The 71,169-nt window shown below is 46.1% G+C and overlaps 2 protein-coding genes across 7 annotated transcripts; one reads left to right on the forward strand and one right to left on the reverse strand.

The window, feature by feature from the left end:
* Positions 1–3,973: 3,973 nt before the first annotated feature.
* On the forward strand, positions 3,974–19,636 carry LOC116669043 (putative serine protease 47). 6 transcript variants are annotated; one of them, XR_004326416.1, is made up of 3 exons: positions 3,974–5,454; positions 14,849–15,053; positions 19,142–19,636. XR_004326416.1 is itself a non-coding variant. In XM_032497873.1 (3 exons), the coding sequence occupies exons 2-3, from the start codon at positions 14,229–14,231 to the stop codon at positions 19,457–19,459; spliced, it is 381 nt and encodes a 126-aa protein (XP_032353764.1). In that variant the 5' UTR covers positions 4,062–5,454; positions 14,109–14,228; the 3' UTR covers positions 19,460–19,636. The 6 variants fall into 6 exon arrangements, 2 of the variants coding, with proteins under 2 accessions (XP_032353764.1, XP_032353766.1); XM_032497873.1 differs by lacking the exon at positions 14,849–15,053 and adding an exon at positions 14,109–14,291 and having other exon boundaries at positions 4,062–5,454; XR_004326415.1 differs by lacking the exon at positions 3,974–5,454 and adding an exon at positions 14,117–14,291.
* Positions 19,637–45,788: 26,152 nt separating this feature from the next.
* Positions 45,789–52,300, reverse strand: LOC102517748 (NUT family member 2G-like). The gene is made up of 6 exons (XM_032496909.1): positions 50,477–52,300; positions 49,432–49,560; positions 48,068–48,404; positions 47,503–47,706; positions 47,081–47,197; positions 45,789–46,639 (listed from the first exon to the last, which is right to left on the reverse strand). Exons 1-6 carry the CDS (start codon positions 51,328–51,330, stop codon positions 45,839–45,841), a joined length of 2,442 nt encoding a protein of 813 aa, XP_032352800.1. The 5' UTR covers positions 51,331–52,300; the 3' UTR covers positions 45,789–45,838.
* Positions 52,301–71,169: the final 18,869 nt, after the last annotated feature.

Here is a 71,169-nt window from a genome sequence, read left to right on the forward strand (position 1 = left end):
TTTGGGGTAGTTATAAAAACCTCAGAAGGAAAAGATGATAGTGACAAACACTGAGCTTTAAATGTTTCTATACATGTTGTAATTAAAATTTTTAAATTTCAGTGAATTACATTAGTGTAGTACAACAGAATGATGTATACTGTGCATTTTTAAAACATTTCTTTCTTGATATAGTTCACCACGATATAGAAAAGTACTTATGCATGTGTATCAAATTTTAAAAGGAGCCTTTAATGACTCATATTGTATCAAAGAAAGAAAAGTCAAGTTAGTATGACAGTGAAAAAAACAGATTGAAACAGTATTTATTATTCATAATGGCAAAATACATTGCTACATTTATATATTTAGTACAGACTGTTCCATGTAAAGTTCTTAAATGCTTTTGTAGTCAAATGCTGCTACCCATGTCATAGATTAGAGGTGGGGGGTTGGTTGTGGGTATGGGGGGTGGATCTCAGTAATTTACTGAGGATTACATGGGGGACAAGTAAAGGAACTGGGGATAGGTAATCGTTTCTGTGTACTAAAAACATTGCCTCCCCATATGTATCAGTGATATTTTGCACAAATGTTGATAAACATCTGTCAACAGATGTTAACTGAAAAGCCCCTCATATATTGTTCTAACTTTAATATGTTCATGTGTGTAACACTGATATTTTAAACACACGCACATACACTTCCACACTAGACTCAGATGGCTTTTGATGGAACATCATCCCTTCATGTAACTTTAAAAGGTCTTTCTAAATGATCTTCCTTAAAAGAAAGCTTCTGGGAAGTAACACAGCATAATGCTCAGGCAGATACTACACTTAGATTTGAAATAAACTTGCAATAGTTAAATTAAAAAATCTGGAACCAGTCTGTAGAACAATCTGAAAATGTTAATATGAAATTGTTACACAGTACAGATAAGTACACGAAAGTAAACCATATGTTAGGGATAGTTTCATAAAATCATGAATAGAGTATTTCCTTTGTAATTGGTTTAGACTCCAGATTGCAACTTTGACACTGACTTAAAACTTGACAAAGAAATTTATGTTTTGTAACTGACATTTTAAATGGAAGATTTACTTGTACTGGTACCCAATATGTTTTCTGTAATTAATTCCTTTGAGGTCAGTTTTCGTAGACACAGAATGCCTTTAACATTAATCACTCCTTTAGTAATATCTTGATTGCTGGAATTAGCAATTGAAAAAAAAAGTTAATCTTTTTCAAATGAGGTTCTCAGTTCCAGGCATTATTTGTTTCACAGATACAAGATTTTCTTAAAAGTGCAAAATATGTTAAAAGTGAATGCTAGGAAGTCAGTGTAAGGCAAAACAAACAAACAAACAAACAAACAAACAAACAAAGCCCCAAAACCTGGAAGTTAACTAAATCATACATTGAAAAGAGATGGAAAGTTTAATTATATAGGTGCTTAAGGTCTTCATGAAGGGACTGAGGGACTCTGTTAAGAGGGTCTGTCTCATTTTAAACCTTATACTATTATTCAGGTTATCTGTATATAATACTTAACATTTATAAGCCTTACATTCATCTTTTTTATTTATTCATAAAATGTTGCATAGATTAATTGGTGTACAGCACAACTTGATGGAAAATGGTGTTCAATATACTGTTGTTGAATGTATGACATTTTGATTATAGTAATTTTTAGTTTTGATTTTAAAATGGGAATGATGTACCTAAAAGCTGAAAGATAAGTAACTGAGCATACAGCAGTTCACTATACCCAAAATAAATTTTATTATGTAAGAAAAATGTTTACTAATTAGGCATGTTTACATACTTGTAGTTACTAATTATATTCTCTTGACAAAAGACCATCTTCCTTCTTTAACATCTGTGTTGCCTTCATCGTATGTTTTGAATAGATTGTACGTATTTAATGTCTGTTTATTTATGAAGCATGGAAAGTAACTGTGAGTCTACGCAGCAGTGCTTAATGAAAGACAAGTGCTCACCAATGTCACGTAACTGACTAACCCACATGGCACACAACGGCAAGGGATGCTGAGACCAGTGGGGTTTTGTCCACCAGGTCTAGAAATACTAGACCCTCCAAAAGGTGCGATGAATGCATTTGGGCTTCCAGACATCTTGATGAGTCCTAGGAAAACAACTATCCTGACTTTGGTGAAATTCCTTCTACTTGTTCCTTTATGTGTTATTATCTATCACCAACCAGGACATTCAAGTATTTACAAAGTGATGTTTTTACTCAGAGTTTTGAGATAGTGGCTTTGGGTTTATGGATGGAGTTTGGAGTTTATGCTTACCATAAGGAGTAATTCCTTCCCCCAGCCACCCCCACCATTCGATACTGAAGTTAAAGTATTTAAAGAAATGTTTCAAAAAACATTTCTCACTATCTGTGTAGGTTAATATGTGAGATTTAGGTAAAAATCGTTATTTTTGTCTTTTTGGGGGTTGGCACTTTAACTCTCCCTGGAAATACTATATAGTACTATCCTAAACTGGAATCTGAGACTCTTGAAACAGAGCTACATTCCCTGACCTTTATTCCACCTCTTATAGAGGAATGCAAGAGAAATATTAACATTAGGAGGTGAAAGAACCATCACAAATAGACAAAGTAGTAATAGAGGAAGAAGAAAAACTATCAACCCTCACAGAAGACAACTTAAATTAGACTACACTTCAGTAACACGTTAACAATTTTTCACATTCCAATAAAAACAGGTTTAGATGCTATCAGCATTGTAGATCACATCACGCATAACTTGGGACCACACATACCTGGCGCCATGGCATCCTGCACACATACGGCTACCACATGAAAGGAAACGATGTGAAAACTTGGAGTTTATACATTTTTTCCCTTTCTGAAGGATTTCTGTGAAACTGAATGCTCATAAAGTTAAATCTAGAATCCTGAATGTTCAAACATAGATTCTGCAGCTAAAGTCCTATGCTTTATTATTTCACAGCCTTGCAGAATTATATTTATTTGAGTGCAACTATGATTTTACTTTAGAAATTACTGTAGATGTACTGAAAACTCATCTAATTATAATGAAGACGTTGGGGAAAACATATGCTGTATCTATTTCAGGGTCAAAGCAGTTTAAAGGTTAGATTGGGGGGAAAAATAACAACTTCCATTAAGCTTTCATGTCTCTAGGTGGTCTCTCAATTAAATAGTTGTATCTTAATTTTACTGAATGGAGAATTTTTAAAAATCTGGTTAAGATTAAATTCTGCCCATTTGTGTAATTAATTAAATCTATTCTGAATGTCTTAATTTCCACAAAGACTTGCAGGCCTAAGCTCTATTTTGGTAGTCCTCTCTGACATTTATGACTTGACAAACATCCAATCAACAAGCAGCGAAACAAACAAACAAAATTTTAATATCCTTCTTCCTAGGACAAGGTAGAAGAAGTTAACACGTGACAGTTTCTTACTTGGGGATGGGAGCAGGTGAAAAGTTAGAAAGCAAAACTCTGATGAAAATAAAAATCCAACCAACCTGCAAACATTCCAGTGTGTTTTAGGAATTATCATCCTGTTAGCATATTCTTACGTGCATATATTCTTATCTCTTGCTCTTTTTTTAAACCAAAAGAAAACTTTATCTTCCAGCCAGAGATCTATGTTAATTTAAGAATAGTATTTAAAGGATTGAAGTGAACGCTGTCTTGTTTTGAATCACATTACGACATTCTTCAGCGTCACTGACTTTCGCTAAAGAAAAAAAAAAAAAGAGTCCAAGCAACTTGCCTTTAAAAAGATTCCAATAAGAGAGACTTGGCAGATCTGTGGTTGCCCTGGAAAAAGATTTCCCGAGTGTGGGCAACAAGCACCGCCACACTTTGTTTTAAAAGCCCGACCAGGCAAAGCCAGGCGAGGCATTGCTTCCCCTTTCTGCCCCCTCAAGGACAAATTGTTGCCTCCTTTTACATCCATCCTGCCAGAAGGAGGGGGGGCTTTTTCCACTTTCATATGCTCCTCTGCTTTAATTTCAAGAGAGGAAAAAAGAGAGCAGAAGAGCCCCGAGATCCGCCGCGCATCTCTAATAACATTTCGGCGGCGACGGGCGGGACGCGGGTGTGTGCGAGCGGGCGAGAGAGCGGGCGAGCGGGCGATGGAGGCGGCGGCAGCGAGCGGGGCGCTCGGCCGCCGTCAGGCTCCGGGTCCGCGCGCCGCGGCGACGCCTCCAGTCCGGGTCTTGGCGAGGGCCCCCCACCCTCCGGCTCCCCGCGAGCTCGCCTTTTAATCCTGCTCCTCTGTCTGTGAGTGAGTGCAGGCAGGCTGACAATGATGTCCTCAGTGACTGCGTACAGAGCGAGTCCCTGCGGGTTAGGGGCCCCCTCTGCAGCCATCCTGATGGCTTTGGGGCCCTTGCTTCCATTTCCCATTGTTACCTGTACTATTAACGGGAGCGGCGGCGCAGTCCGAGACCTTGCAGGTTTGTGATGAGGGCGTAGCACGCAGCACACTCCTCCTCTTACTCCTCCTCCTGCTCTGGCTGCCGCTGCCGCTGCTGCCGCCGCTGCCGCCCAGGCAGCCGTAGACTTTAGAGCCCCCGGTCCAGCGCGGGCGCCCCGAGCCGCGGGCCTCGCACACACCCTTCCGCACACAAGCAGACCTGCACACCACCTGAGGGGCCACCGGCTCGGGGTGGAGGTGTTTTTATCTTTTTTAAAAAAATTACTTTAGTGTGACTTAAAAAAAAAAAAAAAAAGGAGAGGGGAGATGGGAAGGGAAAAAAAGTATTTTTTTCTCTTTGCTTATTTTCGTTGCCCCTTCACATCTGCCTTGGATGGTGGGAGACTTTTCAAGTCCTTTTTATCACCTTGCAGGATTGATCCCCTCTCCCCACATCCGTCCCCCCTCAAACTACAACAAGAGCACGACTGCCTTTGTAAACAAATCACTGTTATTTCTTTTCCCCAGGAGGGAATTTTGTTGAGAAGAGAAAGCGATTTTTAAAAAATGCTTTTCTTTTTATTAGCCTTTTTTCTATTGGAATTAAGTATGTGAAGTTTGATTGAAGTGGAAATAGTGTTTATCTGGCGGTTCTTCAAACGTTGTCCTGCAAAGTTTTTTTTTTTTCTCAGCTTTTTTTCTTTCTTTCTTTTTTCTTGTTTCCTTTTTTTTTTTTTTTTTTTTGAGGGTGGGGGTTGGGGGTCGAAGGCTGGGAAAGTTTGGTGCAGCCGCCGCCGCCGCCGCCGCCGCCGCCGCCGCGCAGAACGCGGAGGCCGGGCAGCCGCGAGCCCCGCGCGCGAGCGCGAGCAGGAGCCGGAGCGAGGAACGGAGCAAGGAGCGAGGGCAGGAGGGAGGCCGAGCGGAGGGCGCGGGGCGCGCGGCCACGAGGAAGTGTAGTTTCTCACAGGGTTGAATTGAAAGAACTCAAGATGTTTGCTTTTACGACGCGTCGCCTCAAGCAAGCGAAACCGAGATCCCTCAAAGGTAAGGAGGACCACCCCCCCCCCGCCCTAGTCCCACTTTCCTCCCCCAGCCATGAGTGTCACTGTGGGTAGCAGAACGAGGGCTGCGTGGCCGCGAGGCATGTGTGCGCGGGGGCGCGCACTCTCCCCTCCCTTGTTTAACTCGCAGGTGGCATGAGGGTGATGTGTCGGGGGTGGTGGGGACGTGTTGGGGGAAGATGGGAAGACGGGAGGAGGATCCCCAAGTGGAGCGGCGGTAAACAGTGGGCAGGAAAAGACAACCAAAGGGGAAGGGGACGGGGAAGGAGAAGGAAAAAGAATAGAAATCATCCGGAGGGGAAGAGAAAAGTCCCGTCTGTGCTCTACATCTGGGCTGGAGGAAGAGGTTTCTGTTGTGTCTTCGCAGAGAATAAAAAAACCGTGTGATGCTTCTTTTTTCCTTTCTCTGGAAGAAGAAAAAAGTGATTTTGAAGAGGGGTGAACAGCTTCTGCTCATTACAAGCATGGCCCGGGGTTCCGGCCTCGCCAGGGCGAGGACACAACAGCCGCCGCCTCCTCCCCGCCCGCACCCGGCTCGGGATCGCCCCGGCCCCCCACTCCCTGCGCAGGGCACCCATCTTGGCCGTTCCGAGAAAGTTGACCATCCCCTCACTCCTCCAGCCGCCCTCTTTGGTCTTTTGCTTTGCGAGACGGGTTCCGGCGACCAGTCTCCCCCGGTGGAGACAGAAGTTTGCGGGTTGCGTGTGGGGAGATTTTGGGGGGTGCATTGGCTGGCTGCGGCGGGGGGAGGTTGGAGACGGGGGACACTGAAGTTATCCACCTGTTGGCTGTGGTGGAAGGTGGTGAGGAGAGTCACGTGGCGGCCTCCTCCTCCTTGGCCGCCTGCTCTTCCACCTTCCCGAGCCTCCTCCCGGGGAAACCGGGGGCGGGCGGCCGCCAGCCGTGGGAGGTCGAGCGCTCAGACGCCGAGAGCCGGGAGGGCGAGCAGCGGAGCGGGAGGACCACAGGAGGTGCGGGCAGGCCGGGCGTGGAATCGGGGCAGGGGCACGGGGGTGACGGCTGGAGGCGGCGGGGGGCCCTGCGACCTCGGCGGCGGACGAAGGGCGGCTTGTGCGCCCGCGGGGTCCCGGCGGCGGCGGCGGCGCAGCATCCTCTTCCTCCTCGGTGGCCCGGGTCCTGGCGCCCAGTTGCCCTTGTCGCTCCCGATTCGGCCGCCGGCCCGGGGAAGGGATGGGCAGACCTGGGCGCCCCGCGCCTCCCTGGCCGATGTGTTTTCATGATCTCGATTAAGGAGCCCTCACCGCACACACAACGCCCTTTCTTCTCCTGGGAAGGGATGGGGTAGGGGAGGGCCTCGCAGAATAGAACGCTCTCTCTTTTTCCTGAAGCACAGAAGTTTTAGTTTGAAAAGGAGGTGAATCATCGACATGTGTCTTGACACAGTTTTTGTGGTTGTTTCTGTGGTCGTTTCCATTCTCGTGGGCCACACATATTCTGGGAAAATCTAGAGCAAGGGCCTGAAAGATGTGGGCATAGAGAGGTAAAAAATCAGCGCGCGGGTGTGTGCGGTGTCAGGGTAACGGCGGACGGCGCTCGTGTCGGGGGAACTTGCCGTGAGACTCAGCTGCCTTAAAAGTCACCAGGACCAACCTCTTCATCCTCTCTTGGAAAGAACTTTACGGGTTTGATAGGAGAGCGCTTGGTGTCAGCCCGGGTTGAAGAGCTGCTAGAGGCTTCAGAAACCTAAGTGATTAGGGAGGCGTTTCATTTTAGTGCTTCTCGGTTGAAAGCGTCTCAGCCATTTTACCTGATAAAAACCGATTTTGGGAAATTTACTGCAAAAAGCACTTGTAAGATAGTGGTCCACTTCATACAGGTGTGATGTATTCAGTAAGAGCCAAGTTATAAAGCTGGGAAGGAGAGAGGGGAGCACTTAGACAGTGAAATGGCCAAGTTAAACACGAGACACAATTAGGAGATCGGGGCCCTCAGGTGTTCATAAACCCATACCAGGGGTCTCTGGGGAGAAATGGTGGGAACGGGGAGAAAGAGAGCCCCAAAATGCCCTGTTTAACTTGGCTGTCAGAGTAGCTGACCCTTTGTCACTTGGCACATTTCAAAGTTATCACACTCACGATTGACCTTTTTCCTTTTACTTTCTTTTGTACTTACAAAGTATGATTTTTTTTAAGGAGAAGTAATTTATTTAGACATATAATGAAGTGGCAAAAATTCAACCCTCAATTTAAAGAAGAAACGTAAACTATAGAATTTGAAAGAAAAGGCAATGGGTTTTAAGTCCATAACCTTTGAAAGTCAGAAAAACCTATCTATTAGGCTGTATTCTCTGGTGAGAAAGCTCTCAAAATCGTAGGTGTTAAAAAGCCACTGCAGGGAGCTTGTACTGGCCCCTTAATTTAATAGAAATATTAAACTCTCCAGCCTTTTTTTAAACACTTTTTTTTCAAAGTCAAAATGTATTTTCTTGCAGGTAGACAGGTGGAGTGTCACCGCCACAACAGCAAAGAGCAGTCCTCTTACGCTCCATGAGCTTTATTTCTGTAAAAAATCCCCTTGCCACCAGAGATCTGGTTTGGCTTTGGAAGTCATGCCAGAGTAAGAAAAAAAATCTAACTTATGTGTGTAAAGAAAATTGTGTGAAAACAGATGTATTTAATTTTTTTCTCCATTAATTCCTATTGTGCTGTCTGAGGTTAAAGTTAGTAATCCTACATTGTGCCGTCAGTTCCGGAACCAGCTGTTCGTTTTAGCCTGTTCATATTTGAAGAACAGGCCTTTGTCATTTGGCCATCGTATAAGCACTGCTCTGTGCCCAACTCAGCTAATGTCCCCACAGCTCAGCTTCCAGGCAGCCTGTCTTTTCTGTAGCTTGTCTCTCCTCTTCCTCTCCTCTGCTAGGTCTTGCTCAAAATCTTTCTCTGTCCCTGCTGTTAGATTAGTGGATTCACACATTCTGTTTCCTCTCCCTCCTCTCCTCTAAGTGTCTTTCCTCTATAATTTTCCCTACAAGACTCTTATGCAGCTTTCATCGCGCTCATAAGACAGACTCACTCACAGTATTAATGCATATGTTAAAAAAGACAGTTGCCATTTTGGAGGCAATTTTATTTATTGTTTTTCTTGCTCCTTGTTGTTTTCCTTAAACTGTTATCAGACTTAAGATTCATCCATTTATATATTCAGTGTATTTTTAGGGTTTCCAAACCAGAACCCAAGTTATTTACCTATCATTACAGAGTGAAGAAATATTCTGAATATTACATAAGTGTTATATTCTTTCTGTTTAACAATGTCAATGTTGAATAAATATTTATTCAAAAGTATTTACTGAGTGTCTGTATGTCAGCAACCACCCTAGATAGTACCATTTACCCTTCCACACAAGCTTTTTAGGTGAAATAATTTTTTTAACATTAAGTTTTCTCAATATGATAATAGCCAGGTTCAAGCAAAAAAAAAATTAGGAAATACACACCAACAACAATTACTTTCAATACTTTTAGGACTATCTTTCCAAAGTTTTATCTGTATTTTTGAATTGTTAATTTTTTTTTCAGTTAACTCTATTTCATACACATTCTTCTACATTAATTGTTGTTAAAGGCCGATGGGTTCTTTTTTGGGTGTACGATAGTTTTAAAATCATGCTTTCAATGTTGGACTCTTAATTTTTTTGTGATTACGTGTGAAGACCATGATGAACATCATTTAGGTATTTTCCTTTTCATATATCCATAGGCGGTTCCTTGTAGCCTCAGAAATTGTATTTCTAGTGGGCTGGGGGACATTTTTCCAGCTCTCAAAGAATTATTACTTAATTGGTTAAAAGTATGCAGGCTATATATATCAAAGGCGATCCCTTCTGTTTGAAATTCAGCAAAATCCAGAGTTTGCTCAAACCTTAACTCTTGCAAAGTGTCTCCTTTATTCAGTACATGTTGACAGAAAACTGGACATGAGGATACAAATATGAATAAAAACCAGTGCAGGGCAGATAGCAAAACAGACTAGAACTGATAAACGAGTTTAGGAAGGTAATAAGAAGCAATATTTGTTACAAAAACCAATGGCATTTCTATACACTAGGTACAAAAATATGAAAAGGAAATTAACAAAATAATTTCATTCATAATAGCTTAGAAAAGAATAAAATACCTAGAAATAAATTTAATAAAGATATGCAAGATCTATATACTGAAAACTACAAAATATTGCTAAGAGAAATTAGAGATCTAAATAAATGGAGAAATAGATTTTCATGGATCAGGAGATTTCATTTTATCAAGAAGGCAACTTTCCTCAAACTGATCTTTGAGTTCAATGCAGTCCCTATAAAACTTCTAGCTGACTTCTTTTGGGTAGAAACTGACCGCCAGTCTGAAAATTCATATGGAAATGCAAAGGATGATAATAGTCTAAACAGTTTGGCAAAAGAATAAAGCTGGAGAACTTTCACTACCTCATCTCAAATTTTACTGTAACATGTATTCATCTAGACAATGGGCTTCTGGCACAAGGATTGGAACACAGTTCAACAGCAAAGAATTAAAAGTCCAGAAATAGAACCTTACTTTTTACTATGAATTTATTTTTAACAATGGCCCCAAGACAATTCAATGGGAGGAAACTTGTTTTGTTTTTTTAATCAAGAAAAGGTGCGGAAGTAAATGTATACCCACAAGAAAAGTAACAACACACACACACACACACACACACACACACACACAACCCTCAAAGAAATGGAAACTTACATCACACTAGGCAAAAATGAACTGAAACTTGATCATAGATCTAAATGTAAAAGGCAGCTCTTAACATTTCTCAAAGGAAACATAGGAGAAAATCTTCACAACCTCTTAATACAACATCAAAAGCATAATTTATACAAGAAAAAATTGGTAAATTGACTTGATCAAAATTAAAAACTCTTGCTCTTCAATATCCCCTGTTAAAAGAATGAAAAGACAAGCCACAGACTTGGAGAAAATACTGCAAATCACATATCTGGTAAAGAATAAAATCCTGTAATTTGCGACACCATGACTAGACCTAGAGGATGTTACGCTAAGTGAAATAAAACAGAAAAGACATACTGTGTGATTACACGTATATGCAGAATCTAAAAAAATAAAACAAATGAACAAACATAACAAAACAGAAACAGAGTTATAGATACAGAGAACAAACACGTGGTTGCCAGAAGGGAGGGTTTGGGGAGGAGGAAAGCAACAGGTGAGGAAGAATTAAGAGGTACAAACTTCCAGTTGCAAAATAAATGAGTCACAGGTATGAAATGTACAGTGTGGGGAGTATAGTCAGTCACTATGTGATATATTTGTGTGGTGTCATGTGATAACTACAGTTACCATTTTGAAATGTACAGAAATACCAAATCACTCTATTCTGTAACGGGAACTAACACAGTACTGTAGGTCAATTATACTTCAAAAACAAATACATAGAAAAAGAGGTTAGATTTGTGGTTATCAGAGGCGGGGGCTGGGGGGACGGGGAACTGGATGACGGCAGTCAAAGGTACACACTCCCAGTTATAAGATAAGTAAGTATTACGGATGTAACATACAACATGATAAATATCATTAACACTACTGTATGTTACATATGAAAGTTGTCAGAGTAAATCCTAAGAGCTCTCATCACAAGGAAAAAATTCTTTTCTTTCTTTAATTTTGTATCTATACACGTTGATGGATGTTCATTAAATTTATTGTGATGATCGTTTCATGATGTATGTAAGTCAACTCATTATGCTATACACCTTAAACTTTAAAAAAAAAACTTTATTAATAGATTAATTATTTTAGAGCAGTTTTAGGTTCACAGCAGAATTGAGCAGAAAATACAGAGTTCACACATAGCCCTCCCCACCCACACATATACACTCCCCTACCCTCAACATCCCTCATCAGTGTGGCATATTTGGTAAAATCGATGACCAACATGGACACATTATTATCAACAAAAGTCCATAGTTTACATTAGGGTTCACTCTTGATATTGTACATTCTATGGGTTTGACAAATGCACAATGACATGTAGCCATCACTATAGCATCACACAGAATAATTTCATTGTCCTAAAAATCCCTTGTGCTCCATCTATTCATTCCTTCCTCCTTCTCCTCAAACCCCTGGGAACCACGATCTTTTTACTGTTTCTGTAGCTTTGCCTTTTCCAGAAGGTCATTTGGTTGGAATTGTTCAGTTTGTAGCCTTTTCAGACTGGCTTCTTTCAGTCACTAATATGTCTTTTAAGTTTCTTCCATGTCTTTCATGCCTTGATAGATCATTTTTCACTGCATATATATTTTAAATTTACATGTATGTACTGTTCATTGTTTCTAAGAATGTTTAGAGCTTTAGCTTTTTAAGCTTATATAGTTATCAAAGGAATAAAGCCAACCACAATAAGAATTAATTCAAAAAGATACATATACCCTGCTATTAACAGCAACATTATTTGTAATTGCCAAGATATGGAAGCATCATTACTGCACACCCATAGTTGAATAGATAATGAAGATGCAGCACATACATACATGTAACGGAATATAACTCACCGATAAGAAAGAAGGATGTATTGCCATTTGCAGCCCTTCTTTCACTTTTTTTTTCACTTCAAAAACCAGAATGTTATAACCAGCAGAGCCATTTCCATTACATCAAAAGCAACAAAATACCCAGAAATAAACTTAACCAAAGAGATTACCTATCCTCCAAAAACTGAAATGACACAAAGAAGTGGAAAGATTTCTTGTGCTCTTGGACTGGAAGAATCGACACTATCAAAATGGCCACACTACCCAAAGCAACCCACAGATCCAACGCAACCCCCATCAACATACTCACGACGTTCCTCACAGAACTAGAACAAACAATTCCAAAATTCATAAGGAACCACAAAAGGCCCCAAACAGCCAAAGCAATCTTTTGTAGGTCTTGTTTTTCACTTTCTTCTTTTTCTCTTTTTTTATGGCTTGATGACTAGAGAAGGTCCTTTAACATTTGTTGTAAAGCTGGTTTGGTGGTGCTGAAATATTTTAGTTTTTGTTTATCTGTGAAGCTGTTGATTTCTCCATCAATGTACACTTCAAACTTTAAACAATGAAAAAGAGAGAAAGAATGGACTTCAGTTAATATTAATGTGTGACCAATGGGCCATGGTAATATAAGATCTTAATATTAGGGGAAACTGGGTGAGGGGGATATGGGAACTCTTTGCATTGTCTTTGCAAGTTTTTCATGTATCTAAAATTATTCTAAAATAAAAAGTTTATTTAAATAAAAAGAAAGAAAGAAATAAGAATGTACTGAAAATCATTGAATTGTCCTTTGTAATAAGTGAACTTCATGGTATATAAATCACACCTCAGTACAGCTGTTCAAAGTTAATAAGGGCAGAGAGGGATCGGCGCTGGGCCAGGGCAGGCTCAGGGCCCAGGCTCAGGGCTGGGTCAGGCCAGGGTCAGACCGGGGTCAGGCGGGGGTCAGCAACCTTGACAATGGGCACGGGGCGTGGCTCCCCAAGGCCAAGGACGGCCTGCGGCGCTCCTCTGGCTGCTGCTGCCGCCCGCTGCCACCCCGGCGCTGCGGGGGGTCCTCCGCCAGGGCCTCGGCGGCGCCCGGCCAGCAGGGCCCCAGGCGCGGGGCGGCCGGTGGAGGCGGCGCTCTGACCCCTGACGCGCAGCCTTTGGCTCCGGGGGCCGCAGGTGCGTTGGGGCCTCAGTGCGGGGCGGGGTCGGGTTACACAGGAGGGCCTCAGGGGGGCGCGGCTGTGACCAGGGCCTGAGTGCCTCGTCTTCTGTCGCCCTTCCCTCCAGCCAGGCCCCCAGAGACCACCTCAACACAGTGGGTCACAGGCCCCCACTCTGGGGCCTCTGGGTGGGAACCGCCCCAGGACCTTGGTGGGGCTGTGAACTGGGCAGGTAGCCGGCTCCGGCCCTGAGGCTGGGAGGCTGGCTGGAGGAAAGCACAGGGACTGCTGAATAAGTGGCCCTTAGTCTGGGGCCCAGGGGTCTCTTTTCCCTCCCCGAGGCCCTGGGAGCACAGGCCCTAGACCAGGATGCCCACTCTCAGGGGGCCTGGGCACACCTCTGCCCTCCCAAGTGTGGGTCCTAGAGCCAGGGCTGTCTTCATTAGCCCACTCCCTCTTTAGAAATGGAGGATCCTGAGTCAGAGAGGGGGAGTGACTTTCCTTAGGTCACACAGCACCACAGAGTTCTGCCTGTGAATCTATTTCCCTGAGATACTGGGATGACGTGGAGGGGGCACAAGCCCTTAGCAACCATGATCTTGAAGAAATAATATTGGCAGCCTCTGAGGCCTGCAGTTCTTGGCTCTGCAGAGCAGGCCCTGAGGTGTGCTGAGTGAGGCAGGCTCACTCAGGGATGTCTGTCACCCTGGAGGTGCTGCTGTCACCTGCTGTGGCTGCCTTTGGTCCCCCTGCCCGACCCACCAGACCACTGAGCCCTCATCCCCACACGACTTGCTCAGTTGTGCTCTGCTGTCCAGTTCTCAGTGGCACGCTGTCATTTTGGTAGGCCTCTGGACGCTTGGCCTTGGTTTTCCCATCTCTGAAGTGGACGGGGCCTCCCTGGCAGTGGCACCTGGGGCACTACCAGTGTCTCTGTCACAGGAGGCAGGGGCGTCTCCAGTGCACGCGGGAAGCCCAAGGTGACAGGGAAGGTCTGTGGCGGCCGGGACGCGGCAGCGGGCCCGTGGCCATGGCAAGCCTGCCTGCGGCTCCAGGGCTCGCATGTCTGAGGCGCCGCCTCACCAACTCCTGCTGGCTGGTTGCTGCTGCCCGCTGCTCTCTCAAGTGAGTCCTCCTTCCTCGGGTGCCGGCAGCGGCGCTGGCTGGGGAGAGGGGTGCAGGGGAAGGGGAGAAAAGGGGTGATGGGTGTCCCACAGCAGCCCTCTGGGCTTTTCTCTGGGGTAGTCTGTGGCCTTCAAATGCATGTCATCCCTGCCTTTGACCTGCGTACCCTCCACCTGGACTGTCCTCCTCGCTCACCTGTCTGAGCCTCCTCATGCTCTGCCCGCAGCCCTTGTGCCTGTCCCCCAACACAGATGTGCCCCGGGAGAGTGGCAGTGTCGATCCTGGCTGCCATGTGGTGTGGACCAACCTCAGACCACAGCTTCTTCTCAGTGTCCCCACATTCCTGGGTGTCAGACTCTGGGCAGGGAACTGGAACTGTGTGTATGGCCAGCAGCTGGGCCATTGTGCAAAACTGAGTTCCCAGGAGGAGCTGTGGTCACTGGTGTGAGTGGGGGGAACCCTGCTGCCAGGCTGCGTAGGTGGGAGATGGGGCTCCCTGGAGAGTGACATGGCTTTTGCAGGAGTCTAACTCACTGCCTCTCCTGGGCCTGGCCCAGTTCCCAGCTTCTGAACAGATGAGGAGGGGTCTCCAGGGAGCAAGGGCATCACAGCCCAGGTCCAGGAGCTGGAGCTTTGAGAACCCAGAGTCCTGTCAGCACCTCCTCTGTGCCAAGCTACATGCATGCCCCTCTGTGGCATCGGGAGTGGCAAGATCCCACTTCACCGTGTCTCCATCCTGTCAGGAGAGAAAGCCCAACCTGGGTGAGGAGAGCAGACCACATGGTGGTGGGGGAGGTCAGGAGAAGCTCCGAGCTCCAGTGGGCATGTAGAGGGAGGGGCTTGCTGGAGGGGGGTAAGGGGGAGGGTGTCTGGGTGGATGAGCGAAGCATGCAAGGTCAGGGAGGTGGGAAGTTTCACCACCCATGTTCAGGGAACAAGGCAAGGTTCCATTTCCTGCGCTCAATTGCTCATTTAACAATCTTTTGTGAGTGCTTATAACTAAGTGGACAAGCAGCCCTTGGGCAGGAAGATGTTTAAAGAAAAGAGGGGTCGGGAAAAGTGCAGGGCCAGAAGGTGGGCTGTAAGGAGCCTTGGGAAGGGTGAAGTTAGAGCTGGGACTGAGCCAGGACTCCTCCTGTACACAACCACAAGGCCTTCATTTGATGGCCCCCCACCCCGCCACCCAGCACTAGGATTCAGTGCTCCTCCAATTCATGGGTGTGATGGAGAAGCCATATGCTGACGTTGTAAGTAGAGTATCAATTAGCCTCAAGAAAGAAGGGCTCCTGACCGTTAGAAATGGGGAGACAAAAGCTGCCTGGCATCATGGTGGGTAGAGGGGTCCAGAGGGGTGTGGGCAGTTAGATGAGGATGCAGGGAAAGAGAGCTGGCCCACACTCAGAGATGATGGTGACCGTGTGCCCGTCCTCCTCCAGAAAACCTCACGTCCTAGAGAACTACCTGGTTTTGTTAGGAAACCCCCAGCTGTACCAGCACACCAGGCACACCCAGAAGATACCTGTGACCTCCGGCAGTCTTTTCACCCCCGGAGCCTGTGTCCTCATTTGCAGTGTGGGATTCTAAGGCCTCCTTCATGGGGTTGTTGAAAGGCTGGTGTAGTGGGTTGGATAATGTCCCCTAAATTTGTATCCACTCAGAATATGACTTTAATTGGAAATGGAGGCTTTGCAGATGTGACTAGATAAGAATCTCGAGATGACACCACTCTGAATTTGCAGTGGGCCCTGAATCCAATGACTTGTGTTCTTATAGGAAGAGAGAGAGACACAGAGATGCTCGGTGTCAGACTTCTGGCTCCAGAACCGTGAGAGGACACATTTCTGTTGTTTGCAGAGTCACTCAGTTTGGGGTGATATGCTGTGGCGCCCCAGGAACCCACACGGGAGGGACAAGGTGCGCCTGGCCTGTGGGAGGGCCACGCTGATGGCAGTTGCCATGACGGCCCAGTGAGCTGCTGAGCCCGAGGGGGGAAGCTTGGCCACCTGCCCCCTTGGTAGGAGACGGACCCAGGTTTCCTGGTGCCCAGGCCCTAACCAATGGTGTGGACTTGCTGACTGTCTGGCCTGGCCTGTCCTTCTCACAGAGTCAGCTGCACCCAGAGGTGAAACAAAGGCGCTCAGCCCACCGCCTCCTAAGTCCCCATCTGGCTGTCACCCTAGACCCCACTTCCAGCCTTGTCCTCCACCTGCCTTCCCCTGCAGAGGTCATGCCCATGGAGCGCAGGGCTTGCCCGCCGGACATGCACACTGCCCCTTGACTTCGCTCCTCCTCTAGCCCCCCCTGCCCCCCGGCTTGAGGACACCACTGAGCTGGACACCCAGGAGTCCCAGCAGATGACCCCCTCCTGCCTCCCTCAGCCTTTCAATCACCCAAGCCCATCTGAGAGATTCCTTCTAGAGTCATCTTCTGCCACGTCACCTGCTCTGGCCCCCATCCTCCAACCCGGGGCTCTCTTCTCTCTCCTAAAGTGTCCCTTCCCCTGGACAGGGCCCCCAGAAACAGGTCTGAGGAGAGAAGGGCCACAGGGGCACTCAGCACTCAGACTGTGGGGCAGGACAGACCTGGTTCCAGGCATTAATCTGTTGTTTACGGGGATTGTGGCCTCAGCTCAGTTTCCTCACCCATGAAATGGGGTCGCTAACAGCCTCCACTTAATAAAGTTCTTATAAAAATTTGAGTAGTGTGCCTGGCACTCATAGGCGCTTAACAAGTGTTAGCTTTTATTCTCCTGGCCTGGTCTGCCCCCCTCTATCTTAATTGTACCTGTTCTGGGCCTGTCTTAGACCTTCCTCTCACTCAAGTTGGAGTTCACCGCCCTGGCCCCACTCACCACACATGCGCGTGTGTGTCCGTGCACACACATACACATACGCACGGTTGGCTCTGTCTCTACAGCAGTGCAAACCACAGCTCACTCTGCATGGGAAATATTAGTGTCAGGATTCCCTCTGCCTTCTGAGAGCTCCCCAGGGGCCAGGAGGCTATTGGAGCCCTTCTCATCTCCCCCAGACTGGCCCAGAATCCATCATGATATTGGCAACCACGTGGCTCATCTGCATGAATCCTTGAGGCCTGGAGTGGACAAGGACCAGGCCTTCCCCTGGCCTTGAGCAACCAGGAGTGGGAACACTGTGGGGAGGGCCGAGGGATCTCCAGGCAGGGACCACAGGGGGAGGAGCTGAGAGGATGACGGCACATTCCCTGTCTCCAAGGAGCCCCATGTATGACTTTCTTGGGGCTGCTGAGACAAACCGCCTCAAAGTGGGTGGCTAAAATGACAGTGATTTATTACCTTAGGTTTCTGGTGGTCAAAGGTCTAAAATCAAGGTGCTGGCCAGGCACGTTCCTACTGGAGACTTTAGGGGAGGATGTTTCCTTTCTTCTGGCTTTTTAGAGGCCGCCCGCATTCCTTGGCTCATGGCCCCTTCCTCCGGCCTCAAAGCACATCACTCCAAACTGCTTCTGTCATCACATCTCATCTGACTCTGGCCTCCCACCTCCCTCTTTCCTCATGAGGACCCTTGGGACTACCTTGGGTCCACCCAGATAATCCACAATAAGCTTCCTCCTTCAAGATCCCTAACTCCACATCTGCAGAGTCCCTTTTGCCACATAAGGTGACATAACCACAGGTTCCAGGGATGAGAATGGGCATCTCTGAGGGTTATTTTTGGCTGGCCACACCATGTACCCGTCTCTCTCCTTCAAGCCACCGCTTCCCCCACCCCTCCCTCTCAGCCAGAGGTCTTGCTTCTTAATTCACCGAGAACATCAAAGCGAGCAGTCAGACGAGAGCCCATCCACCTCCCCAGCCCCACAGCCCACTCCCGCATCTGCCATCTGGCTCATCCCTCTTCTCCTCGCCTGCACTTACTGCTCCCTCTGCTCCTGCATCAGAAGGTTAGGTTCTTTCCTGGTTAGAGTCTCAGCTCAGGAAGTCTTTGTGCCTCCACCCTGCCTGTCCTGTCCCTTCCATGGCTTATTTCCACACGTCACATCTGACCACGGCAGGCTAGCGGGCTTAATGACAAAAGCACCATGGGGGAGGGGCCTTGTCATTTCACCCCTGTGCCCGGGGGCGGAGGCTGCCCTGGATGCTCACTGTGCCTGTGGCCAGGGGAGCGGAAGAGCGGCAGGCATGGCTGTGGCCCCGCTCCACTCCCCCCACGCCCAAGGGTGAGACCCTCCCTTTGGCTGATGACATGAGAGGATTTTCAACCAGACGGTCCTGCCCTGACAGTATTTCAAGACTCCAGTAATTCCCAGCAGCTTTCTGGGGACCCCCTCCTGCTCCCTGAGCAACGCAGGCTGCCCCCGCCAGGCCTGGGTATGAGCATTTTCTGAGGCTGCTCACGAAGAGCATCTCTCTTTTCTCTTAAGAGGTTGAGAGAAAACCAAAGGCCTAAATGAATGAAAAGGGGGAGGACCCAGGTGGGGATGTGTTGCTGCAGGACAGGGTTTTGCAAGAACTGGGGTCTGAAGTGGCTTGACCTGACCAGGCTCCACTCACAGACCAGTCCTCCTGGGCCCTGTTGGGGCAGCTGTCCCTTCTCGGCCTTGTCCTGGACCACAGTGGCCTCCCTGGGTGCAAGTGTCCACGTGTTGTAGATTTCAATCCACAGCCATCCTGGGGGTCAGTCAGAGCTTCCTGAAGTGTGATGCCAGCGCCTGCCTGCATGACTGTGGCTGCAGGGGGACACTGGTGTTTGGATTTTCAAAGAGGTCCACCTGAGTGAGCCTGGGTGGCAGACACTCATGAGCCCGGCCTTGCTCCCTGGTCTTCTCAGCGCTGGCCCAGCCGCCCACACTGACTCCCCTCTCTTTCCTAGGGTGATTCCGGGGGACCCCTTGTCTGCGACCTCACCGATGCCTGGGTTCTGGTGGGGCTGGCCAGCTGGGGCTTGGACTGCCGACATCCCATCTACCCCAGCATCTTCACCAACGTCTCCTACTTCATTGACTGGATGGATGAGATCCAGAGGCTCACGCCGCTCCCTGATGCTATGTCTGCTTGTCCTCAGACCCAGTTTCCACACCAGTCTCTGCAAGCTGCTGGCTCGCCGGGGCCCAGCACAGGCTTTGTGCCTTCACAGACCTGTTCCCTGCTGCTGTTCCTGCTCCAGGCCCCGTGGCAGGCCCTGTGGTGACCCGCCAAGCCCCTCTGCTCCTTCCCTCTGCCTCAGACCCCAGTCTTCTGGCTGGAATGTTCCACTCCTCCCCTCCCCCAGCCCCATCAGCATTCATTGGTCCCTTCTTGGCTTTCCAGTCCAACAGCTGCCACTCCCCAAACCAAGCCTGAAAAATCAAATAAAAACAAATGAAAGACTCAACCTGTTCCTGTGTTTGGGCCCTGCTGCCCCTCCTAATGCTCAGCGCTCACCCCTTCCCCTGAGGTTTGTCGTCTGGCTCCCTGGACCAAGAAACAGGACCTGGCCGAGAGACTGTCCCCAGGAGGAAGACAGGGGTGAGGATGCTGAAGGAGGCCAGCTGGGGAGGGAGAAGGATGTGTTCACTTGTGGACTCCACTCCTGCTATGGGAGTGCACAGGCCTTCAGAGGAAGTGTATCAGTCAGCTCCAGCTGCTATAACAAATACCATGGACAATGTGGCTTAAACAACAGGAATTTATCATCTCATAGTTCTGGATGGGGCCCAGAAGTCTGAGATTAAGGTACAGGCAGGGTTAACTCCCCCTGAGGCCTCTCTCCTTGGCTTATAGACGGTCATCTTCCCCCTGTGTCCTCACATCATTTTCCCTCTGTGCGTATCTGTGTCTAAAGTTACCCTTTTTATAAGGACACCAGTCATATTGGATTAGGGCCTACTCTAGTGACCTCATTTTAACTTAATTATCTCTTTTAAAGCTCTGCTCCAAATAAAGTCACATGCTGAGGTACTGGGGGTTAGGAGTTCAGTATATGAATTTGGGGGGACGCTATTCAGCCCCTAACAGGAAGCAAGACACTCTGCCAGGTGACGACAGTGCAGAGCAGTGGAGCTTTCTCACAGTAAAGAAACGCTACCCCTGGGGTTTAGAGAAGTCAGGACCAACTTCCTACGGAGGTGGAGGGAAGTTCCAGGGTGCGGGACAACTGAGCTGGACTGGAGCGCGTGACCCGGCCCGTGGGGAAGAGGGCTCCACCCTGCAGCACAGAGGGCTCTTGAGCGTGAAGGGTCTGGGAGACGGCGTGGGAACAGACAGCGGAGGCCCGAGGCCAGGCTGAGAGCTGGGGTTCAGGCTGGCAGTCCTTAGACCTCTGCTCCTAGAGTCAACTCCCAGCGCCTTCCTCACCTGCCCGCAAAGCCCTGCTCTCCCTGTCTGAAGGGGACCAACTCACTGCCCACCTTCCTGGCCCCCAGTCCCACACAAAACTGCTCCCTTCTCTCCAAGGAACCAAGTCAGCCTCCCCCAGCTAGTCCACACACCTCCGGCAGTTGGAGTCTCATGTCTCCTTTTCTGCTTAGGTGGCTCAGGACTCAGCGACCTGGCAATAAGCCTTGAAGCAATGTTTTCGTCATTCCTCATGCCCATCTGTCTGACACACAGCCCTTGTGCAGCCAGAAGGATTCCAGATGAACACCTATATGGCAATAAAAAAAACTGGACAACTTAGATGAAATGGACAAGTTTCTGGAAACAAACAGTCCACCAAAACTGAGCCAAGAAGATAGAGATCATTTGAACAGGCCGATCACTAGATGTGAAATAGAATCAGCACTAAAAAACCTCCCTGCAAACAAAAGTCCAGGACCAGATGGCTTCACTGGGGAATTTTACCAAGCATACCAAGAAGAGAGCATACCAATCCTCCCCAAGCTCTTCCAAAAGGTTGAAAGGAGGGAACGCTTCCACACTCATTCTATGAAGCCACCATCACCCTGATACCAAAGCCAGACCAAGACACTACCAAAAAGAAAGCTATTGGCCAATACCATTGATGTACATAGATGCAAAATCCTCAACAAAACATTAGCAAACAGAGTCCCACAGCACATGAAGAGGATTATACACCGTGATCAAGTTGGGTTCATCCCAGGGACACAAGGATGGTTCGACATATGCTTATCAATCAACATGATACACCACCCTCACTGGCAGATGGGCGCAAACGGACTCACATGCACGTTAACACTGGGATCTCACTGGCTTGAGCAGGAACGTGCACAGGAACTCCCTTCCCAAGGTAATCTTGGGAGGCCTCAAGAAAGTGGCTTCCCAGCATCCACACCTGTCTAGGCATCGCCAGCAGTCCTAGTCTCTGGCCATCTCTCTAGATGGAGCTCTACCACTGAGGTACCACTATGACTAGCTATGTGCCCACCATCGGCCCTTAAGAGTTGAGCTGTCTCTGGTAGGGGGAAGACAAACATTCCCTCCCTTGGTGGTAAACTCAGTTATGGGGTCTCAGGCTGGGTTGCTCAGGCCTCTGGATGTCTGTGAGTTACTGAGATGGCATGTGGTTCACCCACATTCTCCACAAGGGGAGCTCAGGCAGTTCAGCTGCAGTAGTAGCCCCTCCACTGGCCCTAAACTCCTATTCTCCGCCCAACCACAGCAGACTTGGGCTGGCTGTGCCCCGGGGGCCTGGCCTTCATATACCCTGTTCCTGAAGTTAGGTGATTCTCTAAGACCTCTAAGGGATCCCAATACATACCTCATCCTCAAAACACAATGACCAAATTTCAGCTCCAGCCCAGTTTCCCCATTGCCTGAAACCAACTTAGTGTTTAGTATTATTATCCTGGTTTAGTTTGTTTTTTTTTTTTTTTTTAAAGATAAACTGAAGCCTAGTAGGTTGGAAGTAGCTTTTCAGAGATGACATAGGTAGGAAGTAGTGGAACAGGAATTCAAAACTTGACCTCTCTTGAGAGAAGTTGAACATCTTTGTTCTTCTCACTCCTGCATGTTGTACCCAGATGCCTATTACCCCATCTGAGTTCCCCTCATCACCTGGGGAAGGCTTACTCTAACCTGTCCCAAGAGCAAACCCCAGATACCCACAACTGAATAGAGAGACTAAGGTAGGGGTGAAGGGAAAGGGCTAAGCAGAGGACAGAAGGAGCCAGTGAGCCTGGGAGTGCGGCCTGGAGTGTCACTGAAGTCACTGCCAAGGAGAGGGACTTGAAAAGTCTGTCTTTAGGGACTCCCTGCCCTCGCAAATAGTGCGCTGGCATGGGCTCCTAGTGCTCATTGCCAAAGTCAACCACAGACAAGATACGGAGGTGAGAAGAAACTAACAAAAATCAATCAGAGGCTTTCAGTTTCTAGTCTAGGGAGTAAGGAGCTTGGAAGTCATCCCTCCTATCCTAAAAACATGAAAAAATGAACAAACTGAAAAGCACCAATTCTTCTTAGACCATTCAGAGAATTGAGGTCACAGGCCAAAGCAATGCCCTGAGATTCAGAGAAACAAGCAGATACAGAGAACCACAGCTTACCTGAGTGAAGCCGAAGAGCGGAAGCCAGGTGCCAGGGCCAGGAGTGGCGCAGAGGACTGTCACTGTCACTGATGAAGTGCCGCGGGCTTGGTGTGGATGAGCTTGAGCGTTGAAGGCTCCAGGGGGTCCAGTTTCAGGGAGGCCCCCTCTTTCATGAGTTTTTCTTCCAACATCCTTTTTAGGGTCTCAGAGTGTAGATCAGAGGAAACCCCTGCCTGCTTCTGCTAGGGGGAAGGAGAATGTAACCATTTTGACGTATACCCAGAGCATTCTATTCTACTTAACAAAAGCCTGCCCTGCAGAGAAACTACTCTAACAAAATTTAATTTACTGGTTTTTTTTTAACAGCCTAAGTGACTTGGAAGAAGGGAAATCCCCAGCTCCAGCCCCCTCTAGCCGTCCTATCCCACCTAGAGGAGGGAGTGGTACAGAGAAGCACTTGTGAAGGTCACGGCCCAGGGACACAGACTCACTAAAAGACTGAAACCTAATGATACACTACAGAATACTTTCTACCCACCACATACCTCACCATCACCAAGTAGAGTTCCTGTACATGAGGGGATTACAACTAAAGGAAATGCACATCTCGGATCTTATTTAAGAATGAAAACGTACGAATGACCAAGAGGCACATGAAAAAAAGCTCAGTATCACTAATTATCAGAGAAATGCAAGTCTACAATGAGGTATCACCTCACACTAGTCAGAATGGCCATCATTCAAAAGTCCACAAATGACAAATGATGGAGAGGCTGTGGAGAAAACGGAACCCTCCTACACTGCTGGTGGGAATGCAGCTTGGTGCAGCCACTGTGGAAAACAGTATGGAGAGTCTTCAAAAGACTAAAAATAGACTTACCATATGATCCAGCAATCCCAATCCTGGGCATATATCCAGACGGAACCTTAGTTCAAAAGACACCTGCAATGTTCATAGCAGCACCGTTTACAATAGCCAAGACATGAAAACAACCTAAATGTCCATTGACAGATAACTGGATAATGAAGTTGTGGTACATTTATACAATGGCATACTACTCAGCCATAAATGAGACTGAACTAATGCCATTTGAAGCAACATGGATGTCTCTGGAGAATGTCTTTCTAAGTGAAGTAAGCCAGAAAGAGAAAGAAAAATACCATATGAGATCACTCACATGTGGAATCTTAAAAAAACAGACAAATCAGCTTATTTACAAAACAGAAACAGACTCACAGATATAGAAAACAAACTTATGGTTACCAGTGGGAAGGGAGTGGGAAGGGATAAATTGGGAGGTCGAGATTTGCAGATACTGACTGGTAAATATATAATAGATAAACAAGTTTATACTGTATAGTAAAGGAAACTATGTTTGATATCTTGTAGTAGCTTACATAGTAGCTTACGGTGAAAAAGAATATGAAAAGGAATATATGCATATTCATGTATGACTGACATATTGTGCTGTACACCAGAAACTGACACACATTTGTAAACTCATTATACTTCAATAAAAAAGTTAAAAATAAGAAAGAAGATGTAATATAGACATACAATGGAATGCTACTCAGCCATAAGAAAGAATAAAATAATGCCATTTGCAGCAACATGGATGGACCTAGAGATTCTCATACTAAGTGAAGTAAGGAACAGAGGAAGAGAGGTATCATTTGGTATCACTTACATGTGGAATCTAAAAAAAAAAAAAAAATGACACAAATGAACATATTTACAAAACAGAAACAAACTCACAGACACAGAAAACAAACTTAGGGTTACCAAAGGGGACAGGGAAGGGGAGAGGAATAAATTAGGAGTTTGTGATTAGTAGATACAAACTACTGTGTGTAAACAGATAAACAATGAGATCTTACTGTATATCATAGGGAACTATATTCAGTAGCTTGTAATAACATATAATAAAAAAGTACTGAATCCCTAAGCTGTACATCAGAAACTAACACAATATGGTAAATCAACTATATTTCGATTTTTAAATTTTTTTTAAAAAGAAAGTGAACTTGGATTAACGGTAAATGTATAAAGCAAAATCAAGGGCATCCTCTAAAAAAATGTAAAAAAAAAACCAAAACCAAAAGTGCACTCATAATATTGAGAAGAGAAAAATGGAATTGGAAAATGCTCAAGTCAAATCAGAGAGGGCATTTTTATGCCTTCTTTGTGGAAGACAAAAAAGAAACAAAGGTCAAGGACAACAAAGAGAAAACAGTAACAAATATGGTAGCCATTAATGCAACTATATCAATAATCACTGTAAATGTCAATGGTCTAAGTGCACCAATTAAAATGCAGAATTGTCAGAGTGGGTAAAAAACGGGACCCAGTATATGTTGGCCGCAATATACACACTTAAAGATACCCTAATTTCAATCTGCACAGCACTACACCCAAAACTCATTAAGACAGGAATAGTTCTACCATAAGCCTCCAAGAGCCAAGAAACATTTCAGAAGCATTAAAAAAATTAGTTGAAGTATATAATTTCTCACTAAGTACATAGAGGGGTCAACTTACTGATTGCCTCTATTGTTTGTTTGAGTTGTTTAATTTAACATTTTGAAATAATTATTGATTCATAAGAAGTTGCAAAAATAGTCCAGAAAGACCCTCTGTATTCTCCACCCGGGTCCCCAAGGTAGTTACACATTACATAGTTACAGGACAATGTTGAACCCAGCAAACTGACGTTGGCACAGGTGTCTGTGGTGTTCTGTTATTTCGTCACATATGAAGATTTGGGTAACCATCACGGCAGTCAAAATAGAGATTCCATCACCACAAAGACCTTCATTCTGCCCCTTTGCAGTCATACCCACCACAATCCTAATCCCTGGCCACCACTCATCTTTTCTCAAAGTCCACAATTTTGTCATTTGGGGAATATTACATAGATAGAATTATACAGTATGTGACATTTTGAGATTGGCTTTGTTCACTCAGCATAATGCCCTTGAGATCCGTCCAGTTTAATGCTGTATCAACAGATTGTTCTTTTTTTATTGTTGAATGGTATTCCTGGTATTCATGTACCACTGTTTGTTTCACCATTCACCTACCTATTAGGAGGAATCTGGGTTGTTTCCAACGTTTGACATTTCCAAATAAAGCTGCTATAATCAATCATACACAGATCGTTGTGTGGACAGAAGACTTCATTTCCCTGGGATAAACAGCCAGGAAAGTAATTGCTGGGCCATATGGTAAGCATATATTTAGTTTTTGTAAGAAACAAGCCAACTATTTTCCAGAATGCCTGTGTCATTTTGAATCCCTCTAGCAATAGTATGAGAAATCCAGTTGCTTGGCATCCTCAGTGGCATAAAATTATTTTTTATTTTAGCTGTCCTAATTGACATATAACAATTCTCATTGTGTTCATAATTTGAATTTCACTAATGGTAAGTGATGTTGACATCTTTTCATGGCTTATTTGCCAAACATATGTCCTCTTGGGTGAAATATGTCTTCATATCTTTTGTCCATTTTCTAATTGAATTGTTCCTTTTTTTAGCTGTTGAGTTTTGACAGTTACTTTATACACTCTAGACACAAGACTTTTGTAAGATGTGTGGTTTTCAAACAGTTTCTCCAAAGCTATAGCTATAGCTTCTTATCCTTAGTAGGGTCTTTCCATTAGGAGAATGTTTAATTTTGATGAAGTCGATTTTCTATTCTTTCTTTCATGGGTAGTGTTTTTGCTGTCATTTGTAAGAACTCTTCACCAAACCCTAGGAGCCAAAAATTTATTGCTTGTTTTCTTGTAAAAGTTTTAAAGTTTAAAAAAGTTACATTTAAATCTATGTTCTATTTTGAGTTAATTTTATTATTTGTTAAAAACATGATCCGTTTTCCATTATATTGCTTTTAAAGTTCTGCATAAAAAAAGTTTTCTGTATCAATGTCTGTCTATTTCTGTATTCTCTATCATGTTCATTGAACTATGTGTCTATTTCTCCACCAATACCACCGTGCGTACTTATAGCTTTATGTTGTCTTCATATCCTTCAACTTTATTCTGCTTTCTCAAAACTGTTTTAGCTACTCTGTGCCTTTTACCTTTATCTGGTCTTTTCCATATTTTAGAATAAGCTTGCCCATGTTGACAAAAAATTTCTGTTGGAGGTTGACATTTTACTATGTTGAGTCTTCCAATCCATGAATATGATATGTCTCTCCATTTATTTAGGTCCTGTTTGGTTTTATCATACAGATCCTCTAGTAAAAATATTTATAACCAAATATACTACTTTTTGGAACCATTGTGTACGACATATGTTGGTTTTTGTTTCCAGTTGTTCACTGTTAGTAATTGGAAATAGGATTAGTATTTTTGTGTTGATCTTGTATCCTGAGACTTTGATAAAGCAATTGCCATTTATCAGGTATTTCTTATAGATTTCTTGGGATTTTCTATGTGGACAGTTATGCCATCCATGAGCATGGACACTAATATTTCTTCCTTTCTAATCTGCATGTCTTTATTTCTTTTTCTTGCCATAACTACACTGGCTACTACCTACCTACAGTACTAAATTGAAAAGGAGAGATGAGAGGGGACATTCTGCCTTGTTTTTTAATTTAGGAAGAACACATTCATTCTTTCACCATTAAGTATGATGTTTGCTATAGGTTTTTTGTAGATGTTCTTTATTGGGTTGAAGTAGTGCTCTTCTGTTCCTAGTTTTCTGAGAGTTTCTAACATGAATGCATGTTGAATTTCATCAAATGCGTTTTCTCCACTGTGATGTGAATATGCAGGGTTTTTTGTTAATCTATTAATATGGCAAATTACATGGATGATTTTAAAATGTTAAACCAGTCTTGTATTCCTAGAATAGACTCCATTTGATCATAGTGCTTTGTTACAATCCTTTCTTCTTCATATGTTGGTTTTATCTTGCTATTTTTTCTAACTTCCTTGTGTAAAAGCTCAGATTATTGATTTGAGACCTTTCTTCTTTTCTATTATAAGCATTTAGTGCCATTTGTTTCCCTCTTGCCAATGTTTTATCTGGATCCTATCACATTTTATGTGATGTATATTTATTTTCATCTATTTCTATTTATTTTTAAAATTTTCCTAGCGATTCCTCTTTAATATGATGGATTATTTAGAAGTATGCATCTTAATTTCCAAATATCTGGAGGCTTTCTTCTTATTCTCATTTTTATACAATTTAAAGCTTATATTTTGGACACAGAAGAGTTAAATGCAATTATGTTTGCTTTGGTACTTTATATAGGTTCTTCAAAGACCACTGGAATGAACTTCTCAAATATTAACTTTACATAGTTATTCTCAGTCTTTTGTACTTACTGGTAGAGTAAGGATAAAGAAATTCCCTGAAAATATGAATCCTGGAGATGTGGTTATCAGGGGAAGTTCACAGACACAGGAATACTGGGGACTTTGTGGGTCCCCACTGCACATTATGTTCTGGGCTGGTACACAGGGACTCAATAGGGATCCAGGAGAGGGGCTGAAACTTTGGGCTCTGGTACTTTATACGGGACGATCAGAGAAGCCCAGGCCCAGTGTGGGCAGGGACTAGAACCAGCACTGCGACACGGAGGCCCCAGGTCCAGCTTTCTCCATGGAATGGGTATTTAAGACGAGGTTTTACCAGCTTTGACAGCTATAAGCCTTGGCTGTGGTCAATGTCCATGAAGTCTTAAGGAAGTCCAGCCTTTCTCCTGCAGGGAGACGATCATGACCAAGTAAACCCTGCCCTCTCACTACTGCAAGAATCGAAACCCAGCCATGACAATTTCAGGTACATGAAAAATGAAAAATATATGGAAAAAATATATATGAGAAGTGAAAACATATATCCCCTCAAAACTTGTATACAAATGTTGATAGCCGAATTATTCAAAATAGACAAAAAGAATACAAACCTGTGTGGACTCTAGTTCACACAGGTGTCTCTGCCCAGAGCGCGCGGCCCCGCCCCCGGGCCACGGGAGCCAATCCGCGCGTGTGCGCTTCCCGGCCCCGCCCGGCGCCCTCCTCCACTCCGCCCCTCCCCCCGCCCACCCGAGGGTCAGTTTGTCAGGAAGGCGGGCGGCGGTCGGTCGGAGTGGCTGCAGCTCTGCGGGTCTGCCTAGCAGCCGGGTCTGCCTAGCAGCCGGCCCTGCTCCCTCCGGCCAGCGGCGGCAGCTGCAGCGGCGGCCGCGCAGCCCCTCCGGAAGGCGAGGCGGGAGCAGAGCGGCGGCCGCGGAGCTTCGTGCCCAGTGCGGCGGCGGCGGCCCGGCAGCCAACATGGAGGCGGCGTCGGGCGCGGGCCCCGAGGCGGTCCGCGGGCAGGTGTTCGACGGGAGGCCGCGCTCCAGCAACCTGCTACCTCGGCGAGGACTCCCAGGGCGTCGTGTGGTGAGTGTCCGCGCCCCGCGTGCCGGCCGCGCCCGCCCGCGCGGGCCCCCGCCCGGCCTCGGCGGGCGCAGCTGCGGCGTCGTCCCCGGCCCCGGGACCCCAACCCCGAGCCCGGCCCCGCCCGCAGCCGAGCTGACCCGCCATCCGCGCGCGGGGGCTCCCGGGTGGGGCCGGGCGCTCGGGCTTGGGCGTTGCTCGCGGTGCTTCCCGGGCCGGACCTCGCTGGGCGCGGGGAATGGGGGAGAGGCCCGTAGGGGGTGGTGGAGGCCGTGATCCCGGCACCCAGAGACCCCCCAGGCTGGGAACGGGCCCCCCCCCACTCCTGGGTGCTGGTCTCGCGGCCTTCCCTTGATGTCCGATTGTGAAGCCGCGAAGTCCTTCAGGTGCTCGCGGCGGCGGCCATGGTCTGGAAAGGGGTTGGAGCGGCGTGTGTGCACAATCCCGAAATCATTATCTTGTTTGCCCCCCTCGCCTGTGTTTAATGCGGCCGGCTTTGGTTCAGCACCTCCCGTGGTGCCAGGGATTCTCTCCTGCGCAGCCTTTCTCTCCTGCGCAGCCTTTCTAAACACCATGAGCGGCACCAGTGTTGGCGTGGAATGTCTCAATCTTGAAGTTTTTAAATGGATTTTGGGATGGTAATGGCGTTTCAGGAAAGATAAGTCAGCATCTCTGTCTTGATTTCTTAAGGAGTCATTTGGAGTTGGACCTAATTTGGCTTTTTTTTCCCCTCCTTTTACCCTGTGTGAACTCTTGTAGTAGCATAAAGACATCCAGACGTTTTAGGACAATGACTGTGGACTTTCCCTGTTACTGCTTTAGTGCTCAGTGTGCATGCGGCCCTGATGCAGTTCTTGCAGAACCACATGCAGGCTCCCTTGTCTGGCTCCTGATCCCTTCCAGGCCAGGCTGACCACTCAGTGGGCTCTTAGGTGATGCTCAAGTCTTTTGCTATGGATCATGCTTCCATCCAAACAGAACAACAGTAGCAAGATTATTTCTTTTTCCCCAAGTTGACTTGCATGTCTAAACTACATTTAAAAATCTCTGGAAGTAACTCCAGTTCGGGTAGTCTCCCTCTCCTCTCTTGTCACCCTTGGTCAGACCTCCTAGTGGGGTCAGACAAGTCTGGAAAGTCCAGTGAAGCCCTGCCCTGTTCACTTTCGTATCGAAGTGACAGTAGCTAAAGCCATTTTAGAAAAATGGAAGGCATCTCAGCATATGGATATCATGCAGTGTCAGCTCAAGCTGAGTGTAAGGACAGTACTGTGGGAAATACAACATTTTCAGCTAGGTTTTGGTTTTCCTCTCCAAATAAAATGCACAGGGTTCAGATCTAATGAGAGCCTATTTTAAAGGCAAATGATGATGTGCCTGAAGCTTGGTTGTAGAATGTCTCCATTTAATGATGACAGGCCAATAATGGGAATGGAGAGACTCTGCCTAGACTTACTAAGCATTTGTTTTCAAAACTAAAAGGAATCTGTAGGCCATTAGTTGACATGGGAATTTCAGGACTTCCTGTGGTCTTCCTAATAATCATTGAAAATCCTGTGCTTTTAATTGAGCTGATAATATGACATGTGCCTCTTTGAAGGCTACTCTTGTTCTGTTCCCCAGTTACCAAACCTCAACAGCATCAGCCAACATTCTGTTTGTTTGTTTGTTTGATGTATAATCAATTTATAATGTGTTAATTTCTGGAGTGCAGTATAGTGATTCATATATATGTGTATATATATATTCCTTTTCATCTTCTATTTCATTCTAGGCTATTATAAGGTGTTGAATATAGTTCCCTATGCTATACATTAGGACCTTGTTGTTTATCTATTTTATATATAGTAGTTAGTATCTGCAAATCCCAAACTCCCATTGTATCTCTTCCAACCTCCTTCCCCCCCGGTAACTATAAGTCTGGGTTAGACTTGCTTTTTCCTTTGCCTGATGAGAAATCTGTGGCATTCAGAGACTGGGGAAGTTGCTCCTTGTTCCTGGAGCTGGTTGATAAATGGATCTCACCTTATTCACAGCATGTCAGGGAAGGGCTGGAAAATGTTTCCATCATTTTGTTTCATGTTGCTTATATCCATTTTTCTCTCCTCTTTCCCTCCCACTCCGTCCTGGCTTTGTCTCCACCTCCTTACCAGACTCTTCTTATCAAGATGGTCTAGGACCTCAATTTTGCTGAATCCAATGTCCAATTCCCAGCTGTTACCAGACTTGACCTGTCACATGGTTTGATGGAGTCGATTGCTCCTTGCTTGAGATACCCTCTCCCCTTCAACTCCATGTACCCCGTGGCTCTGTCCTCTCTCACAGGCCACTCGTACATGGTCTCCTCACGTCCCTGATCTTTGAATGCTGGCACGTTCTAAAGCATGGTCTTGCACCTTTCTTTTTCTCTTCTATCTGCACTCACTCCCTAGTTGCACCCATCTGGTCTCATGGCATTTAACACCAACCATATCTGTATCTCCAAATTTATGTCTATATCTGAATCTGCATCCCAGCCTCCCTCCTAAACTGCCTACTCTCCATTAGGAAGTCTGACAGGCATCTCAGAATTGGCCCCCTCAGAGTCCATCCACCAACGTGGTTAGCTCACAGCACTCCCATCCAGGAAGTAGCCACTCCAGCCTTCTCATAGTTGAGGGAAATGCCAAGTCTTATCTTTCTCTCACATCCCATGTCCAGTGCATTAGCCAAGCCTTTTGCATCCACATTGAAAATAGTGTGGAATCTGACCATTTCTTACCATCTCCATCATTTATACCTTGGTCCAAGCCACCACCGCCTCTCACCATGATTATGATAATAGTTCCCAACTGGTGCCCATATTTCTGCCCTTGCCTTCCTATAATCCACTGTCAATATAGCATCCAAAGAGAATCTTTTAAAGCACAAGTTGGGCTACACTGGTCTGAGACCTGCTCAGGATGCCCCATTCACTCTGAGTAAAAGTCAAATCCATTAAATTGGCCTCTAAGACTTTCCATGCTCATCACCTCTTCCGTCCTATGTCCTAATCCTCTCCCCTGTCTCCATCCGTCCAGTCCACGGGCTTCTTTTGCTTCTTAGACATGTGAGGGACGTGCCCACCACCAACTTGCATCCTAGCTGATGAGAGTGGGCACTCTTCTACCAGATCATCTCTCATGTCCTTCCAGCCTTTCCTTAAGCGGCGCTGTGTCAGCAGGACCTTCCCTGAATACTGTCTCACAGTAACATCCCTCCACCCCACAGACCTAGAGTCTTTGTTCCCTTTACTCCATTTAGTTTTCTCCTTTCACTTGTCACCAGATGACATGCTGCATATTAACTTGCCCACCTTTTTTTTTAAACATTTTTTATTGATTTATAATCATTTTACAATGTTGTGTCAAATTCCAGTGTTCAGCACAATTTTTCAGTTATTCATGGACATATACACACTCATTGTCACATTTTTTTCTCTGTGAGTTATCATAACATTTTGTGTATATTTCCCTGTGCTATACAGTGTAGTCTATTCTACAATTTTGAAATCCCAGTCTATCCCTTCCCACCCTCCACCCGCCTGGTAACCACAAGTCTGTATTCTCTGTCTGTGAGTCTATTTCTGTCCTTTATTTACGCTTTGTTTTTGTTTGTTTGTTTTTGTTTTTGTTTTTTAGATTCCACATATGAGCGATCTCATATGGTATTTTTCTTTCTCTTTCTGGCTTACTTCACTTAGAATGACATTCTCCAGGAGCATCCATGTTGCTGCAAATGGCATTATGTTGTCGGTTTTTATGGCTGAGTAGTATTCCATTGTATAAATATACCACATCTTCTTTATCCAGTCACCTGTTGATGGACATTTAGGCTGTTTCCATGTTTTGGCTATTGTAAATAGTGCTGCTATGAACATTGGGGTTTGCCCACCTTTTTAATGGTCAGTTTCTCTCTCAGTCTCCACAAAGACCCCTTGGTCTATCTCCCGGACCCGGAATAGTGTTTGATACATGATACTCAAAAATTGTTGAATGAATAAATTAATTCAAGCCTTGATTAATATTTTTGGCAGCATGTCCATTTGCATATGACTCATTTTGTCATTATAAAGTTTAAAACGAGAGTGACTAGTCTTTGAAAGTGACTCTGTCGGGTTCTACGCTTAGTATGGACAATGGGGTGGGAAGGATTCGGATTTCCTGAGCACTGCCAGCAATGACACAGTATGTGTCACAAACATCAGGGCTGGTTTAGTGCTCCAGCTTGGGCCTACAGTGACCTGTAGGCCACATCAAGCCAGTTACCTGTGGGTAGACAGCTGGTTAGCCAGAGGAGTTGTCTTTAACAAGCAGGTCCAGATCTCCAATCCTCCAAATCTCACATTAATGGGAAATAAGTTTTAGTGACCAAGATCTCTAAAGTCTAAGCTAGAAAATCCAACAGGTTATCAGCCCCATCTCCACTTCAACTAAATTTTTCATGAAAAAAAAAAAAGGAAGAAAAGAATGCCGGAGAATTGATAATCTATGACATAAGAGTACTTTTCATTTTTCCAGCAAATAGGTATGAAATTGCGGAGGGGCTTTTCAGTGCTTCCTTATGATAGAGTTGTGTCTGAAAGATACAGGATTGAAAATAAAGAAGCTTCTACTAGTCACAAGTTGAAAATTTTGAGCATCAGAATAAATTATGATAGTCATGGATTACAGTGTGAGTGAAATAGGCACCCAGGAGTCCTACTGCTACAAATAACTGAGTAAATGGAAGAGGGAAAGTTCTTCCCCAGAGTAGAGTACATGTAATATATGTAAAAGGACTAATGATGAATACTTGTAAAAGGAATGATGGAATTAGAGCAGAATCACTTGGAAATCTTTATAAGGATAGTGATTCAGGCAAGAGTCATTACTAGATGCTGTGGTTGATGGGTGGAACTTGATGGAGAAAGGATATTTGCTGTAGTTTGAGAGCATCTTCCACAAGATACTAATCAGTTACGAGGGAGGTGATGGTGACTTTGCCGTGGACACCAAGATGATCAAGGTGACACTTCACAGAAGTGGGAAGAGTAGACAGCACGTGCACTGAGCACAGCTTTGTCCCGGTTGAGGAGCCGTGGCCTGAGCCTGTCGTGAGGGAACATCAGACCTCATTCTCTCTACCTCAAGGGCACGAGAGACAGGGAGAGGACAAGGAATTGTTTCAGACTGGAGGAGGCTAAGAAGACAACTGCATGCAATGTGTGATCCTGGACAGAATCGTGGGCCAGAAACGGAACGAGGTAGTATTGGGAAAGCTGGCAGTCTTTGAATGGGATCTGTGCACTGGTTGCTAATGTTGTGTTGATATTAATTTCTTGGTTAAAAGTGTTGTAAAGTGTTTATGGAGACAGTCTTTGGGGGATAATACACTGTAATATGTAGGAGTATTTGCAGCTGCGTCGTCTAAGTGATTCTGAAACAGACTGATGATGTAGTGATTATAGATAAAGTATGATGGAGAAAATCCGTGAGGACGCCGGTTAACACCCATGTCTCTGCCCTGAGCGCCCGGCGACGCCCCCGGGCCACGGGAGCCAATCCGCGCGCGTGCGCTGCCCGGTCTCGGCCGGCGCCCTCCTTGGCCGCTCTGATCCCCCCGCCCGCCCAACGGTCACTTCGTCAGGCAGGCAGGCGGCAGTCGGTTGGAGCGGCTGGCATCTCTGCGGGTCTCCCGAGCGACGCCGCCCCTGCTCCCTGCCGCCAGCGGCGGCGGCTGCAGCGGCGGCGGCGCGGCCCGGCCCCTCCGGGAGGCGAGGCGGGAGCAGAGCGGCGGCCGCGGAGCTTCGTGCCCAGCGCGGCGGCGGCGGCGGCGGCGGGCGCGGGCCCCGAGGCGGTCCGCGGGCAGGTGTTCGACGGGAGGCCGCGCTCCAGCAGCCCGCTGCCTCGGCGAGGGCTCCCGCGGCGTGGTGTGGTGAGTGTCCGCGCCCCGCGTGCCGCCCGCCCGCGCGGACCCCCGCCCGGCCTCGGCGAACGCAGCTGCGGCGTGGGCCCCGCGACCCCGACCCCGAGCCCGGCCCCGACCCCAGGCTCGCTGCCCCGCCGTCCGCGCGCCGGGGGTTCTCGGCCGGGGCCGGGCCGCTCGGGCTGGGGCGTTGCTTGCCGCGCTTCCCGGGCCGGTCCTCGCTGGGCGCCGGGAGTGGCGCGAGGGTGGGGGTGGAGGCCGGGATCCCGGCACCCAGAGACCCCCAGGACGGGAACGGGGCCCCCACCCCCCGGTGCTGGTCTCGCGGCCTTCCCTTGACAGCCGATTGTGAAGCCGCGAAGTCCTTCAGGTGCTCGGGGTGGCGGCCATGGTCTGCAAAGCGGTTGGAGCGGCGTGCGTGCACAACCCCGAAATCATCATCTTGTTTGCCCCCCCTCGCCTGTGTTTAACGCGGCCGGCTTTGGTTCAACACCTTCCGTGGTGCCAGGGATTCTCTCCTGCGCAGCCTTTCTAAACACCATGAGCGGCACCAGTGTTGGCGAGGAATGTGTCAATCTTGAAGTTTTTAAACGGATTTTGGGATGGTACTGTTGGTGTTTCAGGAAAGTTAAGTCAGCATCGCTGTCTTGATTTCTTAAGGAGTCATTTGGAGTTGGACCTAATTTGACTTTTTTTCCCCTCCTTTACCCTGTGTGAGCTCTCGTAGTAGCATAAAGGCATCCAGACGTTTTAGCACAATGACTGTGGACTTTCCCTGTTACTGCTTTAGTGCTCAGTGTGCATGCAGCCCTGATGCAGTTCTTGCAGAACCACGTGCCGGCTCCCTCTCTGGCTCCAGTTCCCTCAGAAGCTCTGGTGGAATGGGGGTGATGGTGGTGGTGTTGTTTTATTAGAATGAACTACACGTTGTATTTTGTGCTGACTTACACCTAAACCTTCATGTGAGTGTGTCTTTCGTGTTGAATGAAGGAAGCAGACTATTTCTGAACATTTCGTGTCAGGTACTCTACTAGGTACTGTTATCTCATGTCACCTGAACAGCCACCTTGCAGAAAGGTAAAGGCAGTGCTCTCCTTCTCTCTCAGATGAGAAAGTATTTAAAGGTGAAGCCAGTTCCTGAGGTCGTACAACTAAAGAGTCAGACTTGAGATTGTAGACTGAGATCCTGTTTCCGTTGCCAGAGCCCTTTTCATTACTCCGTGTTTTCTTTAATTAGTGTTATTAATAATAATTTTGGAATTTTAGCATATTTTACTCTTACAAGTGCTCACTAGGGATCAGTACTGAGGACTGTAGAGGGCACAGTGCAGCTGGAAGATAAGCTGTTGGATTTGCTGACTTTCAGCTCACCTAAAAACAAAACAAGACAAAACAAAACAAAACAAAACAGTTTTAGCCAAAATTTCGTTGTGCTCACATTCCTGACGGTGCAGTATTTGGTCCTGTTAAGGTGTCTGTGATCACGGCAGGCTAGTCAGAACGACCGTTTAGTCAACGCTTTCTGTTACTTTTTGTTTGTTTGTTTCTAAGCGTATATTAATTAGTCCTGTTAGCCACACTGCAGGGCTGGTTGCTTTCAGTAAGTGGAAATTGGAGACGACACAGCGAGTTTAATTTGCCCACAGATACCCAACTAGGAAGTGATAGAGCATCTCTGTCTGGTTCCTGATGATATTCAACCAAAGATCAGAGTTGAGAAAATACATGCTTTCAATAGTCAAAAATATCTATTGTCTGCTTTCTGTGTGATTTGCTTTTTTAGCCTTTTACGAAAACCTTTCATGCAAGGTCATTCACTTAGAATTCATCGAGCACCAGTTCCCTGCAAGGACTCAAGAGGCACCTGCCCTTCATTAGCTCCTGCTCCAGACAGTGGGGTGCAGTTGGGTGGGAGCACAGAAGGCCTGTGGGGAGTGCTGTGGGGGCAGAAGGCCGGGGTGGCGAGGTCTGGCTTCACAAATCTTGGCTCTGGGTGTGGATGTATGACTGGGAGTTTGCCTTGAGAAGCGCACTCCAGGTAGAGCAGAATGCACATGCCAAGGCACAGAGGTCTGAGCAGGGCACATCCAGTCAGGAAAACCAGGAGTTGTCTGGGAAGGGAGGGTGTGGGTGCGTGCCTTGGGGAGAAGGCTGGAGGGGAGGCAGCTGGGATGGGCGAGGCCGAGTTCTGAAGGCCTTTGTTTTCTAAGGAGCTGGGACTTGAGATGGTAGGGGAAAATCACTGACAGATGCCCCTTTTCTGCTGGTTCCTCATCAAATTTTGTGTTTCCCTCGTCTCTCTTTTACTTTCTACCCGCTGTACTTGTTCTCTCTTCTTTCTGCTTACTTAGGGGTACTCAGTGGGTGTGATTGTTACCCTGTCTCCAGGGGCATTTTGAGATGTATGTGAGTTTTGTTTTGCGTTTTGTTGTTCCATTGATTGGAGGTGTTACTGGCCTTCGGTGTGTATGTGGTGGAGGTGGACGTGCCCAATGACCTGCACGCAGCGCACAGGCAGCACAGTTGGTCCCTGCAGCGGAGGAGTGTCCTGTTAAGATGCCAGTGGTGTTTCCCTCCAGCCCATCCCCGAGAAGGGCTGGGCCCTGGGCAGGTCCTGCCTTCCTGGGAGAGTCATCTTCTCCATGAACTTCCTTCTTACTCTGGGCTCTAGCAGTCCGCCCACCCCTCCCTGGAACTTTGCTGGGTTTTGGTGCCACCTGTTTGAAAGGCAGGGCCAGCAGCAGTATAAATCCTCTACAGATGCTCCAGACCAGATTCCTGGCTGTGCTGGCTTAACTGTTAATGTAACTTTAACAAAGAAGTCTCTTGTATGGTTTTTGGAGCTCAAAGATGTGAGGAGACCATCTTACGTGAGCAACAGAAAATCCAGAGTTTCTGAACAGTTTTGAGTGCAAGTAAAATGCAAACAGAATTCTTTTTGGTATCAGTAACATCACTAATAATGTGCTCCTGGTGGTGACTGTAGTTGATGTCATTCTGATGAATTTGACTTGTATGTTCTCAATTCTCAAGCATTAATAAAAGATTCTTATGCAAAGCATCCAAGTTGAGTTTTCTGGGAACTATGTATAGTTTATTCCTCATCTTGCTCTCAGTAATGTACCTACTAAGTAGAAAACAACCATTTGCCCAACAAACATCTCCAGCTACCCCACCCTGCGTCCAGCCTGCTCTGCCCGCCAACCTCCTTGACCCTGAGATGGTCTTTCTTCCTTTTTGCTTCTCTTTTCTCTTTCGCTTCTTGGGGCTCCTGTACATTTGAAAGACAACAGGATAGATGTTCTCCAGGGTCCCTCTCAGATGCTCAGTCTTTCAGCACACTCTGGGCTCTGAACCCATCTGTGGCTGGTAGAAGCTGGGGATGGGATGTAGGGGTGAGGTCTGCATGGACTTCATCGTGACCAGCTGGCTAACATTAGTTGCAAGCTTGCCTTAGGTGCTGTGGTTTCAAAGTCATTTCCATTCTCACCTTTGAGGTATAAATTTTTTTTTTCACTTTAGAGATAAAGAAACCAGGTCTCATGTAACTTTTCTAGGGTTCTTAGCCAGTAAACATACAGCAGAACTGAGATTTGTCTAGACCTCAAAACGTGTAAATTTTTCCCCCTTGAACTACTATAGACTTTCCTCTGTCACAGCGAGTTACCGGGAAATGTCCTTCCTCCAGCCTGGCTTCCTGAATGTGTTGGCAACAAACTATAAAACGATGATTGTCATGACTAACTTGGGCCTGTTGTGGAGATGGGAGAGGGAGGAACCAGAAACTTGGAAGGGGTGAGGGAGGTAGGGTCAAAGCCGCTTCATTTTCATCAGAAGAGTGTTTATCAGTGTTGATCCTTCTCGCTCCTACGTACCTCCACCTGTTTCTTGATTTTCATTCATTTAGTAATATTATTGAGTGTGTACCTGACCTATGTGCTAAGCAGGAGGATGAAACTGGTTTCTACACTTTGGTGTTTACAGTCTAACAGGAAAGCAATCACATGTACTGAATATGACAAGGCGCAGAGTGCTATCTTTTATACCCATAAAAAGTGGAGCAAAGGTTCGCAGAGTAGTCTGGGAGGGTTTCCGGAGGAAGTGCTGTTTAAGCTGGGACCTGGAGAATGACTTGGAGCTAGCTGAGTGAAAGGTGGGGAAGGGTGCTAAAGCGTTTCAGGCACGACTTGTAGAAAACGGGCTGTAGAAATTGGGGAGTTTGTGATTAATATCCAGGGATATTTCTCATGGTGTTGCAGGGACAGGAAGAGCAGTTAAAGCTTCAGGTTCGGATGTAACCAGGAACTGAAAGCGAGACCAAGGCAGCTACTCCCTTTCCTCTTTACACTTACAAAATCTTCCTGCATCCTGCATCTCTGCACAGCTGGGTTTTTGGGTTTTTTTCAACTTTTTTCACTTTTACCACATCCCTGTGCACTTGGCATAAGAGAGCTGACCCTAGCTTCCCAGAGGTGTGTGTCTTCAGAGCACTCTGAGTCCTGGGGGAGGGAATCTGATCCAGGTTGGGCTAATGTCCACCACTGGATCCAGGGCACCTGAGGCCCAGGTGGAATCATTTGATGAGGCTGGACCTCTCTAAGGTGGCACAGTGAGGTGGCGGTGGTCATGAGATGTCTCCCGCTGACCTCTGACTAACCAGGTTAGTTCTTGGTGCTGCTTCCCTGCTCTTCTTGTGCTGGGCCGAGGCCTGTTTTGGGGGCCTGGGGGGAGGAAAAGAGGGGAGGGCAAAATAGGCAGAGCAGGGGATTCGGCTTGGTTTTAGGGCTCTTCTGCCTTCCTGTCTCTGGTAGTATGTGCGTGGCAGCCAATCTGAGCGGCATTCTTCATAACTTACTTAATATTTGATACATATGTAACATGTGAGTTATGCAGTAAACACTGAAAAACCCACTGACTGACGGCAGAACAGATTATCTGAGGCCCATGTTCTGATCCGTGGCTGGGAGTCTGTACAGTAGAGTGGGTAAGAGTGTGGGCTCTGAACACCTGTATGTGACCTGAGTCTGTTTTTCTGTCCTGTAGAGAAGGGGTAGTGATACCCACCTCAGTGTTGGGAGGATTGGATGAAACACATAGGTGAGCGCTGAGCCCTTAGCCTTGGGTTAACGCTCTAGTTGTTACTCCTTGGCAGTGAATGGGCCTGGTGGGGCCGGGGTCCTCCCTCCCCTCAGTCTCTTGGACACCGTCCTGCATCGCAAAGCAGAGTCTGCAGAAGTGAGACTGTTAGACTTGGGTCACATAGGTGTGTGGTCTAGGGCAGCCCCTCCTCCCGGTGAGATTTAACAGTCAGAGCATCTTCTCTGCCAGGCCCTGGTTCAGTTCGGACCCTCCCTGAGGGATGCTGCAGGTCCTGTTGGAGACAGACTGATAACGAAGTAGATTACTGTGTCACTCTGTGAAAACACTGATAGGAGGTCATTCTGGACAAAGCCGCTAACTCCACCTGGGCTTCCCAGTTTCTGATTAATCCAGCAAGTGGTGTCTGTCTGCAGTGGTACGCAGACTAGCTGTTCAGCTACTTCAGTGAACAAAACACCAGGTCCCCAGGCTGCTCGTGGTCGGTGGATGCCTGGCTTGGAGAGAGGATTAAAAAGGCTTGGTCAGGCCTTGGCTTTAGGTTCCTTCTAAAGAGTTTTCTTTTATTTTCTCTTTTTTTTATGGCACTTATCACAAACACAGGTCTAAGATACTTTTTTTTTCAGAGTTTTTTGATAAATCATTTAATTTTAAATTATCCTCCCCATTTTTATGCCTTTGGAAAACTGAAAAATGTGGTTTATGCACAAATCTGTTTTTAAAGTGGGTAGTTCTTTTTATTGTTATTAAATGAAGATAAACCACCTCTGAGCAGTTCCTGGAGTTAGCAGATACTTTTCTTTTTTCTTACATGCGCCCCCTAAAATAATTCTTGAGATTTTGAAACCATAACATGATTGTCCCCTCTGTTTAAGAATTGCATAGTCTGTTGTAAGACATAAAGCTATGGTTGACAAATAAAAAGTCGATGGCACATCCTAACCCCGAAAATTAAATTTCTTTTTCAGCCAGTCAGAACTTCTATACAAATTCAGACTTTGTAGTGTGCAGTTAGCGCTGGCACTGATGGATTTGTGTCTCCAAGCCCAGGTCCTCCCAGAGCCTCCTGCCTGGGTGCTGGGGGGTTGCTGGTGGTGGAGTCAAGGCAGACTCTGAGAACTGCCTTTGAGGCGGACTGGAGGGGCCGGGCACAGGGAGGGAGCATGAGACTGCCACTGCTCCTGACTGTCAGGGTCCCACATCTTGCAGTTTGGACTTTATTAGTTCGGGTTAACAAGCTCTCTTCAGATGCTCATCCCTCTCTTTATACCATCCTGATTTTTTAAAAATTGACCAAACAGCAAGCAAAAGGCGGCTGTCCCTTGTTCTCTACTTTTTATTTTTAAACAACTGTATCAACATAGTAGGAAATTCATAAAATTTAAATGTTCAGCTCACTGCAAATTTACAGAGTTGTGCAGTCATCACCACAGTCCAGTTTTAGAACATTTTCATCATATAAGAAAGTTTTTTCATCTGGTGTTTACTTCAATTACAATATTTTGAGATTCATCCATGTTACTGTCAGGACAAGTAGTTCTGTTGCTTTTTGTTTTCAAATACTAATTAATTGGATGGCTGCACTAGATTATAGACAGAATGTCTCCAGTTTTTGTCTGTTGTGAATGATTCTACAATGAATATTCATCTCTAAGTTCTGATGTGGACATACGTTTTGACTTTTCTTGGGTACACATGGGTAGAGTTGCTGTGGGGGAGTGATGTGTGCGTGTTATGGGGGTGGGGGATGGTAAATGAATTTATTTTAAACCGGTATAAGACTACAGGTTAACTTATTCAACTGATTTGAACACCCTGTGCGCTGGCCACCGTGCGGGCACTGGAGCAGCGTGGAGACCAGACCCGGTCCCAGCGCTTGCAGACGTTTACTCTCAGAGGGTAGGTGGACTGTCCTGCACACATGATGCTTCAGCTACTGGTAGGTGCTGTGAAGAAAACCAAAACAATTAAAAGGGTAGAGAGTGTAAGGGGAGGGCATGGTTTGTTTTTTCCTGTAATAAATTAAGATGTTTTAAATGCTGTATATCTAACAAATCTTTCAGCCATCTTAAATGTATAGAAGTAGTGTAAGGACAATACAAAGAAGGTTCTCCCCTGCATCATTTGAGAGTGAATCGCTGGTACAGTGCCCCGGCCCCCCAGAGCACCGCACACGGCCCTCCTGTGTACCCGTCACACAGCCGTGCCCGTCGGGCCGTGAGCGCCAGCCCAGGACGGTTCCCTGCTCTTCAGACCCTGCGTGGCGGGTGCGTGTTGCAGTTACCTGCTGTCTCCTTGACCCCCTTCAGGACAGAGCAGTTCCTCACACTCCTTTGGCTTTAGTGCCTTGACACTTCGGCAGATTGGTGTGTTTTTAATTTTTTAACAAACCATCAGACCACTTTCCAGAGTGCCACTTTGCCCTCTGTCAGCAGGTGTCAGGTGTTTGAGTTCTTCACCTCCTTCCCAGCCCCTCTTTTTGATTCTGTCCCGTCTGGAGAGGGTGTGAGTGGTACTGCACATTGAGCCATTCCGCGTGTTTTGTATTTCGCTGATGTCTTCAAGCATCCTTTCAGGACAGCTCTGACCCCTTACCATTCAAGTGATGATAAAGGTGATATTCTTTAGGAGTGTTGTAAATCCTTTCTTTAGTCCTAAGTGAGCTGGAAAGAAAAGACATTCCTGAGTCTGTGTCCACTCTGACTTAACTGCTAGAAAGAGCCCTTTACAGAAATTAGTCATAAGAAGGTTAAAGTTTTATAGAAACTTCAGGAGTGCTTCTGGTTACCCCAGCAGGCGGGATGTAGCATTCAAGAGTTGGTAAATGTTCCTCTCACATCCTAGAATTTAATACTTACCTATTCTAATGTAAATTGGTGAATATTTTGGCCTTCCGTGGTTTCTGGCTTGAGCAGGAAAGCCTCTAGTGTCTCCCTGCTAAGTAAGATGCTGGCATTGAGCTGAGGTGTATTTTATTTATGGAAGTAGCCAGCACTTGCCATTTTGCTTGTTTTCACATAAATGAGTGAATTTTGTCAAGTGTGTTTTTTGCCTCCATGAAGATGATCGTTAATGAGAGGTTAACACTCTGTTCAGAGTTATTAGCATGAGGATCGTGTTAATGGTTTCCATCTACTGAACCTCCTTTGCAGTCTGGGAGTAAACCAGACTTGGTGTTTGGTATTTGTTGTATTGTCTGTTGTAATGTGCAGTTGGGTTCTGTTTGCTAGAAGCTGAATATTTTGTGCTGCTCTTCATGAGTGGTATCATGTCTGTTTTGTGTGTGTGTGCGCAGGCTGTCTGGTTCGGGGTTATTGTTACACTGGCGTCATGAAGTGCATTTGGAAGCTCTTCTATTCTGTGAGGTAGCATTGGGACGACCTCATCGTGCGGTGGAGAGTGTCCCCGTGTGACCACTGGCTGTGCTGGTCTGTGTTTCTTGGCCCGCCCTCCAGGTGGTTCCCCACAGCCCCCATGGGACTGCTGTTTCTTCAGCGCTTCTTGTCCGTTAAGCACCTTCATGTATATCCCCCTCCTGTGATGCTCCTGAAGCAGTGTCGTGCTTAGCACTCCCTGGTTTGAATTTTATGTACGTGGAGTCACTGTGTGTGTTCTTCAGGTAGCTTTGTTCACTCATCATGTGTCTGAGTATAGTTAATCATTTTCACTACTTTCATGTATAAATATACCACAGTTTATTCATTCTACTATTAGTGGACTTTTGGGTTGTTTCTTGTTATTCCAGTGTTTCTGAGAAAAACCTGGTACATCTCTCCTGATACAGGAGAGTTTCCCCAGTGACGCATCCCCAGGGGTGCAGTTGCTGGGTGGGAGGGCACATGCGTGTTCACTAGGTGATGCCACAATTTTTTCATAAGTAGTTCTTCCAGTAAAGTTTTATGCTGTTCCTCTTGTATATCTTTTGTTAAATCGATTCCTTGCTACCTTATGTTTGTTGTGGTTACTGTAATTTCTGTCTGCACTGGTTTTGAGAAAGGCCTTTGACTTTTACCAGTTGATTTTATGATATCCTGCAACCTTGCTAAAGTCTTATTGCAATAACTTGTGCTGAAATTCTTTTACAACAAGCATATCATTTGAAAATCATGACAATTTGGTTTATTTTCATTACTTAGACTGTTTTTTCCCTGTCTTAAGAGCAGTGGTGAGAGTGGGCATTGCTGATGTTTAAAGTGAAGCTTTCACTGTTTGTTTGTAAAGCAGTCTGAGCGTGAATTTTATTTGTCTGATTTTGATGGGAACACGTTAAGTTACTGATTCAAAAATTCTTTAACAAATGTTTGCATGACTTTTCATTATCTGTGTCTTTAATTTTTTCTTGATAATTTTTATTTTTCTAGGAATTTATTTTACTTGTTTTTACATTTATTGGACTGCTGTATTTTTTACTACATCTAATTCGATTTTCACGTATTGAAACAGATTTAAAAGATACCTGTTTAAAAAAGAAATCAATAATGTGATTATTGTGCAAGTTGTAGACTAGAACATTGTGAGAACCTTAGAAATGTCATCAAATCCCCTTGTAGAGGTGACCGCGATCCTCAGTTTTGTGATAATTGCTCTTCTCTGTGTCTCTTTTTTGTTTTACTTCAAAAATTTAAAGAAAATTTTATTATTTTTTAACTTTTGACTTTAAGTGAAGTATAATATGTATGCAGAATAGTACAGATATCAAGCTTACAGCCTGATAACTATTCACAAACTAAACACACCATGCAACTAACCAGTGCCCGGATCAGCAAAGTCCAGCGTGTTACAAACTCTCAGCTGGACATGATGCCCCCGCACAGAAATCCCACAAGTCCCACAGCGGCATCCATTGTCATTCCCCTTTCACACACCTTTAACAGGCGCCCATGAACTTACTCTCAGCCCATTCCCCACGTGTCCTTGGGATTAATAGGGAGCTGCCTCCTCCACTTCACCCACTGCAGGAATCCCAGGAGACTAGAGGAGGCTCCCTGTACGACAGGGCAGAGAGGCAGGACGTCCTGTCCCTCAGGCCTAGGCTCTTCCTCTCTGGTCTGGCTGCTTCAGGAAAGCAGAGAGAAGCTCCCCAAAGACCAGGGCTGTCTCGAGGCTCCATTCTAGAGAACTGCTTAGTGTCCTGAGGTCTGAAAGGCACGAAGACAGCTCTCCATCCCTAGTTTTTTCCAGGATGCATATGATGATGGGATGTCCCACAGGCCTGTGGCCAAGCAGACTTGAGTGAAAAGGATGATGTGGGGGTTCCTGGGGACAGTGAGAGCTGGGGGCTCCCAGAGCATCTGAGGACCCCGTGTCAATGCAGAGGAAGATCTAGTTGGCCCCCTGTGGATCCATAGCTCCTGGGACCTCCTCATCCTCCCTCTCAGGAGCCCTCTCTGTAGAGCAGTGCAGACACGAATAAGACTACACTGGTATTAGAACATTTCCAAACAAAACTTATTTTTATTCCCATTTTACATGTATCACCGCAAGGTGCTACTCCCCCCCCCCCCCCACAGCTGACCAGATCCACATCACCAGCCCTCTAACTGCCACCACCCCACCCCACCCCATCCCACCCTGGCCCTGATGGTCCCGCCCTCCCTCCCTGCCCCGCACATCAGCCAGGATCAGCACTGGATGAGGAAGAGCCCCTGAACTCCCCTGAGGGCCGCCTGGGGGGCTGGCACTGGAGGCTTGTTAGTTGTTGCAGTGCCTCTTCCTCCTCCTCCTCACACTCCCTGCGACAAATGGGTCACACCTCCTCTTGTTTGGTTGTGAGGGGCGCACCAGCTCCGGAGACAAGGCTGGCCTCCCAGAGATGCTGAGGTCGGGCGTGGGCTGGGGCAGCTTGTCATCAGACCCCTGGCCTCCACACAGATCCCGCTTCCTGGACTCGGCAGCTGGTGCAGGAGCTGAGCTAAGGCTGATTCTATGAGGGGAGGGGGCTTGGGGGGCCCCCCGAACTCCAGGGCAGAGAAATCTCAAGGGCCCTGGGGCAGAGCTGTGGGACTTCCCTCCCCAGGGCATCAGGCAGTACTGAGTGGCCAAGATGAAGTCCAGGCTGGGGACCTCCTCCTTCTCCTCACTGGACCCATCCTCTGGCCCTGGCCCTGCGTCCTCCCTAAGAGGAGAGGTCTCTCTGAGATTTGAGGTGTCCGTGGGTCCCAGGCTCGGTGGAGTGTGCCTTTGACCCTGGGGAGGAGAGAGGGGCTGTCCAGCCTCAGATAGAGGGAAACCCTCATGATCTGGAGAGAGAATCCAGTGTTTTGATGTGTTCAGGCCACTCTCTGTTCCGTTGCACCTTGGAAGTTCCTCAGACTCCATCTCTGGTGGGCTGTCTTCCTCGCTGACCCCTAGCTGGGGGCCTTCATCATGCCTCTGGGCATCTTGTGTAACATCAGACTGACGAGGACTTGAGTCCAGTTGGGGTGCACGGTGAGTGGTGGGTGCCTGCACACCCAACTCCTCCTTCAGGGCCAGGAGTCGTTTCTGCACCAGCTGATAGGAGGGAGGTGGTCGGTGACTGGCCCCGCACACACAGGTGAGGGGAGTAGGAGGGCTGGGCCGTGGGATGATGGCAGTGAGGGGCTGTAGGGGGGACTGTCTCCAGGACTCCAAAGAACGCACACTAGCGCTCCTGCTGTCCTCCTGGGCGTGTTCCCAGCTGTGTGTCCTTCCTTTCTCTCCGGGCCCCCATCCTCTCCTTACTATGGTCCTGCATTGCCCCAGTCCCTAGTGGGCCCTCCACAATGCCAGGCCTTCCAGGTAGGGGAGGGTTGAGTAGAGCGCTGTGGGCCTCCTGTTCTGGAGTCCCATCCCTTCCCTGGCTGACCTGGGTCCTGCCTCCCTTGGTTCCCTCGGTGTCCTTTGCCTTCCCTCTTGTACCTGGAATCCCTCCCTCCCTTGTCTCCCTGAGTGTCCCTCCCTCCTCTGGCTCACCTCTTCAAGAGAGAGTCCTTCCTCCTCTTCTAACTCCTCAGCCAGTGCCAAGGGATCCAGCTGTGGTTCTGGGGAAAGCAAAGCTGCCAGGAATTGAGGGTGAATGACGGCCTCCACCTAAGATGGAAGGATAAGGCTGTGAGCATCCTTGGGCAGGAGTAACCTGTGAGCCACGAATACCTGGAGAAATAGTGAACAGGAGAGACCCACCCTGTTCTCCTCCACAAGGTGGCGTGTTTTAAACCACTGTGGCAGTCAGCTACACACAGAGACACTCACACACACACACACAGACACACACACAGACACAGAGCTCAGGGATAGAGCTTAAGTCCCAAAGGCCTGGGCAGAACCCCAATCCTGGGTGCAGAGAGTGCCAGTCCCTGGAATCTTGCAGCCCCAAGGCTGCAGGCCCAGCCCACCTTCGTGACGAAGTCTTCCTGGGAACACAGCTGGTCCACGTAGCTCAGGAGACCCGGGTCCGGGTAGGTCCCGTCCTCTGGGCATTCTGCATCTGTCTCCTCAGTGGCCAAGTGGACAGGCCCCAGCAGCTCCTCCAAGATGTCCTCATATTCTTTGACAGCCTCAAGGGGAATCTCCTTGGGTGCCTTGGTCTCCCGGGGCCGCTGGGATGTGTGTGGCAGAGGGCGGGCGGGTTTGGCCCTGGGGCCGGCCTTCCTGGGCACACAGGCTAAGGCAGAGCGGGAGGAGGGAAGGAGGGTGAGGGGCTCCCGCTTCCAGCTCCTGAGCACGGGGGGGGGGGGGGGGGGCTTGTCGGGCAGCGCAGTGTTTGGGGGACGTTGAAGTCGGTGTGGGTGGGGTCAGGACCACCAGCACTGTCACCCACAGTGATGGGGAGTGAGGAGGGAGAGGTGAGTGGGAGCAGCTAAGAGAATCACATGTGAGCAAGTGTGCAACCTCCAGTTTTTTCAGAGGTGTCCCCATCCTTTGCACTTCTGAGGAAGACTTTCTGGCTGGCCCTCAGACAGGGAGGTGGGAGAGGAGCTCAACAGCAGACCAGGTCAATACCCCATAGTGACAAAGGGCAGCCGAGACCCCCTCTGGGTGGCTGTTCAGGTGGAAAGACCAATGCCCCCCTTGAGGGAAGAGGGCTGACGTGGGGACAGTGGCCATCCCTAGGTCCCTGTTACCTTTGCGTTGAGCTCCAGTGGGCACGTGGGTACCTAGCTGTGGGCCCACTTTTGGGGCTGGGGGCCCCCGAGGTTCCGGCTTTGGTGGGGCTGGAGGAGGCAGGCCCTGCACCCCCTTCATGGACTGCAATTGCTGAAGTTGCGTCTCCTCCTCTGCCTCAAATTCCTTGAACCTGAGGGGTTAGTGTGGCCCAGGCCATGCTGAGAAAAAGTCCTGGGCCCTGGAGCCCACCCAGGGTGCAGAGGTAGAGGGATCACGAGACGCTCTGCTGGGGGCGGTCATGGCCCTGTGAGGTGGTGTCCCCAGCAGGGAGCTGCTCTTGGGGCAAATACCAGATCTGGGGACACCCCTGCCTCCCCAGCACTGCAGGCCGTTCAACAGCGTAGACCCAGGTTGCTGAATTGAACCAGGCCTGCGTGGAAGGCCCAAAGGGGACCATCCACTTGCCCCCTGCCCATGCCCAGAAACACAGGAAGGGCTGACAGCCAGAGGCCAGATCAAGCACGTGTTCCCCACGGGGGTCCTTGTCCGGATCCAGGATCCTGGGCTGAGGCTGAGAGTCCTGGAATACAAGCCTGGAGACAGGGCCCAGGACAGGTTGTAGGATGTGGACCCTAAGGTCAGTGGAGAGGCTTTCCTTTTCCTTTCCTCTGAGAAATGCTGGTTTGTTTTCAGTTTTTCAAATAAAGGGTTTGCCCAAAGAAGTCTCATGAAGAGCCAGAGACCCTTGGGGTAAAAGACACTCTGGCTTCCGCAGCCTCTCCAGGAGGGAACCAGGTTACCAAGTCAGGCCACACTTCGGGAGGAGAGAGGGTCCGAAATGCCATGTGAGTGGCCGCCAGGCCCCCAGCATTAAGGAGGCAGCAGGCTGGCGGGTGGAACACGTTTCCCTGCACAGCCACGAGGGCTGGAGTTTGACCCCACTGGGCTCACAGTTTTCCCCCCTCCACCCCAAGTGAGCCCTTCATCAAGGCAAAGAAGGCCACTTCAGGGGAGGGCAGAGCCCTGGGCAGAGGACAAATAGACCCAAGCTGTCAAGGTGCAGGAGAGGCTTCTGGAGTGTAGTCTGGCCTCTGGGCTGCGGGGACCCTGTGCTCGGGGAGCTGCCTCCTCCCTCCTCCTCTGTGACCACAGCCAGATCCTGCTCTGGGGTGTCACCCTCACCCGCTGCAGCCCTTGGGCCCAGGACATGGACTCACTTTGCCGCCATCGCGTAATACATCATTCGGTCAGAGTCGCTTGTGCGCTCCCATTCCTGCTCGGCCCGCCGCAGTCCCTCCTCCAGCGTCATGGTGGGCTTGAGTCGGGCCAGGGATCGAAGCACTGGGCTGTGAACCGTCAGGGTCAGCCTCAGTGAACAGCCCAGTCCCCACCAGCCTGACCCCCCGCCCCCGGCATCATGGACCACACGTCCCCCATCACAGCATGTCTGAGCATTAGCAGGGGCAGAGGCAGGTGTCTGGGAGACAAAGACAGGCCTTCCTGGCTACTGTTGTCGCCCCCTCCCACTCACTGCAGGGAGACCATCCACTCCCACACCATAGCTGGGACACTGTGCCTCGGGGAGCTCTTTTCCTCTTCACGACTGACTTTTCATAATACAGATCCCTGTCATCACTGAGGCCTGGCCTGTGCCAGGGAACCTGATGTCTCTTCACAGATGAGCCCAAGGGGGCTCCTGCCCAGTCCTCTGAATCACCTGTAATTGTCCCCGTGTCAGGCTCACAGCTCTAGTAGGAGACAGTCCCTGCCCTCAGGAGAGCTCTGCCATCTCCCTGTTTCAGCGAGAATTCTCCAGAACAGTGAGGACCAGGCACACACACAGCTCTCCCCTGGGCCCTGTAGGTCCTCCCTCCCTGCAGTGGCATCCCCTGGCCATCCCACACTCAAGTCCTGTGTTGAGAGGAGACAGCAGCACAGGAGAGGGGGGCACCCCATCCGTGGCTCCTCACCTTCCCCCGGCACCCTCTCTGACTGCAAGTCTTCAGTAAATATTCCCAAGATAATAATGGAAGGAAAGTCAGCTGGACTCATCAAGGGTGTTGGGCTCAGTTGAGAGAAGGCACTGAAAGGATGTCATGGACTGGAAGTGTGAGTGTATGATGGACAGTGCCATGTCATAGCATGGACATCACCCTCAGACCTTCCTTCTAGGATCCCTAGAAACCTAACCTGCAGGTGCACCCCAAGGTCCTCCACGTGAAACTCCAGATGAGCGCACGTGCCCCCCGAGAACTCACTCACATGAGGAAGCAGGAAAGAGCTTCTGCATCAGGGCTCTGGGGAAGGTGCCTCCGGGCCAGGCTCTTGAAGCGCTGCCAACGTCGGTAGTTCTTGTAGACGCTCTTGCGGTTACAGGAGTCAACCTGCGGGGGCTGAGACTGGGAGGTGGCCAGACTCCCCTCCCTGGAAGTGCCAGGTGGCCGTGGCCCAGCGTTGATGGGGGGAATGCTGGGGGCCCGCTGGGCAGCTGGTGGTGGAGCTAGAGGGGGAAGGCCTGGGGCCCAGCCTCCCATGGCAGCCTGAGTTACCCCAACAGCTGGGGTCGCCAATGAGGGTGCTAAGGATAGGGGAGCAGGGCAAGTAGCACTCCCACTGAGGGCCCCTGGAGCACCCCAGGTGACAGTTCCTGGTGTAAGAACGAAGCTCTGCATCTGGAGGGGCTCTGCTGGCCTCCCTTCTGACCTTAGTTGGACGGTGATGTTGCAAGGCCCAGTGGCCATGGGGACCTGGCCACCAGTAGCCACCAAAGGTGTCATGGGGAAAGCTGGCAGCAACAGGGTGGTTCCAGGAGGGAACGATGGGGTCAATGAGGGTGGCAGGTGCTGCTCCCAGGGTGGCCAGTGTTCGGGGCCAGGAGCAGGTGGTGGAAAGGGAAGTGCCGTGACTGGAGTCAGGGAGGCACCAGTGCTCATAAGCACATCCGTTCCCAGCAGTGGAGATGCTGTTGAGACAAAGGAAAGGGGTGAGTGGAGGAGGAGAATGGGCAACCAGGACTGGGGCTTTCCGGGGAATCCTGGAGTGTCAGTGTCAACAGGTGAAGGACATTTGGACAGGGGAGACTGTGCCATGTGCAGGTGTCTTGGACTAGTTTTCATGCTCTGACCTCTAGCTGGGAATTACTCCAGTAGGGAGCTTGCTCCCATTCACCCAGGCCCCGACCCCTGCGTGCCGAGAAGAAACAGCCTGAGCAAGCACTGTCTCGCAGGGCCTCCGCAAGGAACCCCCTTGCACCCGACTCTCACAGGCTGTCCCCCAAGTCCTGGAGGTGGGTGGACGCCTGCTCCTTTGCAGGCTCACTAGCAGGTAGAGAGCTTCTGCAAGGGAAGTTGAGGGCAGCCAAATGGCCTTTGTGAACCAGGCAGTGTCTAAAATATTAAGGCCCCACCTCCTCCTTACTCCTCCTTTTCCTGATGCTCAGTATAAATCCTCTTTCTTTCGTGGCCTGACACAACAAAACAAAAATGCTGGAAACATCTCTCTCCACAGAACCCTGATACAAATCCGTAATACACTGGCCCAGCGTGCACGTGACCTCAGGGCCACCCGCAGCAGACACTTAACACGGGCCGGGTTTTGCCACCCCATCCCCAGTGCCCAAAGTCACTGCCATCACTCAGGAGTTCTGCTCCCGGAACAAGGGTCTGAGAAGCAGTCACATGTGTGATTTCCATCCTTTCACAGCCAGTGATGGCCACAGAAGAGTACAGAAGTCCAGGGAATGGTCATGTTACATTGGTCATGGGCCTACGTAGTGTCTGTGGTCCGTCCTCTTCCAGTTCCCAGTCATTCAAATTGAAGGCAGACTAAGAAAGAGGCGTGAGCCAGGTCCCATCACTGATGATGTTGTCTGCAACACATCCCTGTTCAGGAGCACAAGGCACTCACCCCAGTGCACCTAATTAATCAGAACATGTGCCACAGGGCGTGTAGTAACAACACAGAAGATTGTCCTCCTGCTTCTGGGCTACACTCCTTCCCCCCTTTAAAAAGGAATCAGCCTTCATAGACGTTCCAGCAGAACCACCCGCACTCCTCGTCTCTTCCCTGTCCATGAAATGCTGGCGTGAAACATGAACAAACTCCTCGTGTCACAGGCAGGCCTGACGGTCCTGCCTGAGATGCTGGACAAGTATCACAAGTGTCTGCAGAACTGCGTTTCCACAAAAGGAAGAACAATTCAGAACCACTGGGGACCTCAAGCCCTGTCTTGGTTGAAGCTGAGAGGTTGCCCATCCCCTGCTGAATCCAAGGCAACAGTTACCTGAACTGAGGAGCGAGCTCTGGGCTGGAAGGAGGGGAGCAGTTCTGGGCTGTGGCAGTTAGAGTACCTTCCTGACTAGCTCTTGGAGAAAGTTCATAGCAGATGTGGCCACAGACCACCCCGCCCCACCCCTCGGTGAATAGTTTTCTGGCTGAGCCCTTCTCTCCCCGTGCCCTGTTAGATACAGGATGCCCCGGTTCAGATCCCTTAGAAGGAAATCGTGGGGCAAGCTTCAGGTGCCTGAGGAACAAGGCACAGGGCTAGGCTCTCCCCGTGACCCTCCCTGTGCCACCAGCTCAGACCTCCTAACCCTACACACAGGCTTCAAAGTGGCTTGTCTCCCTTCTACAAAGCCCCACCCTGCCTGCTGCTGTCCTTTCTCCACACCCAGGGCAATTCCCCTGAGCCTCCTTGATCCTCCTTCAGTGAGCCCTCCTCCCCTTGCGATCTCTGGTTTCCACCATGTCCCCAGGCTCCCAGGGGAGATGTCCTTGGGCGTCCAGGGCTCCCTCCTTCTTCCACTTTAGTCCACCTGTGTGCCCACAATGAAGGATCGCGTGACCCCAAGGATTTGAGGGATGGCAGAGTGTTTGAGACCATATCCCCAGCATTCAGGCTTACCTCTTTGTAAAGCCATTCCCAAATGTAAAGCCACTTGTAAAGTGTGGGCACAGACCAGCGCTGCCTGGTAGCCTCAATGAGAGAAATCCAGACGAAGACCCAGAGAGTGAGTTAACTGCTCCAGCAGATGCTCAGAATTCAAGCAAAGGCAGGTGAAGTTTGAATTTCAACAGTAGAATGTGAGGCTCAGGACATTCTGTAGTGGGGGAGGGGCAGAGGGCAGGTGGTCCTGGGTGGGTGTGGGGAGACGTTCCATGCAGGGCTCTGACAGGAAGGCAAGAACCAGAACTTCCTTCCACAGGGCAGAGTGGCAGCACACCTGGTGTGTGTCTGTGTAGGCAATTTATTTGATTTTATTAATTTTGTTTAATTGAAGTACAGTGAGGTTACAACAGTTTGTAATTTTCTGGTGTACAGCACAGTGCTTCAGTCATACATGAATATATGTATATTCGTATTTGTATTCCTTTTCACCATAATATTTGTATTCTTTTTCACATAACCTGCTACAAGACACCGAATACAGTTCCCTGTGCTATACAGTGTAACCTTATGTATCTACTTTATATATACCACTCAGTATTTTCAAGTCTTAGACTCACAAGCTATCCCTTCCCACTGCCTTCTGCCCTGGTAACCATAAGTTTATTTAGTATGTCTGTGAGTCTGTTTGGTTTGTAAATAAGTTCATTTTTCCTTTTTTTTTTTTTTGATTCCACATATAAGTGATAGTGTATGGTATTTTTGTTTCTCTTTCTGGGTTACTTTACTTAGAATGACATTCTCCAGGGCCACCCTTGGTGCTGCAAATGGCATTATTTTATTTCTTATGGCTGAGTAGTATTCCAGTTTGTAAATACACCACAACTTCTTTATGCAGTCATCTGTCGATGGACATGTAGGCTGTTTCCATGTTTTGGCTCTTGTGAATAGTGCTGCTGTGAGCACTGGGGTGCAGGTGTGTTCTCGAATTAGAGTTCCCTCTGGACATATGCCCAGGAGTGGGGTTGCTGGACCATATGGTAAATCTTTATGTAGCCTTTTGAGGAATCTCCATACTGTTTTTGGTAATGGCTGCAGCAAGCTACATTCCCCACAACAGTGTAGGAGAGTTCCCTTTTCTCCACAGCCTCTCCAGCATTGATAGTTTCTGGAATTCTGAATGACAACCATTATGACTGGTGTCAGGGGATACCTCAGTGTAGTTTTGATTTGCGTTTCTCTGGTAATTAGTGACATTGAGCGTTTTTTCATGTGACTATTGGCCAATTCTATTTTTTCATTGGAGAGTTGCTTGTTTAGTTCTGCCCATTTTTAGATTGGGTTGTTTTGTTTTTTTCTTATTAAGTTGTAGGAGGTGTTTATATATTCTAGAAATTAATCCCTTGTTAGTCTCATATTTTTCAAGTATTTTCTTCCATTATCTAAGTTGTCATATTGTTTTGCTTATGGTTTCCTTTGCTGTGCAAAAGCTTGTAAGTTTAATTAGGTCCCTTTTGTTTATTTTTGCTTTTATTTCTGTTGCTTGGGTTGAGTCCCCTAGGAGGACATTGCTGAGATGTATGTCCAATACTATTTTGCCCAAGAGGTTTACAGTGTCTTGTTTTATGTTTAAGGCTTTCGGCAATTTATAAATTGTTTTTTAGACTCATAGCATGAAGGTTTTACTTGATGTTCCCTTTATTTCACTTCTTTGTCCGTCAACCTAGTTTTGTGTCCCTCAACCCACTCTGTTTCCTTTCTGGCTCTTGACTGACTTCAACAGAAACTAGACTTTGAAAAAATTGAGAACTTAAGAGTCTGCTAGACACTTGGATATTTATGGCTCCATGAAACTGAGTGTTTGAAATTAAGATTGTCTGTTCCATTCTGTCGGCACAGCATTCGTAAGGAAGCAGTCCTTTTGCGCCAATGAATATCCAGCAGGACCAGCCTTACTAATGATCCTTTCTGCTGGAAAGCCCCAGTCCATCAAAAAATGATCATGCAGCCCGTGTGTCTAAGAAGAGAAATCACTCATTTTTGTTTCTCAATATATTGTTGCTAAATATTTAATTTTTACTTTTTAAATGATTGTAATGTAGTATTTGAACAAGTAGTACCTTTGCATGGTTCACAGTGAAATTGTGTCAAGTGGAATATGCCATCGTGAGTCCTCCTCCCATCTCTTTTCCCCTGTCATCCCAATCCTCTTTCACACAGGAAACCGTTGTTTTGAGTTGCATTTAAATGTTTTCGGAGATGTGGTACGCAGCTAAATACTAATGCAACGTGTCTTCATGTATGAAAATGCTTTTAGGTTTTTTTCTGGTTAAATCTAATATACTTTCCAACATATTGTTGTTGTTTTTGTGTTTCGTGTGTATCGGAGGGTGCTGGGTGTATATTCATGGATAGTTTGTGAGTGTGTGCATAAGGATTTTGTGTGTATTAAAGCATTCAGGGACCCCCTTTGTGTTACTTCTAGAAGGTAATGGTTGAAGAACTTGGTGCAGTTGCTTCTATGTGTTTTCAGTGTTTGTGGTAGAGTCTTCTGTATATTTAGTAATTTGAGTTGTTTGTGTGACTGTGTGTGTCTGGGTTCAAGGGGCTTACGGGGTGTGTACTCTGACAGACGGGAGACGTTCAGTGTGTGTATTGACAAACAGGCTGTGTGGTTTGTGTGGTGAGGAATTTTGAAATATATGTATTTTAGGATTGTGTGTTGGTATTTTGGGGGGTGGTTTCTTAAGGCCTGTGTGTCTGTAGAGTATCTGTTGTGAACATACAGGTGGTGTGCATGGGTTTATATTCATACACATTCAAGGTGAGTATGAATTTGTATAAAAAACCAGGCAGTAAGAGGTGGTTTGTATGTCTGTTCGGGTTTCAGGTAGCAGTTGTAAGGGTGTGTTTAGTGTATATTGTATGTTCTAAAATATGTTCTGGCGATGTCTAGTGTAGTTTTGTTTGTTCATTTGGAGTGAGAGTTCAGGGTGTTAGTCAGGGTGCACTTGGATTGTGTGCACATATTCATAAGAAAGGGGATGGGGTGCCCTGGAACTGGCTTGTACCAGCTTGGGATAGTCAGTGGTTCATATCTCTTCCCAGCTCTCTGATGCTGAATTTAGTCATGTTGAGAATAGCTGCACCAGGTAAACTGTGAAACTCCATAATGAAAGCTTTCCTACCTCCCCCGGACAGCATTTTATTAAGCATTCATCACCATTTATCACTGGTGTGTGTGTGTGTGTGTGTGTGTGGTTAGGCCATTTAAGATCTACTCTTAGAAACTTTCAAGTATGTAATACAGAATAGTTAACTACAGTCACCATGCCATACATCAGATCCCTAGGACTTACTCATCTTATAACCGGAAGTTGGCACCATTTGACCAATATGTCTCCATTTCCCCCAACCACCAGCCCATGGCAACCACCATCCTACTCTCTGTTTCTATGAGTTCAGCTTCTTTGCGTTCCATGTATGTGATATCACACAGTATTTGTCTTTCTGACTTATTTCACTTAGCACAACGCTCTCATAGTCAACCCATGTCACACAAAAGGCAAGATTTCATTCTTTCTCATGGCCGAGTAATATTCCATTGTGTGTATTTACATTCAGTAGATACGTGTGTGTGTGCGTGCTTGTATCAGTCACATCTTTTTTAACCATCTGTTGATGGACACTAAGACTGTTTCCATGTCTTGGCTATTGTGAATAATGCTTCAGTGAATATGGGAGTGCAGATATATCTTTAAGATAGTGATTTCCTTTCATTTCCTTTGGTTATATACCCAGAAGTAGAACTACTGGATCATATGGTAGTTTTCTTTTTAAATTTTTTTTTAGTTGAAATGCCATCAGTTCTGATGTACAGCACGATGTCCCAGTCATGCATATACATGTATACATTTGGCTTTTTAAATTTTTTGAGCTTACTGTTTTCCATAATGACTGTACCAACTCACATCGCCACCAACAGTGTATAAGGGCTCCTTTTCCTCTGCTTTTGTTACCTTTTGTCTTTTTGATGATAACCATTCCAGAAGATGTGAAGTGATATTGTGGTTTTGATTTGTGTTTCACTAATGGTTATTGATATCGAGCCTCTTTTCATGTACCTGTTGGCCATTTATATGTGTTCTTTGGGAAACTTTGTTTAGGCCCTCTGCCCATTTTAAAGTTGAATTGTTTGGGCTTTTTGCTGTTGTATGTTGCTGGGTGAACTTCTTACGTATTTTTGATATTAACTCCTTATTGGATATTTTATTTACAAATATTACTCTCATTTCATAGGTTGCCTTTTCACTTTGTGAATTGTTTCTTTGCTGTACAGAAGCTTTTTCATTTGATGTAGTTCCACTTTTTTATTTTTGCTTTTGTTATTTGTGTTTTTGGTGTCACATCTAAAAAATCACTAAGACAGATGACAAGGAGCTTCTACTCTATGTTCTCTTCTAGGAGTTTTACAGTTTCAGATCTTATGTTTAAGTCTTTAATCCATTTTGAATTAATTTTTTTGTGACTGGTGTAAGTTAAGAGTCCAACTGCATCTTTTACATGTGATTCTCCAGTTTTCCCAACACCATTATTTGAAGAGACTATCCATTCCCTACTGAGTATGCTTGTCACAAGTAGTAATTGACTATATATGTGTGGGTTTATTTCTGGGCTGTCCACTCTGTTCCTCTGGTCTGTGTGTCTGATTTGATGCCATCCTCTTTTGATTACTATAACTTTGTGATAAAGTTTGAAACCAGGAAGTGTGATACTTTTGGTTTTGCTATTATTTGTCAAGATTGCTTTAATTTTTCATGGTCTTTGTGATTCCATTTGAGTTTTAGGATTGTTTTTTCTATTTCCATGAAAAACGCCATTGGAATTTTGATAGGAATGGTATTGAATCTACAGATGGCCTTGGTTAATGTGGATATTTTAACAATGTTATTTCTGATTCATGAGCATGGGATATCTTTCCATTTATTTATGTCTTCAGATTCTTTCATCAAAGTCCTATAGTTTGCAGTATACAGATCTTTTGCCTCCTCAAATTTGTTCCTATTTAATTGTTTTAGATGTTATTATAAATAAGATTGTTTTCTTTACTTCTTTTTCAGATATTTGGTTGCTAATGTATAGAAATGCAACTGATTTCTGTAGGTTAATTTTGTATCTTGCAATTTTACTGAATATTTTTTATTAGTGCTAACATTTTTAGTGGAGTTTTAGAAAATCCTGAATATCTGCAGAGACAACTTTACTCCTTTCTTTCTGATTTGCATGCCTTTTATTTATTATCCTTGACTAATTTATCTGGGTAGGACTTCTAATACTAAATTAAATATGATTGGTGCCACTCTGGGCACCTTTGTCTTGTTTCTGATCTTAGAGGAAAAGCTTTCACTCTTTCACCCTTGAGTGTGAGTTTAGTTGTGGGCTTGTTGGATACGGCCTGTATTACTTCTATACTCAACTTATGGAGAAGTGGGTTGTTTTGGTTTTTTTTTTACCAGAAAAGGATATTGTGTTTCATCAAATGCTTTTCCCCCATCTATTATGATGATAATACGATTTTGTCTTTCATTCTATTGACGTGTGTCACATTTAATGATTTGCATATGTTGAGCCATTCTTGCATCCTAGGGATCAATCCCACTTGATCATGGTGTATGATCCTTTCAATGTGCTGTTGAAGTTGGTTCATTAGTATTTTGTTGAGATTTTTGCATCTGTATCGGCCTATAATCTTCATTTCTTGTGGTGGCCTCATTTGGCTTGGATGTCAGAGTAATGCTGGCCTTGTGAAATTAGTTTGGGAGCATTCCTTCCTCTTAATTTTTTGAAATGGTTTGAGAGGATTGGCATTAGTTCTTCTTTATATATTTGGTAGAATTCACCAAGAAAACCATCTGGCCCTGGAGCTTTTCTTCATTAGGAGGTTTTTGATTATGATTCAAATCCCTTGCTTGTTACAGATTTGTTCAGACTTTCTGTCTTCATGATTCACTTTGGTTGGGTGTAGTTTCTAGGAAATTTTTATTTTAGGTTGTTTAACTTGTTCCTGTATAATCGTCCATAGTAACCTCCGATGCCACTTGATATTTCTGTGTTATCAGTTGTAATGCCTCCTCTTTCATTTCTATTTGAGTATTCTCTATTTTTTATTAGTCTAGCTAAAGGTTTGTCAATTTTGCTTGTCTTTTCAAAAAACTAACTCTTAAATTTTATTGATTTTTTTTTCTGTTGTTTTTCTGGTCTCTGTTTTATTTAATTCTGCTCTGATCCTTGCTATTTCCTTCCCTCTTCTAACTTTGTAGTTTGTTTTAGTTTTTTGAGATATGAAGTTAGGTCCTTTATTTCAGGTCTTTCTCTTTCCTCAATGTAGGTATATATTATTATAAACGTCTCTGTTAGTTTTGATAGGTTTAAACTAAAACTAAAAATAGTTTAAATTTTGGAGTGCCTCTGAGAGGAGAGGAGCTCAGGGTCTTTCTACTCCACCATCATGGCTGATTTTTTTCAGACTGCTTGTTTTGGTGTGTAAGGTAGTCTTGGTAGGTTTTGTGTTTGTAGGCATTTCTCCATTTTGTATGTGTTATCCAATGGGTTGTTGTAAGATTGTTCACGGTTCTCTCATATAACCCTTTTTATTTCTGTAGAGTTGGTAGTATTGACTCCACTTTCATTTTTGATTTTAGCAATTTGAGTCTTGTCTTTTTTCTTAGTCCATGTAGCTAACGACTTGTCAATTATGTTGATCTTTTCAAAGAACCAACTTTTGATCTCATTGATTATCTCTGTTTTTCTATTCTCTATTTCATTTACCTGTATTCTAATCCTCAGCATTTCCTTCCTTCTGCTAGGTTTATGTTTAATTTGTTCTTTTCAGTTTCTTAAAGTTGTAAAGTTTGATTGTTGATTTGAGAAATGTCTTGTTATTTAATGTAAGTATTTATAGATACAAACTTCCCTCTTAACACCACTTTTGCTGCATCCCATAAGTTTTGGTATGTTGTATTTTTGTTTTCATTTATCTCTAAAAATTTTTTAATTTCCTTGTAATTTCTTTCTTGATTCCCTGGTTATTTAAAAGCATATTGTTTAATGTCCACAATTTGGCGGGTTTTCCAGTTTTCTTTATGTTATTGATTTCTAACTTCATTCCATTGTGGTAAGAGAAGATATTTTGTATGATACCTGTCTTTTAAAATCTTGGGATTTGATTTGTTGCCTACCTTATAGTCTGTTCTGGAGTATGTCCCTTGTGCACTTGAGAAAAGTGTGTGTGCTATTGTAGTTGAATGGAGTGTTCTGAGTGTATGTATTAGTTCTAATTGGTTTATTGTGTTAAGTTCTCTATTTCCTTATTTGTCTTCTGTCTGGTGGTTCTGTCCTTTACTGTGAGAGTGGTATTGACATCTCCAACTCTTATTGTAGACCCATCTATTTCTCCCTTCAATTCAGTTTTTGCTTCATATATTTCAGTGGTCTGTTATTAAGTGCATAATTATTTATAGTTGTTACATCTCCTTGCTGTACTGAGCCTTTTATTAATGTATCATTTATTTTCTCTTATAAGCTTTTTTGATTTAAAGTATACTTAATTTGATATAAGTATAGCCACTCCTGATCTCTTTTGATTACTATTTGCAAGTAATATAATTTTCCATCCTTTTATTTTCAAACTGTTTATATCCTTAGCTCTCAAGTGAGTCTTTTATAGACAGCGTGTAGTTGGGTAATGTACTCTGTAGCTGGAAGATCTCTGTTCCACTCCCAGCGGCTTCAGTGTAAATTCCCCTTCCCCCTGGGGAAATGCCTTGTTTTGGGGGGGTTTTGAGGGCTTTCATTTTTCAGTTGTTTTGTTTTGTTTTGTTTTTCTTCACCTTTTTTCCCCTTTTATTTGCAGGGAATGGGAGGAGTTGGGAACAGGGATGTGGGAGGTGGATTTTTTTTTTTCAGCTCACTTCCAGAGGGTGGGAGTTTTTATTTTAGTATGTGTCATGGATAAAGTTGTTTTTGAAAAATTAAAAAAAGAGAGAGAGAGAAAGATCCAGTGCCTGCGGTGGACAAAGGTTTCCCTGTGCTTGTTGAAACTGTTCCTTCTACCAGAAGTAGCATGCTGACACACAGTGGGCGGAATGGGCCTCCAGATTACCTTGTTTGGCCCACATAGGATGGCCCGCATGATCTAGTTGCAAACATTTAAAAATCAAGAGATTTCAAATGTAAATCAGGTAAAAGAAGATCTAGGTATACCGAAATCAAATTCCCACCTGGCAAAATTTGTCTGGGCCACACAGAACTGTACCCTTCAGACAAGAATGAGGTTTCAGCTCCACCCTGGCTTCCATCCCTTTTAGCTCCTGGACTATGAGGCTGAGTGTCAGCTGTGTCTTATTGTCATTCTTATGTTGTTGATTTTCTTTTAGTTGTAATAAGTGGAAGGGGAAATATCTTGTACCCGTATCTCAATCTAAACAGTGTGAAAATAAAAGCTAGACCAAGAAGATAATACGGTTTTAAGAAAAAGGGGAGATGACTCATTTCTTTATGGAAATGAATTCTTTTTCTACATATACAAGGTCATTATACATCAAATGACCTGTAGGGCCCATGACCAACATTCAGAAGAAATAAAACCAGTTGATTTGAATAAAAAAAAAAGGTAAACTGTCAACAAAGTCAAAGTGTGAATATGAATAAAGTACGTGATTTGCCTCTGAAATACAATGATGTGTCAAATGAAGAAATACCATGGCTCTAAAACCTTTCACAAATAGCAAATAATAGCAAAACAATCTGTTGTACACAAGGGAAATTATGGACCTTAAACAAAAGCAAATATTTGCAATTTTACTTCTAACCAAAAATCTAATGTTTAATCTAAATGCCTAATGCTTAAGCTAAACGCTTAAACTAAAAAAACAATGGAAAAGATCAATGAAACTGAAGGCCAGTTCTTTGAAGATAAGCACAATTGATAAACCTTTAGCCAGACTCATCAAGGAAAAAAAGGAGAGGGCCCAAATTAACAAAATCAGAAATGAAAAAAGAAGTTACAACTGACACCAAAGAAATACAAAGGATCGTAAGACTACTGTGAGCAACTGTATGCCAACAAAATGGACAACCTAGAAGACATGAACAATTTCCTAGAAAGGTACAATTTGCCAAGATGGAACCAGGAGGAAATAGAAAATATGAACAGAACAATTACCAGCACTGAAATTGAATCAGTAATTTAAAAACTCTCAACAAACAAAAGTCCAGGACCAGAAGGCTTCACAGGGGAATTCTGCCAAACATTTAGAGAAGACTTCTCACCTGTCTTTCCAAAACTATTCTGAAAAACAGGAGGCAGGAACACTTCTGACCTCATTCTATGAGGCCACCATCACCTGGATACTAAAACCAGATAAAGATATCAGAAAAAAAATTACAGGCCAATATCACTGATAAACATAGATGCTAAAATCCTCAACAAAATGCTAGCAAACCAAGTCCAACAATACCTTGAAAGGATCACACACCATGATCAGGTGGGATTCATCCCAGGGATGCAAGGATTTTTCAATATCTGCAAATCAATTAATGTGACACACCACATTAACAAATTCAAGAATAAAAACCACATGGTCATCTCAATAGATACAGAAAAAGTTTTGATAAATTTCAACATGCATTTATGATTAAAAACTTTTCAGAAAGTGGGCATACATGGAACATCCCTCAACATAATAGAGGCCATATATGACAGACCCACAGCCAACATCATACAGTGGTGAAAAGCTGGAAGCATGTTCTCTAAGGTCAGGAACCAGACAAGGATGACCACTCTCGCCACTTTTACTCAACATAGTTTTGGGAGTCCTAGCCGTAGTAATCAGAGAAGAAAAAGAAAAGGAATCCAATTTGGAAAGGAAGAAGTAAAACTGTTACTGTTTGCAGATGACATGATACTAGAAATGGAAAATCCTAAAGACAGCACCAGAAAACTACTAGGCCTCATCAATGAATCCAGTAAAGTTTCAGGATACAAAATTAACATACAGAAATCAGTTGCATTTCTATACACTAATGACAAAATAACATAAAGAGAAACTAAGGAAACAATCCCATTTACCATCACACCAAAAAAAATAAAATACCTAAGGAGGCCAAGAACCTGTAATCCAAAAACTGTAAGATACTGATGAAATGAACTGAAGATGATACAAAGAGATGGAAAGATACACTGTGTTCTTGGAATGGAAGAATTAATATTGTTAAAATGGCCATACTACCCAAGGCAGTCTACAGATTCACTGAAATCTCTATCAAATTATCAATGACATTTTTCACAGAACTAACTAGAAGAAAAAAATTTTAAATTTGTATGGAAACATAAAAGATCCCAAATAGCCAACACAATCCTGAAAAAGAAGAACAGAGCTGGAGGAATCATGCTCCCTGACTTCAGACAACACTACAAAGCTACAGTAATCAAAACAGCATGGTACTGGCACAAAAACAGACACACAGATCAATGGAACAGGACAGAAAGTCCAGAAATAAACCCACACACTTATAGTCAATTAATCTATGACAAAGGAGGCAAGAATATACAATGGAGAAAAGACAATCTCTTCAACAAGTGGTGCTGGGAAAACTGGAGAGCTACATGTAAAAATAAAATTAGAACATTCTCTAGCACCGTATACAAAAATAAATCCCAAATCGATTAAAGATCTAAGATTAGATACTGTAAAGCTCCTGGAGGAAAACAGAGGCAGAACACTCTTTAACATAAATCACAGCAACATTTTCTTGGATTTGTCTCCTCGAGTAATGGAAATAAAAGCAAAACAAACAAACAAACAAAACAAAACAAATGGGACCTAGTTAAACTTGAAAGCTTTTGCACAGCGAAGGAAACCATAAACAAAACAAAAAGACAACCTACAGTATGGGAGAAAATATTTGCAAATGATGTGACCGACAAGGGACTAATTTCCAAAATGTAGAAACAGCTCATACAGCTTAATGTCAAAAAAAAAACAACCCAGTCAAAAAATGGGCAGAAGACATAAATAGACATTTTTCCAAAGAAAAAGTCCAGATGGCCAATGGGCACATGAAAAGGTGCTCAGTATTGCTAATTATTAGAGAAATGTAAATCAAAACTACAGTGAGGTATACACCAGTCAGAATGGCCATCATTAAAAAGTCTACAAATGATAAATGCTGGAAAGGGTGTGGAGAAAAGAGAATCCTCCTGTAGTGTTTGTGGGAATGTAAATTGGTGCAGCCACTTTGGAGGACAGTATGGAGGCTCCTTAAAAAACTAAATATAGTTTTACCATATGATCCAGCAATCCCACTCCTGGGCATATATCCGCAGAAAATTCTAATTAGAAAAGACACATACACCCCAATGTTCATAGCAGCACTATTTACAATACCCAAGACACAGAAACAACCTGAATGTCCATCGACAGATGACTGGATAAAGAAGATATGATGTATCTGATAGGGTAGGTCTGTGCTGGACGAGGTGAAAACCACCACTTACATTTCACACAGAGCCAAAATACTAGAATATTCTTAATGTAATTAAGAACCATGTCAACTTCTTGACATTGCCCAGCAAATCACTACTTCGTTTTCTAATATTAAAATGACAATAAAACAATCTTTAAAATATAATTTAGGTAATGAAAACTAAAAAAAAGAAGATATGTGTGTGTGTGTGTGTGTGTGTGTGTGTGTGTATTCCACACACAATGGAATATTTCTCAGCCTTAAAAAATGAAATAATGACATTTGCACCAACATGGATAATCCTAGAGATTATTATATTACATGAAGTAAGTCAGAGAAAGACAAATACCATATCACTTATATGTGGAATCTAAAAAAAAGATACAAATTTTATTTACAAACCAGAAACAGACTCAACGACAGAAAAACTATTGTTACCAAAAGGGAAAGAGGGGTAGGGATAAATATGAGTTTGGAATTAGCCAATACACACTACTATATATGATAGATAAACAACAAGGACCTACTATATAGCACAGGGAACTATATTCAACTTCTTGTAATGAGCTATAATGGGAAAGAATTGGAAAATACATGTGTATGTATGTATGTATGTAACTGAATCACTCTGCTGTACACCTGCAAATAACACTGTAAATCAACTACACTTCAGTAATTTAAAAACATTGAATGCTTAGTGTATTAAAGAAGTGGCAGAATTTAAAAGGTCATGAGGCATTTATAGAAGTAACTTGCAGTATTCATAAATCAGAATTATAGAGTACAAATAAAAAATACACGACTGGTTAACCATGTCCACTTACTGTGTCCATGAGAACTGCTGTGGGCCTGAGAGCTTTGGGGTCTGGTACCCGTAGCAGGCACAGCATCAGAAACGACACGCGCATGCGATGCTGCTCCTGGAATGCTGTTGCCCCAGCTCCAGAAACATAAACCCAGTGTTTCTGTAAGAACATAGGTCAAGGATACCATCCCAAGGGATGACTTTATGCAAAAAAAAAAAAAAAAAAGCCTAGCACCAAAAACTATAAAATAGTAATGAACCAAAAAACCCATTCGTGATTTGGCTTGTAGACAGCTGAACAATCTGCTTGAGGAACTTGGAGTTACGTGCATGGTCATACCTGTTACACATGGGAATACATGTGATAACATACACGTTACACGTGGGGAGGTCCGGTGACAAGCTGCGGAGGAGATTTTTTGGAACTCCTGAAAGAGATATACCTGCTTGTGCTGCTCAGATGAAAATTCCTACTCCAGCTTATCTGTAAAGTCGAGAACAAAGACTATGGTTTGGGGTTGGCATCCTATCCATTTCAACGTGTGAGCATTGCTCTGCAGGGGCTCCCACAGATAGTTACAGCAATCTTGAGCCAATTCATTTATTTCAGTAACACAGTGTCTTTGAGAATCACATTTGGCAAGACACACACTTGTCCACTTATCCCCAGAAAAATCAATTTCCAGAAATGAGTGTGCTATCTAGAGTACGCTCCTCAAATTGTACAGACTGAGATCTAATAGAAGTTCTCTGACTTCAGAACCGACTAGAGCTTGACATCATTTTTCTAATTAATATTAGCAGCAAAAATGAATAAAAAGCAACAAACAGAACAATGGTATATGATCGTGAAAACTAAATATGGCAACACTGGCATTCCAGAATTCTCAATGTATCAATGCACAGTTATCCTAAAAATAAAAACCATCAAGCAAAGAAAGACTCCCTCCATTTCTGGAGGAAACTTCATGTGAACAGCTGTTTCCCATCATGAGTCACTAAAACTGCATAAAGCTCCTAGTCGACAGTCAAGGCTGTACAATCTGTCCCATATGCAGCAAGAGGCAGATCTGACACTTGTGTCTTGGGAGAAAAGGAAAGATGGTGGTGGTGAGGACAGACACAGAGCGCATGCTTAGCCTGCACGAGGTCCTAGGTTCAATCCCCAGTATCTCCATTAAAAAATTAATAAGCCTAATTACCTGCCCCCCAAAAAAACCTAAAACAAAAAGATGTCATCTTCCAAAGGAGGAATAAACAGAAAAGAAAATTTTAATAATTTAATGATTAAAATATTTTTTATTTTCAACTTTGTTTTTGAAACTTTTTAAGTTCTAACATCAAACATGCTTATATAGCTATGCTGTTACACCGTAGTGGTTTATTTGTCTATTGATTTGTCTATCAGCCAGCTACACTGAATTTGCTGAGTTTGGTACCACCGCCTTATATCAACCTCTACTTGATTAATATAATCTCTTATATTTCAATATACTATTTTTAAAAAGGCTTACACCCCCAACTAAGGAGGAGTTTCCTGCTGGGAGGGACTGTGGATTGTCCCTTCTTGTCTCTACTCAATAGAAACACAGTGAGTGTTGAAAAGTGTACACCTCTCTCCTTTGAGAGACATTCTCCTGATCAGGCGTGGCTCTTCCTTCACACACCTCCAGTCCCTTGGTCCTTCAAACTTCATTCCAGACCTAGAACAAGAGAGGAGAGAAGACAGTATCTGGTCAGTGAACACACTCTTAGTGCCCAGCCTGCCAGCCCCTGCGGAGGGCACGGAGCTCTAATCCGGACCCAGTGCCTGCACGCAAGAGCACTCCCCCTGGGGAATTAGAGACGTACTCAGACGATCAAGCAAGTCATGACTGAGAAAGGAGAGAATGACTAACGCAACTGGGGCCAAGGGGTTTAGAAGTAGTTACTGATCAGCTCCTGAAGGCTGAGTAGTTGTCCTCTAAGAAAACTACCCATTTCAGAGCGAAACAGACCCACCTGGGCAAAGACTCTGAAGTGTGAAAAAGAGGATGAGCAAGTTGTCTTAACCAGAGCACAGGGAAAGGAGCTGGAGGCAGGCTTAGACCAACTCTGGGAACTCATGGGGCAAAAGCAGTGAAGTCACTTGAGAACCGTGAACGGGGGAGCGGCAAGTCACACTGTTTCAGGAAGATCACTGGCTGCTATGAGAAGAAAGGATTGGAAATGCGGGCTGAGCAGCAGGGCCTGTAAGAAGGCTGCTGCAATGCAGTAAATTAAGGCACATATTAAGGCTAAAGGGATGTCCCAGAGATGCCAAGATGGTGGAATGGAACTGCTGCCTAGGGGAGGGCGCATAGGCCCCGTGCCCACAAACTGCTCTCTGCAGAAGTGTTTGGAAGAGGCTCAGGATGGCCCTGGGAAAGGATCAGAGTGCCACGCCTCCTCCTCCGTCAGGCCCACACCTGCATCCTGGAACTTCCTGGCCTCTCCAGCTGGGCCACCCTGGATTCTGGAGCCTATGCAGCTTCAGTGGAAGCCACTGAGGAGCTTTCTGTGGCCCAGATCAGACCCACCGAGGGTCCCATCCAGATGTGTGGCCGTCCGAGCCCTGGGAGAAATAACCATCCCCTCTGAGCCCAGGTTCTCACTCCCACAGCCCTCACTCGGCCAAGATCAAAGTTTCTCAGCCCTTAGGAAGTCTCTTTGGCTGGTAGCAATGTAAAGTTGATATTTTGCAATAATCAAACCAGGTAGGAAGATTTATGCATTATTTTCAGTAGTTCCCAGTTCAAAACCCACCTGAGAGCTTCTTACTTCCCTAATATAGAATCACAGCACATAATATGAGCTGCGCAGTAAGTGCTCCCCACCTTTGCGGATCTCTCTGCTAGATCCTTGTCTTCAGGGTGACCCTGTGAGGCAGGGCTTATTGACCTCATTTTACTTAACTGGCAAACTAGAACCTGGAGAAACTGGTGCTATCAGAGAGGAAGAGGCACCCCCCTTTCACAGTCTGCTGGGGGACCACCTGGTGGCCCTCCGCCAACGCACTCACTGTGATAACTTTCCTTACTGGTAAAAATGAGGATAACAACCCTGTGTTTCACTTGATACATTTAAAGTTATAATTACAGAATTCAGATCAGGGGCTGTTTATTAGTCTTTTCATGACATGATATAATAATGTATTTTAAAAGTAAAGAAATTTAATTTTCTCAACAAACTGAGAGTACACTAAATGTCAAGCCATACACTAGGGGTATACACACGGTGATTATACAGTGATGACAAATTCCCTGCTCACAGGGGTAAGTGGGGTACGGGGTGGGGAGAGAAGACATTAAACAGACGTGCTGCGCCATCATTTTGTTAACAGTTGTGCTGAGGCCGAGCACAGAGGAGAGAGAAGAGCTCAGGCGCCTGTGACACCCGCGGAAGCGCAGGTCAGACTGACGCACTCCAGCAGGCGCTTAGGGAGCACAGCCAGCTGCGGAGTTCGACTGGCTGGGAAGAAACAGCCCTGAGTCTGCAGTGGGAGGTTCCCCTCACGGAGAATGTGGCTCTCCAGGCAGGCCCCAGAGGGGAAATTCCAGAATATTCCAGAAGAGGTGGGATCCCTAAACCAACCTTTGGGGGTAAATCCTGTACACAGGCTCCCAGCGCAGGCCAACCACGCAGGAGGCCTGGACGCACAGATAGACGGAAGGACGGAGGGGCAAGAGGCTTTCAGAGAGACCCCTCCGAAGACCGCCGAGGTCACCGCCCCAGCGGCCAAGAGCGTCCTCGGAGGATCACGGATTCAGGGCGGCCCGACGCCCCCTCCCAGATTTGGGAAACCGAGGTGCTGAGGGCAGGGCAGGGCCGGGCCGCGGCCACCCCAGCGACTCCGAACCCGGCGCGGCCTCCCGCCCGGGCCAGGAAGCGCTGCCTTGTCCACCTGGTTGGCGCAGAGCAAGTGTCGAGCCTCCAGTAAGACGCGCAGCAGCTCCTGCGAGCCCAGCTGCGGCTCCGCGCTGCCCGCTGCCCGCTGCCCAGCCGCGCGGTCCCGCGCCGCCCTGCCCGCTGCGCTGCGGACCTGCTCGCCGCCTCCTCGCGGCCTCTCCATGGTGACGGCGCGCCGGGTGCTTCTTGGCCCTCGCCCTTGCCCTGACACCAGCCCAGACCCTTGCCCATCCCGTTACACTGACATTCCTCCTCGCTCTGACCTTTGCCTTTGCACTGACCCTCACGCTAGACTTTGTGATGCCCCTGAACTCCACACTAAATGAGCCCCTGCGCTGGTGCTGGCCCTTATCCAGACTCTGACTCTCTTCCTCAGCCTCGCCCTAATCATCACCATTGACCTCATTAGCATCTGACATCTACGGTACCCTGTTCCTACCCTCACCTAACCTTGACACACCCTAACACACACTTCACCCTGAACTTCGCCCTGGCTGACCCCCACTTCACGATTGCCTTCTCAATGACCCTCAGCCTCCCTTTTACCCTGGCACTGGCCCCCAAGACCTGGCCCTAAACCTGGTGCCTCCCTTGTCATGGCCACTGCCCTGGCTTTCAGCCTAGCCTTGGTCCTGACCCTTGACCTCGCTCTGGACTTGGTTGTGGCCCCGGTCAAAATCACACCATAGTGTGAGGGTGAGGATCATGATCAAGTTCATTGTCAGCAGGTCAGGGTCAGGACAAGGGTAAGATCAGGGACAGAGTGATGAAGATCAGAACCAGAGGGTGAGTATCCAGGTCAGGGTAAATTTCTGTGTCAGGTTAAGGGTCAAGATAAAAGAATGGTCAAGGCCATGGTGTCAGAATCAGGTTCGAGGACAAGATCGGTGTGAGGGCAATTTTAGGCCCAGGGTTGGGTTCGAGATCAAGGTCAAGGTCAATGTGAGAGTCAGGGTCAGGGTCTGGTTGAGAATCCATTAGAGAGGATCAGTGAGAGGATGAATGTCAGGGTAAGGATGATGGTTATCATCAAGGTGTAGGTAAGATTGAAAGTTGGATTCAGGTTGACAGTGAACGTCCAGTTCTAAGTCAAGGATTCAGTGTCTGTGAGGATGAGGGTGATGATCAGGATTAGGGTCGGTGTCAGGTTCAGGATCAAGATTAATGTGCGTCAGGGTCAGGGTGAGCATGATGTTCATTGTTAAGTTCAAGGTCAATTATAAGTCAAGTTGGGGTTCCTTTTCTATTACTCCTGGAAGGAATTAAGTCCTCCTCTGCCACCCTCCTCCTCCTCCACCTCTCCCTCCCTCATCGTGTTATTTTGGCCCAAGCTGCATAATTCAGGATATTCTTTCCATCTCAAAGTCTGTGCCCTCAATCACATCTGCAAAGTCCCTTCTGTGTGCATGCAAAGTACTTACAGGCTAGGTAGGACATGGGCCTCTTTGGTGGGGCATTATTCTGCCTATCACAGAGGGTCAGAATTTGATTCACGGTCAAGTTCAAGGCTAAGTTCAATGTGACACTGAGTCAAGGTGATGGTCATCATTAAGGTGATTAACCTGAGAACGAGGGTCAACATAATAATGAAGATCAATGTCAGTGTGAAGCCCAATTTCAGGGTCAGGGTCTAGGTCAGGTTCAGTGTCATGATGGGATTAGGGTGTCAGTGATGACAGCCACAAAGTGTGAGTCCAGGTTCTGTGTGAGGCTCAGGGTTAGGATGAGGACCCAGGTCAGAGTGAAATTGAATTCTAGGTCAAGATCAGTGTCAGGGTCATGGTCAGGCTTGTCATGCAGACTATCTTCGGT

This window comes from Camelus ferus, chromosome 15, assembly GCF_009834535.1.
Source record: "Camelus ferus isolate YT-003-E chromosome 15, BCGSAC_Cfer_1.0, whole genome shotgun sequence".
Taxonomy (NCBI): domain Eukaryota; kingdom Metazoa; phylum Chordata; class Mammalia; order Artiodactyla; family Camelidae; genus Camelus; species Camelus ferus.

Coding starts and splice junctions, on each gene's coding strand:
- LOC102517748 (XM_032496909.1), bottom strand. CDS start 51,330: ATGAAAACTAGTCCAAGACACCTGCACATGGCACAGTCTCCCCTGTCC. Junction 47,707..48,067: donor AGCTCCTCTCCCACCTCCCT/GTCTGAGGGCCA, acceptor CACACATCCCAG/CGGCCCCGGGAGACCAAGGC. Junction 46,640..47,080: donor AAGGACTCTCTCTTGAAGAG/GTGAGCCAGAGG, acceptor CCCTCCTATCAG/CTGGTGCAGAAACGACTCCT.
- LOC116669043 (XM_032497873.1), top strand. CDS start 14,229: ATGTCTGAGGCGCCGCCTCACCAACTCCTGCTGGCTGGTTGCTGCTGC. Junction 14,292..19,141: donor GCTGCCCGCTGCTCTCTCAA/GTGAGTCCTCCT, acceptor TCTCTTTCCTAG/GGTGATTCCGGGGGACCCCT.